At 46.0% G+C, this 71,123-nt stretch overlaps 3 protein-coding genes across 3 annotated transcripts in view; all 3 read right to left on the bottom strand.

The window, feature by feature from the left end:
• The window catches only part of LOC116628056 (pancreatic secretory granule membrane major glycoprotein GP2-like), a 16,499-nt gene extending 16,172 nt beyond the window's left edge, over nt 1-327 (bottom strand). Inside the window, exon 1 of the mRNA XM_032398119.1 lies at nt 194-327. Coding sequence (XP_032254010.1) covers nt 194-293 — 100 coding nt within the window. The 5' untranslated portion in view covers nt 294-327. The remainder of the gene's footprint in view (nt 1-193) is intronic.
• A 5,209-nt stretch (nt 328-5,536) lies between these two features.
• Nucleotides 5,537-19,877, bottom strand: LOC116628054 (uromodulin). The gene is made up of 11 exons (XM_032398115.1): nt 19,856-19,877; nt 18,149-18,346; nt 16,013-16,789; nt 15,804-15,911; nt 14,354-14,562; nt 13,249-13,397; nt 11,110-11,355; nt 8,426-8,588; nt 7,753-7,834; nt 7,001-7,042; nt 5,537-5,853 (listed from the first exon to the last, which is right to left on the bottom strand). Exons 2-11 carry the CDS (start codon nt 18,240-18,242, stop codon nt 5,792-5,794), a joined length of 1,932 nt encoding a protein of 643 aa, XP_032254006.1. The 5' UTR covers nt 18,243-18,346; nt 19,856-19,877; the 3' UTR covers nt 5,537-5,791.
• A 5,993-nt stretch (nt 19,878-25,870) lies between these two features.
• LOC116628047 (protein disulfide-isomerase-like protein of the testis) lies at nt 25,871-59,656 on the bottom strand. Its single transcript, XM_032398094.1, has 11 exons — nt 59,458-59,656; nt 46,691-46,897; nt 40,734-40,867; nt 39,692-39,829; nt 36,663-36,773; nt 36,454-36,579; nt 33,501-33,698; nt 31,053-31,173; nt 28,812-28,990; nt 27,338-27,427; nt 25,871-26,107 (listed from the first exon to the last, which is right to left on the bottom strand). The coding sequence occupies exons 1-11, from the start codon at nt 59,654-59,656 to the stop codon at nt 25,871-25,873; spliced, it is 1,740 nt and encodes a 579-aa protein (XP_032253985.1).
• Between the last annotated feature and the right edge of the window lie 11,467 nt (nt 59,657-71,123).

Genomic DNA, 71,123 nt, shown 5'->3' on the forward strand with positions numbered 1-71,123 from the left:
TTGGCTCTTTGAGAGTTTATTGCTGTATTCTAGTTTCCCTCATTTTGCACCCCTTGACTTCTAGCTGCTAAATCTTCGCTTTAGACATGTCCCGTCCCTGTTCCCCTCACTGACCCTGAACTGCCCTCTCTGCGCTCCCCCTCTCCCCAGGTATTACGGGGCATCTGAGATTCCAGGTGAGCAGAGCACACACCTTGCTGTTCTGTAGATGACAGGGTCAGAGTGCAGGAGGCCAAGGCCAGCCACAAGACATAAGAGCCCATCCTTTCCATAAGCTGAGACGTGCAGGTCATTCAGCAGCGTGCAGACTCTCCATGCAGCTAGGGGAAGGGAGAGACTCAGATACAATGAGGGTGACAGAGGTCATTCCTCTGGGGATAAGCTTAAGAAGGGAATTCACATCAGTTCAGCACCATGACTTGTACTCAGCCCCTCGGATACGTTAGCTCATTTAAGGCTCTGAACCCCCCACCAGGGAAAGTATTATTCTTGCTCCCACTTACAGATAAAGAGGGAGATGGGACTCAGAGCATATCAATCCCAGAAATATTGACTGAGCTCCTTCTACATGCAGGCACTATGCTCGAAGTTAAATAGCTTGCTTAAGGCCACAGGCCCATGTTTGCAGAAATGGACCCATGACTTCTTTCGTGAAGGGCTGTATTGTTTTAAAGCAGGCGTGACTTGCAGAGAGGAGGTGGGGTAATGAGGGTAGGAGGCTTGCCAAGGGGATGAGATTGACAGCAAGAAAACCAAAGGTAAGCTTAGAGCTGGCTGGCACTGCAGGACATCCTAGAATCCCTCAGGTTGGTTCCAACTCAAGTAGGGGTATAGGTTCTGGGAGACTGGACAGAGGGAAAGTTACAGTGCTATGAATATCTACAGACAAAAGTAACAGCTGCTTTCTTAGTTCTGGTGTATTGGGCACTGTCCTAAGAGACTCCTGAAGTGTCCTAGATGCATACAGATTTCCTGTGAGGGTGGGACCATGTCAGACTGTGCCCCCATTGCTTGTTCCTAGCATGGTGTCTGGCACACAGGGGGTGCTCAATAAAGGTCTGAGCAATAATGAATAAGTAAATGGGGATGGGGAGGGCAGAAACGAAGAGCTGTGAAGAGCCTGCCAACACTCAAATTAGTAACAGTCCCCCTTCTGGGAAACTTCCCTCCAACGGGCAAATCTTTGATGACTTCTTAAAGCCTCTGGAAGACTCAAGCTAGACATCTGTTTCTGGAGGGGATACCATGAATATGTTAGGAGAGAGCACCCAGGGCTGGTAATTCTTAGGGATGAGATCCCAAGTAGGTGCCTATGTTCCTGGAGGAGGGACAGGGTGAGGGGGCATCTTTAGACCTGGAGTAGCCAGCAGGTGGTGGGAATCATGGTTGAGCTGGACACAGAGTGACATCTGGAGCACTTGACCGGGCTGAAAGTTCTGAAAGTTTCCAGAAACAAACAACCCTAGCACATCCAGTGGGTCAAGGGAAGTGGCGGAGCCCCCAAGATTGGAAGAAAAGCCTGCTGGGGCTTGCAATAGGACTTACCTTGTGATAAGAACACAGAGCTGTCCTCCTCTGGTCAGCCGTGGGAGAGCCTGCTGTGTACCATACTTTTATTGCAGTTTCCAACCCACGTGGCTCTCCATGATTGGTGCCCAGATAGGACTGGAGTTAATCTCCCAGGTATACATTGGTCTTGTTGGGCGTAGGTAAGATAAGTGATTTACCACAGAAAAGAGCGGAAGAATGCCCCCCTCCATAAACCAGTGAAGCTGGTGCCATATTCATTACCAGAAACCAAACACTAATCAAAAGGGAGCTTAACACCCAAAGGGAAGTGAGAGAAATCAAACAGGCACTGTTTGCACAATAGATTTCCAATTGTACCTTGTGTTCTTAGCTAATCACCTTAGAACACTTCTGCTTCTGTCTGGATGCCACTCCACTTGGGGCTAGTTAGAGCAAGGGAATAAATAAGGAAGTGGGAGATGGGTGTTTTCCTATTTTTGGTCCGTAGACTCTACCCACCTTCAGATACTCAGTGTTGAGGAGTATGGGAAGGGCCAGTTTGGTGATGCTGAATCATGGAATAATACCAAAGGACAGACCAAATAAGTGTCAGAATCACCTCTCCTCCAATCCCTCCTAATATGTGGGCTACCCTAGAGATTGGAAGGTATGGAACAGAGAGGAAGCCGTAGATCTTGGACTGGGAAATGTCAGGCTTGGACCTGGCTTCCATGGCATGGTATTGTGGCATTAATAAGGGAGTCGAAGCTTTTGCAGAACAAGTGGTCATTGCCTGTTCTTGTTTCTCTGGGACTCCTTAAGGAGCCAAGGCTACTGAAGGCAGGGAGCACAGGAGTCCTGGCATTGGTAACACTTTTCAGCAAAACCCCAGCCTGGGCAAAGAAAAGGTGCTACAAGCCACCTTCTCTACTCCTAGTGCATTTGGAGACAAATCCCCTAAATGTGGAACTTATAACCACCACAAATGCAGGATTCCAAAATTCATCTGGGCCCACAAAACAATCAGTTCCTCCTTCCCTCTTCCAACTCCTCCATTCCAGTCTAAACCATGTGGTTAGAGCTGCCTTGCTAAGGCCATGTCTTAAGGCATTTTTTTCTGGCCCCTTGTCAGTACATTTTTTTGCTACTTCCTCCAGACACTCTGCATCTCCCTGACTCCCCTGTGCTATTGTTTTCTTGATTTGGATATTCTTGCTCTGTCATTATCCTCTTCCTTCAGATGTCCTCAATAGATCCCATTTTTCTCATCACTCCATAAACTCTCACTGGAAGGTGTCAAGTTATCTCCTGGTTTCTAGTACCTTTTACAGGCTGGTGAGTTTCAGATCTGTATCTCCATCCTGGACCACTCCCTTGAACATCGGATCCATCCACCCAGCTGCCTGCTGGACTTCTCTCCTTGGGCTGAGATGCTTGAGGCACTTTTAACTCAGCAGGTTCAAATCTGAACTCATCCATTCTCCAAATCTCTCCCTTTTCATTACATCGTCTGTCTTAATCCATGGCACCGCTATGCACCTGGTCACCCAAGCTGGAAACCTGGTTCCTTCCTTTCTCCCTCAGTCTCACATTTCCAGTAATTACCACAACTTGTCACTCAGTTTTCAAGTATTTCTTGAATCTGTCTTTCCTTCTTTAGCCCCATTTCACCAACCCTAATTCAGGCTACCGTCATCTTATGAGGGTGATTTTTAACAGGTGCCTAGTGGGTCTCCTTGCTTTCATTCTTTGTCCCCCTTTGATTCTGTTACCTCTCCTGCAACCAGATGCCATAGCATCACCTCTCAGCATTATCCCCCACTCCCGCCATTTCATGCTTCCTGGGATCTGACCCCTGGCCACAGCTCCTACCTCACCTACAGCTTCTCCCCCACACATTCTATGCTCCAGCCAATCTGTGGCTCTCTGAACTCTTCCCCACCTCCCGACCTTTGCATGTGCTATTCTCTCTGCCTAGATCATACTATGCCCGGCCTCCTACCACATATTTAGGTCCACCTCTCCCAGGAAGACTTTCCTGAACACCACAGGCTTGCTGGTGCATCTTTTCTCTGCTCCTGTTCCTCTCTGGGCTGATTCCAATCCCACTCAATTACCTACTAATTTATCTGTCTCCCTCTGAAGGCTGTAAGTTCTTTGTGGACAGGGATCTTGTCTGCGGTTCTAACCAACACCTAGTAAGTACTTGTTGAGTAAACAAATGGAAAAAAAAATAACATACGTGCATCAGAGCCTCTCCTGTGAGTGATGCCTCAAAATTTATGGTTGTCCAAGTCTCAGTGAAACCTTGCTGGGAAGACACAAGATCCTGCCTTAGGGCCTTTGCACTTGCCTGTAATGTTCTTCCTCAGATAACCCCCTGGTTCGTTCTCTTACTTCTCTCAGCTTCTGCTTATCAGAGAGACTTTCCCTGACCATCCTATATAAAATAACACCCCGTAGCTCTATTCTCTTCCTTGTTTTTTTTTCCCCAAAGTGCTTGTCCCCACCTGACATTTCACATATTGTTTAAATGTATTCCCCCCTTTTAAACCTGAGCTCTTTACCATCAAGGTCTCTGTTTTGATTACTTGCTTTTTCCGTAGTGCCTATAAAAGTGCCTGGCATTGAATTTATGTTTAAAATACCTATTGAATATTGAGCTGAATACCTAAAGGATAAAAAAACAAGAAAGTAAAGAAAAAGGAAAGAAAGGAAAAGAAAAGAAAAGTAACAGAGGGACAAAGGGATTAATTCTGATGTTTTCTTTTCCCTGGCTCTTGCCTTTGGCCCTTGTTTTTATTTTTCTTCATGTTCTAGTGTACCTGGGTCAAAGTGAATCTGCACACAATCCAGCCAGGCTCCACTGACCACAGATTGACCATAGACAGGGTGGGGCTCAGCACCGAAGTCCTCCTACATAAAGCTCTTCTGTAAAGGCAGCAGGTATGGGGATTCGGTGCATGTCTGCGTGTCCGCCTGTGAGGTCCTTTAACTCCAGATACACGTCCCCATAGCCCCTGTTTGCTGATACACACGTGTGGTTTTCCCTGAGGTCAGAAGACTCAACTAACGCAACAGGGCCTTGGTCTGTCCTGGAAAGCCGCAGCTGGAGTCCTGGGAAGCAGCTGGTGTCAGGGCAGACATTTCCCATCAGCATCGGCTTCCGCTGGCCTTGACAAAGAAGTCCCTTGGAATATCTGGGTCTCTTGGGCCCAGCAGCCTCTTGGTTTCTGACTGTGCCTTCAGTGAGCCTCCTGGAGGCCCCCTCATGAAGCGGCCCTGCCCAATGTGGGTAGTGGGTCTGCTCTCCACTGCTGCTGTGGCTCTATACACAGGCCTCCATCTTCTGGATGGAGAAGGACAAGTGCAGTGGAGGGAGGAGGTCCCTAGGACGGGTCAGTACATCACCTCTAAAGACTGTGAGACTTCTGAAGACAGGGACTGTGTCTGTCTTATTCACTAGTGTCTCCCCAGCACCTGTCACGGTACCTGGCACATACTGGGTGCTCACATAAATGTCTCTGCAAAGTTGAATGGACCCTGTGAAAGCATCATTATTATCCCCATTATACAACAGCAGCGGCCCCCAGTTACACCTTCCACGTCTGCTATTTCCCCCACGCCTGCCACATTGTAATCACCATTCAAGTTCTCCCTTTCCTGCCAGACTGTAAGCTCCAGGAGGGGAGGGGCTGTGTGGGGCTCATCCCCTGCTATATCCCCAGCAGCTAGCACAGGGCTGGCGCATAGGATGCTCGGCAAATATTTCTTGAATAAATGGATGGATGGATGGATGAATGAAAGACTGGATGGATGACACTCAGAGACATCATGTATTTTATCTGACTACACAGCAGAACCAGTTGAAGCCAGTCTCTCCAACCAGGGTGTGAACTCCATGAGTGCAGGGATGCAGTCTGGTTTTTCTCACCACAGGATCCTCAGCACTCTGACCAGTTCCTGTATATAGTAGGTGCTCGATAAATACTTGCTGAATGAATGAATGACTTCAAAGACTGAGCTTTTAAAATTATTATTATTTTGCCACATTCTTTAAGGAGACATGGGACCTTATGTGCAGACACGTCACAAGTCCCATTTTGAGAGAAGGCAGAATTTAAAGATACAGGATATTTTGCGACAGTGAGGATTAAAAGGGGGGAAAGAGGAGCAGGTTGACTGAAGTATGAGCTCCCTTTTCTGTGGCTGGAGCACTAAGCTGCATCATTCCCAGCCAGCAGGAAATGAAGCCACAGAGCACAGGGTTTCCAGCTGCCAGTCACTGAGACATCAGGGTCAATGTGGCCCACAGAAGCAGAGGCAGCCAGACCTTCAGGAACCCTGCAAAGAAAGCAATTATAGGGCTGCTGCTAGCACTGATGTGCCTGTGTGCAAAACTAACATAAGATGCCACCTTTAGACCGACCAATTAGGAAAGGACACCCTGTCTGGACTGATCAGTTAGAAAAGGGAAACTTTCTCTTTATCTGCCCTGAAAACCAATTAGAACAAGGTGCCACTTGGGGTGGAAAAATAGGAAAAAGGTGCCCTCCCAGGTGGACCAGATTGAAGAAGACAGCCTTTCTTCTAGCACTAGGATTGGTAGCCCCTCAAAAGGACATTCATGTACAGTGCCCAACCTACTCAACCATCCTTGGTGACCTTGGGATATTCACAGAGGACAAGCCTCTTAGGAACATCTTGAATCTTCAGCTCCAAGCTCACTACAGAGTTGGTACAGAGTTGGCCTAGCTCAGGTAAAACACTAGGTTGGTATAACAACTCCTTCAGATCTAGATGCCAGGAGCCAAGAAGGGCAACAGTTACATGAATTCACTTTTCATCCAGATTTTCAGACAAGTCAGTGTCTGTGAAAATCAAAGGCCATAAAATGCCACCTGTCCCTAGCCTTTGTGGTCAGAGAGGCAGAGAAACAGGGTTTCTTGTTTGTCTGTGATGTTCATCCCGGAACTAAGCCTGGTCCTTGGCATGTAGTAGCACTCAACATGTATTTGTCACCTGTTGAGTGAATCCTAAAAAAGGTGTTAGAGATGAATCACAAAGCTTCAGGAAGTGCTCAAGGTACAGACCTAGTGTGTGCATGTCTACTGGGTATAAGTTTGTATAAGTATGTGTATGTCTGTCCCTGCAAATATGCATGCATGCAACTCCAGCTATCTGTGCATCTGTGTGCAAATATGAGCATATGCATGTGACCTGGTGTGTGTATGTGTGCAAACATGTCTGGATGATATACATTCTGCGTCTGGGCACGCCTGTGTGTGTGTGCACATATGTACTACTGTGGGACTGCACAGGTGTATGTGCATATGGACAGCCCCAGAACCAGGCGTTTCTATAGATGCAGTCACCTCTTCAGAGCTCAGGCCAAGCAGGCCAGGCACTCCAGCACATTCTGCGCCCACATATAAAAGCCCCAGAGAAAGGTTCTAGTGGAGGTCTCCCTGGAAAGAGGACCTGAACTTACCCAGGCTGCTGGAAGCAGCCCTCGAGACTACTGCTTGGACACCTGTAAAGGGAAAGAGAAGGATCAATGCAAGGAGAGGGCATGCAGATGGCAAGAAGCCTGAGAGATATCCCTTCAGTTTGCTCTTCTCTTTGCAGCTAGAGTGGTCTTTTTGAAACCCGGATCCGATCATGTCACTTCCCTGCTTTGGACCCTTCAGGAGTTCCCTGCTACTTTCAGGAGAAAGACCCCAAACTTTAGCAACAACTATATGTCCCCACATGGTCTGGGCCCACCTGCATCAGCTCATCCCATACCAATCTCCTCCCCTTTCCAGCCTGCCTGGCCTTTTCTCAATTCTTCTAGCAGGCTGGGCTACCCACCCCCTTAGCCCCACCACCCTTCCCCTCACTCCCTTTCCCTGACACCTCTTGGTTAATCTCTCCTCAGTCTGAATAATGACTGCTCCACTGGTCTATAAGCTACATGTGAACCGGGTCTGTCTCTGCTTTTGCTCACCACAAGATCCCCAAACACTAGCACAGGGCCTAGCACACAGGAGGTACAAAAACAAATTTGCGCAATGGAATGAATGAATGACTAGGAACTGGTAAAATTTTGGAAGGCAGCTTATAGTCCACCTTGCCCCACAGAATCCACTTGTTCAGTTTCTTCAGAACCCAGTAAGTTCCACGTGCCAGGTTCTGTCATCCCTTATCATCTCCAGAGAATATTCCCCACCAGAAACATGGAGGAGGGAGTGGCTCTCTTACTTTTCCGTGTGATGGGACCCAGGTTCAGGACATGGGTTTGATCTATGCTGCCCCCACCTTGGAATCTGGTCCCGGAGCAGGTCTGCAGGAAGAGGGCAACAAAGAAAGCCTTCCATGAGGGAGACTGCCATGGGGAGTGGGCTGCACTCCTCACAGGGGCCTCCTCCTGCCTCAGGTTGGGGCTTGAGGAGGGTCGAGGCAGGAGTTGTCAGGAGATCTGTATACTTGGGCTCATGCCCCACCTCTACCTTCTGTTAGGTTTATGATCTTAGGAAAGTCACTTAAGTTCTCTGAGCTGCTCTCCCCGTATAGAAAAGGGAGCTAATAAAATGCCTCCCCTTTAGTTACTGCAAAGAATTAAAAAGTTAACAGAGATAAGGTGCACCTGGTGCTTTAAAATGTCAGCTGCTATTACCAGAACACAAGCCTGCAGATAAGCCAGAGCATTTACCAGCCTGTCACACTGCACCGATTCCGCCTGATTTCCCAACAGCTTAGGTCTCCTACCGTGCTCTGCCCACCCCTTCTTACTGCTCATTCTATTCCTGGACTAAAAGAGAAACACAGCAGAAATGTTTGTTTTCTTTTAGACCTTGTGGCCAAATGTCTGGTTATGGGAGACGGGCAAGGGGGAAATCATGGCAGGCAGCCTGAGGGAGGAGAGGCAACTCACAGGTTTGCATTTTTCAGTAAAGGTGTCGCACAGATACACTTCACAGTGCAAGTAGACCAGGTCGTAGTTCCCGGCAAAACGGAACATCTGAACAGAAAATCGGCCCTGAGGGGACTCCCCGTTCTCCACCACCTGGATGGTTGAGTCCTTAGTGCGTGGACATCTGGGAGGGTTAAGTCATATAACGTGGTTGGTTAAGCAGCTACTCTGGAGCCAAACTTCCTGGGTTCAAATCTCACTCCACCACCTATTAGCTATGTGTCCTTGAGCAACTTAATCTCTCTGTGCCCCAGTTTCCCCATCTATATACAGGAAATACTGTTTGTAACCCATATCATAAGATAGCTGGGAAGATTAAATGAGTTAACTTTTCCAAGAGCGTACTACAGTATGTGACACATAGTAGATGCTACATATCTTAATGCATATATATAACGCTGAAATAAAAATGTCATCAGCACAGGGTTGAAACTATGCTATAAAGTCAGCACCTCTGATTTCCCAGGAAATGACATTCAGGATCATTAGCTACCATTTGTTGGCTATCTCCTATGTGCCCGGTTCTGATGATAACAGTGGACACTTCTAAGTCCTGAGGGGCCGTGACCAAAAGGGAGTGAGTGTGTGTGTGTGTGCGTGTGCGTGTGCGTGCGCACGCGGTGCCCATCTATAGACATACACAATTGCACCGAAACTCAAAATTGCACATGAAGAGACTCGTGTGTGTGCTGGGCTGGATCAGGGTACAAGGGCAGGCAAATTGGGCATTTTCTCCACTATTTTACATAAGATTTGCTCAAAATAGATTTAGGAGAGGGGTGGAATGCTGACTGCACAGACGAAGAATGGGAAGGGAACTCCCTGCTTTGTGCAAACAATTCAGATCTGTTTGTAAAAGTGCAGACTCCACTTGGCACAATAGAAGCTCTGAGGTTCAGGGGACCCACCCCCTGAAAGCCCCATGCACGCAACCTGAGCAGGGCATCCAAGTGTCCCCTCCAGCCCCTTGCTGTCTCCTCAGCCGGCTCTTCTTTACACGTCCTGGGATGTTCGCCACCCCTCTTGGACTGGTGGTCCCCAACCCAGCTCCCACACATGCCCAGACAGAAAAACACAGGCACACTCAGCATTTCTTCCTGCTTCTTTTCCAAAACTTTCCAAGTGTCCCACAACATACATGCTCAATGTTTTTACTCAGGAAAAAAAAGTTTACAAATCCCTGCACAGTAGGTATTATTTATGTCCATTTCACATATGAGAACATGAATATTTGGAGAGATGAGATGAATTGTGTCTCCAGACTAAGAAATAGCAAAGCCAAGATGTGGACCCAAATCTCCATGATGCTCCAATCTCCATCAATGCCCCTTTCCAAATTTGCTTTTTTGGCCTTACCTAGAAACCATCTTCGTGTATGTTTTCCTGTGTTTCCCAGCATCTGTATTGTTATAATTTACTTGCTATTTGCTTTAAATATACATATATTTTTATTGGAATACATCTATTTTTTAGAAGAATCTTTAGATCCTGACCACAAATAGCAAACCAGCATCACTTGCCATAAGCACAACATGACCATTTATAGATAAATACAAAGTAAAACAGTGCTATTAAATCTTATTTATACAAAGTAAAACAGTGCTATTAAATCTTAGCTCCCGTCACAGCAGAAGGCCCTAAAAAGACTTCTTTCTGTTGCAAAGGGAATGAGCAATAACAGAGAGGTATAAGTGTCAGATGAGCACCCAACTGATAACTCTTCCCTTGATGTAACCAGGCAGGTTCTAAGAACCGAAACAGGAATAGGTCAGTGCCTTTGGGGGATGCTTTTTCTGACTATGCTATTAAATAGCATATGCCCCTCCCCTTTCCCTGCTTTGGGTTTTTCCTATAGCCCCCTTACCACTTATCTGACATGCTACAGATTTCTCTTGTTTAATTATTGGTCCCCCCTCTTGGAATATCAGCTGTATGAGGGCAGAGAGTTTTGTCCCTTCTATTCACTGTGCTATGCACAGAGCCTGGCACACAGTAAGCTTCCAAAGACATCTATTCTGATTTGAATGACGTGAATTACTTCCTCACAGTGTGGTCCACGGTTCTCCAGTGCCACCTGTGTCCCCCCTTTTACAACTGGTCCTTGGTTAACTGTGTCTCCAGCTCACTCCTCCCAGCCAAGTGCCATCTTGCTTCCTACCCTGGGTGAGTGCACCTTTCAATCAGGTTTCTTAACCTTTTCTTGAGTCCTGGACACCTCCAACCTTCTGGTGAAGCCCATGCCTCCCTCTTCAAAAATAATGTTTTAAGTACATAAAGTACCTAAGATTATAAAGGAAACCAGTTCAACTGAAGCATAGTTCTTAAAATATTAGAGCATTTGATATATGCATTTTATGTTTATGTATCTATTATATATAAACACATATATTTATAAGGATGTATATTTGATAATACATTAAATAATAATTTCTAGTAGAAACTCTAATACTCTAGTAACTAAAAAGTACTGACATGTGTAAATGTTTTCACGTGTCCTGCTAATACTGTGGTTTGTTGCCTATGTTCATAACGGATGGTGATGCTAAATTTCAGCTAGACATTGTGAATATAAAGATGTGCTTTCCCCCAAATCCAAATCCAAAGGCTGCCCCCTCCTGCCCCAGAATTCCATCTATGGAACTTACCTGTTCTGGATGATGAAGTACTTCAGGGGGTCTGTGGCATTGCCGCTGGGTGTAGCGTAGCAGTTGGTCATCAGCAGTGCAAACCGGGACAGGTCACCCCCATCCAGCACGGTGCCCACGTAGAGAAAGGCCTCTGTGGCCAGGGTCACGGAGGAACCTTCGTAGGGCTGTGTGTAGGCAGGGCTCTGGAAGAGTGCCATCCGCACGGTGAACATGCCTGTCCCTCCCACGCTGATGTTTAGGACGCTACAGGGGGAGAGGAGCTGGTGAGAAAACCAGAGCTGAGAACAGCAACAGATGGGCCACCCCTTCTGGTCTGCAGTCCCAGGCCATCCCTGGCAGCTCTCTGCGTGTTTATTTAGCAGGAGGACTGGAACCCGCCAACCACTGCAATGGCTGCCAACTGTGATGAGCAGACATGGGTCACCTCAGGATCTTGTTGAAATGCAGGTTCTGGTTTGGTAGGTTCAGGTGGGGCTCAAGGTTCTGCATTTTTAACAAGCTCCCATGGATGCTGCTGCTGCTGATCCACAGACCACATTTTTTGTAGCATGCCCATCCCCTTCACTTGGGGGCCCTTGCCTTCAAGGAGTCCAATAAACAAATTCTCAAGGGAGTCACCTACATTCCTTCTTTGGTCTTAACCTGGAGCAGTTAAAAGGGATGGCTATCAGTCCTACAGGCCTAGGTCAGAGTTCTGGGTCCACCTACAGCAGAAGATAGGGGTTTTTTGTAAATGGGTTATTTTTCACCACATTGAAAACAGCTACACTGATGAGACTTCACAGAATGAGCCAATAAAGGACACTGTAAGACTGATAATGCTAGGAAATAAGGCACATGATAAAAACTCAGTAATGTAGAAGTCCATTTTGCAGGTGAGAACTGGGTTATTGGTTTGGACTCAGATTTGGACTAGGGCAAGATTTCCAGCTCAAACCGGAGAGACATCTCCATATAGATGTGTTGCTCCTTGAAGTCTGTCAGGCCTGAGACACGGCCACAGTGCTCCAGGGCACTGCTTGGCCAGGTGGTTCTCCAGCCAAAGGCAGACAATGAGCAACCTTCTTCCCCCAGGTCAGCCATGCACCCTCATCAGTGCCTAGTGCCCTCCCCTAGTCTGGTTGGCCCAAAGAACGTGTAGCCATGGATGAGCTTCATAATGAAGGTCATGGTAGAGTGGGGGCTCTAGGCACAATGCCCTAGGTTTGAATCCCAGCTCTGCCACTTACTAGACTCTAACTTTGGACAGGTTACTCAGTCTTCTCTGAGCCTCAATTTCCACATCTGTATAATGGGAACACTACTAATAATAGTAATATTTACAGCTCTTAAGGTACTCTTAAGATTTAAGTGAGAGGTTTCCTGTAGGGCAGTTAACACAATGCCTGACATACAGTCAGCTCTTGATAAGTGCTTGTTATAGTTACAACTGTAATTTTTTCCAACATCACATTCGCATCTTTGGCCTGTGATTCGTCCTAGTCAGAGATTTCCAATTTTATTTAGCAACAGGATCCTTTTACTACTTTTTTTAATAATAAAATCTCATGTGACACCCAATATGGGTGGAACTTCTCTGGTTCACCCTGTAGGCCTCCCCAAACGTACTTCCTTAAAGACCCTCAAACTCTAAGAGGCATAATTTATAAACCCCTTTTTTTATCAAGTTCCTATTTATAGAGAAGGAAGGAAACTAAGGTCCAAATATGGCATGATTTATATATCATATAAATAGCAGGTCTGGACCAAGAGCCCTCCCTCCTTCCATCTGGTCCAACCACCCTGCCCCTCTGATAAGCCAGAGGCCCTAATATTTAATTCACACATGCCAAGCACTGTTGCGCTTCTAAGAAAGGCAGTACGAGTACTGTTAAATCCATTTCACAGATGAGAGGACTGACACCCAGAGTGGGGCTGTCAATTTCTAGAGCCATCTGGTTAGTATGTGACAGAGCCTGGATTTGAATCTGGGCTCCTTCCTTCCAGACTGGGCTCCTCCATTGGAAAATACTGCCTCCCAACTCCCCCACCCAGCAACATATGGATGGCAGTTAACAGGGAAGCTGAGGGCGTGGTGGTTAAGAGGTTGTGGGGGTAGAGATGGCCAGGGGCACTGGGGACCCTCTCTGGCCGCACCTGACCATTGGCTGCATGGAGGTCTTCAAGCTGACTTTCATGTCCAGGGGGTAGGAACACGCAAAGTTGATTTTGATGTTGCGGTCACGGATGATGATCTCATCTGCCAGGTAGAGGGTGTTGCTATATGTGGCATGGGTTTCATTCCTCTGTATTGGGGGGTGGGAGTGGGAGAAAGGGGCATGAGAATCTGAGTAGGACTCAAAGTCAAAGGGGTTTCTATGGCCACCTGTGAGCTGCCCTCCCAGCTGTCATAATCAAAAGTTACAAGGACAGCAACCATTTATGAACTAGGCCCTGAGCTAAACACTCCTCCTGCATGACTGCATTAGCCTCTTCAATGACCCTAAGAGGCAGGGCTACTATCTCCCTGCCTCATGATGAGGAGATGGGGGTTCATAGAAGCTGAGTAACTCTTGAGTAACTTGCCCACAGTATGTGGGATCTAATAAGCCTGGGCTCTCCAAATTAGGCCACGCTTCCTCTCAAACACTAAAAACACTAAAAACCACCTCCAGACTCGTTATTAATGCTGGAATTTCAAACGCTGTGCTAAGCAAATAACAATTTCTGTCTTCCTTTCTTTTGTCTTCTTTCCTTTTCTTTCTGGGGGATGAGGGAGTTGTAGAAGCAGTATTCCACTCCAATATTGAACTCTGGGTCCCTTTTGAGGAAGTTTCTGGAGGTGAGGTCCTGGTTGTCTGAACAGTGGTGATGCAGACCTTGCCTCTGAGGACCACCCAAGACAGGCAGACCTGCTTCTGAGCCCAGTGCTGATACCTCCTGGCTGAGAAGAATCACTGTCCTATCTGGGCCCTTCCGTTCCCATCTGTAAAATGGGGCACTGTCACTATGGATCATTCTCTTTATTTAAAGCTAACATTTATTGAGCACTTACACTGTGCCTGCCGGTGTCTCAGTCACTTCACACACATTAACTCATTTAATCCTCTTAACAACCCTGTGAAGTAGGTACTAGTATCATTATTCCATTTTACAGTTGAGGAAACTGAGGCACAGCCAGGCTCATATGACTAGGAAGTGGTAAAGCTGGGGCTTGAACCAGGCAGTGCTCCAACCCTGTCCCATGTTGGCCAGGACATACCATCATCACTGTCCCACAGGGGCCACCCCTGGCTGGGGTCACCACAGATATCCAGTCCCGGTCGCCCCTCTCACGGAAGCCTGAGCACTGGCTGTCACGCAGGTACATGAAAACCTTCTCAAAGCCCAGGCTCTTCAGCTGGCACTTGCTCAGGGACACCTTGATGTCATTGGCTCCACACTCCAGCCTGCGCTCCAGGAGGGCGAGATCTGAAATGGGCAGGGAAGGCAGGATTGGAAACCTGGGACCACAGTTCAGCATCAAGCACATCCCCGGGGCCCAGGCCCAGCTGGGCAGGCTGACCACTAGCTGGGGGCACTCAGTTTAGCCCCGTCTCATCTTGCTGTGGTCTCCTCTCTCAGAGGGATGGAGACGCAAGACTGGATTCCCAGCATCACTGGATGGATCCAAATAGCCAACCATCAGCTCCATGTTACCCTAAGTGTGGATTGTATGCAAAAAACAGTATTATTTTCAGGTCATTCACTGCCCCCCACCCCCAGCATTAAATACACTGAATCTCAGTAAAACAAAACAACAAACACACTAACACATTAATCGCAGTATCTTTCCATCCTTTCTATATCAAAGAGATAGTCCACACTAGCTACTAATGTTTTTAATGCTATATACTTGCTAATTTCCCTTTTAAAACAATGGAGTGCAGACATCAGGCTAAGTGTTTGGGGCACACAGTGACATCCAGGTGGATTTTTTTTTAACTTTTTTAAATTGAAGTATTACACAGCTGCTGGAATTTAATAATTTTCTTTCATTGTATTCATTTTTACTGTTACCTTCTATCTAAGGTAAGAGTTACTTGCCACAGATAGATGCAGCAGTGGCCGTAAGTGTCCCAAGTTTATTTAAAAGAAGAAGGATTCAACCAATTTAAAGAAGAACAAGTTAATAATAAAAACCACAGTCTAGGTAGTACTTGGATAAAACGAAATTATAAAATTGGTACTAAAATCATGACTGAAGTTTGGGAAATACTATCCTGCTTCAGTCATTGTACATATGGGGAAACTGAGGCTTGGAGACCCACAGAGCCCTGCTCAGGATCCTCTGCTGATCAGAGGAGGGCGCAGCCCTAGAAACCGCAGGCTGGTCACCAGTCCTGTGTTCTTGAGCTGCAGAAATCCAGCTTAGGCAGCCTTTGGCCAACAAGTGGCAGCCACCTGTACTATGGTGTGGGAGCCTCAGGAAGAAGGCTGGGGCTAAGGAGGTTCCTCAAGCTCTGGGAGCTTTGGGGTCCACTAAAGGGATCCCACGAGCCCAGAGAGCTTCTCCTGGTTTTAACAGATATTACTGGACCCACTTTTCACTCAGATGGGATGATATGCATCCCTGCATCATCCCCATATGTCCCCAACTCACGCATAGGAATGTGTGCCTCCCCCACTTGCTGACATTTCTCAACACATTGCCCTCCTCCTACTGGTCTCACCAGTGATGTTGAAGTCCTGTTTGCACTGGCAGCTCCATGTGCCATCATCTGACTTGCAGTCCTCGTCTATACTGCACTCCTCACATGTCCCCAACACGGAGCTGGGGTCTGCAGGATCACAGACACTGTCAGTCAACAGGGATGCTCCCCGGTCTCCCGTGGGGCCCACCCAGGTCTGGAGTGGGGGGTAGGGGGAGACGCCCACTCACCTGTGCAGTAGGCCAGATAGCACTCGGTGGGCGCGCTCAGGTTGTAGACATAGTAGCCACCAGCACAGGCCTTCACTTGGACAGGCGCGTCCCACAGGCAGCAGTGGCCACTCCAGTGCGCGCAGGCTGTGCGGCTCACTATGCCCTCGTCACTGGACGGGTGCGTGCCATTGAGCCACATGGGCGCGGCCGTGTTACAGTGCAGGACCGGCACACAGGTCTCCGCCAGGCGCACACCGCCCGGCCCCATGAAGCGGTACCAGCCGCTCAGGCCCACGTCGCAGGTGTAACCCGCCCCGTGCTCGGCACTGCGCCAGTACTCATCCAGGATGCGGTACTCTTGGCATGGGTCCGCGCATACCAGCGCGTCACCCTCGGGCACGCAGTCCAGTCCCGGCCCACAGGAGCCCGGGGAGCACTCGCAGTGTTTCCCGTCCCCCAGATAGCCCTCAGGACAGACACACGAGTAATTGCCCTTGCTATTGACACAGGTGGCCAGGGCGTGGCAGTGGCTGAGCCCGGGCTCAGCGCACTCATCCACGTCGGTGCAGCCCAGCCCGGGCGTCAGTCGGAAGCCGTCAGGGCAGGTGCACAAGTAGGAGCCCGGCATGTTCACGCAGCTGCTGTCCTCGGAGCAGTTGTGGGCCCCAGGGATGACACATTCATCCAGGTCCACGCACACAAGGCCGTTACCAGTGAAACCCACCTGGCAGGAGCATGTTGTGACAGTCCCGTCCTCCATGCAGGTGGCATTGCTGTGACATTCAGAGCAGTTTCCTGTGGACAGAAGAGTCCGGCCTCAGAGTGGGGGCAGCTGGGCCAGTGGTCACTCAGAGAGTCCTCCTGCATCCATTAGGGCACCATGTTCTTTTAAGACTTGGTCCCTGGATGACTCCCTCCAAAACAACTAAACAAAACTCCCCCGATGCTTCCACTGTGCATTCTTCTCTGTTAAGCATTGCTTTCAAAGTATGTCTTCTTTTAAAATATCCACGCTTCCACATCCAGAGGAATAATAAAGAGTTCTTGACACTTTGGTAGGATTTAGGTGACCCTGTCGCCCCTTCCCCACCTTTGAACATTTAATGCCTTTTGCTCAGATCTTCCCTGCCTCCCCTCTGAAGACTTCCCCAACTCTCCCTGACAGTAGCACTTTGTGTGACATCCTCCATGACAATAAACACAGTGAAGATAACGAGCTGTCGTTTATTAAGCACTTACAATATGCCAGACACTGGGATGTATGCTTTTCACTCATTATCTCATTGAATCCTCCCCAATGGCCCTGTGGGATCGCTTTTGTATTTACCCTTATTTTAAAGATAAGCAAACTGAGGTTCAGAGGGTTTAAGCCACTTGCTCTGTTGGTAAGCAGCAGAGCCAGGACAGAAACCTAGGTGGCAGGACCACAGAGTATATGCTCTTAACCTCTTTACCATGACACTGAAATGGCATTTACTGTGCCCCAAAGTACTCCAGCTCAGGGGAGACGCCCAGCTCCCTTCCCCAGGGAGAAGCTGAAAGCTAGATAATGCAAGACCCAATGGAATGACCTCTTAAGAATGCAGGGGGAGGTGTTTGGGAGCCACTTTGGTGTGTTCAGATCTTGACCTTCCAGTAAATTGCCAGGGGACCTAGTGGTAGTCTCTTGCCTCCAATGTGTGATCCAAGGACCACAGCATCAGTATTACCTGAGAGCTTGTCAGAAATGCAGAATTTCAGGCCCTATGCAGGGCCTACTGAATCAGAATCTGCATTTTAGCAAAACTCCCATGTGAATCCTGTATACGTTAAAGTATAAAAAATGGATTTAGAGGAGCGCCTGGGTGGCTCAGTTGTTAAGCGTCTGCCTTTGGCTCAGGTCGTGATCCCAGGGTCCTGGGATTGAACCCCACATCGGGCTCCCTACTCGGCGGGAAGCCTGCTTCTCCCTCTCCCACTCTCCCTGCTTGTGTTCCCTCTCTTGCTGTGTCTCTCTCTCTGTCAAATAAATAAATAAAATCTTTAAAAAAAAAATAAATTCTAAGCATGATAGGAGAGGAAGCCAGACCTCCTCTGTTAACAGCAGCATTGTTCCCTGCACACACACACACACACACACACACACACACAAACACCCCCCTCCCCCCCACTTACTTGCTTCCAAGGTGTCAGTGGATGCAGCTGTGATGACCCAAGAGGTTACCATGACTACCATCCACACCGAGATCAGAGAGGAAAGCTGCCCCATTCTTTCTGCTCTTCACAGCTTCTTCTGGTCTGGGGAGAACCTGCCCAAAGGCAAGGACAGGTTGACCCCTTGGGATTTCCTCCCTGTCTGTGATGCCTGGAGTCCTGTGGAACAGAGATGGATGGGTAAATGCATGATCTAACTCACTTCCCCACAGTTGGGAGGAGTGCTTAGGTCCTGCACTGCACAACTCCAGAAGATGCCATTTATATGAACTACAAGAAGTGTACAGTGTTGTGGCCCTTGCTTTGTTGTTTTTCCCTTCTGTGACCCCACCCATCCTCCCACCCCCATATTAGCCTCTGCTCCCCCAGTCTCAGCGAATCTGGAAGAACGGAGTCTCCTTTGGAACAGGAAGCAGCAAGATGGGGTAGTGTGTTCTGGACTCCTCATCTTACTGGAGGCAGCTTTAGGTTTTCACAGCCACTCCTGATCCCCTGCTGGGATACTTTCAACTTGCCCAGATCCATTTATCCATTCAACAAACATTTACTGAGTAGCTACCATGTGCCAAACAGGGAGCTACACACCGAGGAAGGCCATGAATAGGACAGGCAAGATCCCTGACTTCATGCAACCCATATTGTAAAGAAGTTGCTTTAGATAAGCAACTCCAGAGATGATTAACCTTCACAATGGATTTTGGTGTTTCCAGAGCAGTCACTTATTATTTCACTCAATTGGTGAAATAATCCTAGGTGGGTATTACTATTGCCTCAATTTTTACAGCAGCAAACTAGGGTAGTAAGTGGTGGTTAAATGTGTGGGACCTGGAGCCTGCCACCAGGATCCAAATCCCTGTTTTATTAATCACTGACAGTGTAACACTGGGCAAGGTATTTCAACTTGCTAATAATTAGTTTCCTTATCTATGAAATATGGATCATTGCTTTCACAAACTGAGTGCCTATGATGTGCCAGGCTCAGTTTGAAGTCCCTGTGATCAGAGAACTTGTGTTCTGGAGCTGTGTTTTCCAAGCCTTTATGATCACGATCTGCTATAAGGAAAATACTTTTTGCCATAACCTGGTGTAGTTGCTTGTGTATGTGCATGGGTACACACATGCACGCACACATGCACACACACACACACAAAATATAAGTTTTATAAAAATCTTAGTATTGTATGCATTGCTTACTGACATAGTCTCTAACATTTAATTAAAAGAAAATTTTGGATATAACCCACAAACGATTTCATGATCTACTAATGGGTCGTGAAAACACTGTGGCAGATGATAACTGACTGCATATTGTCATGGGGATTAACTAAGATGATATAAGCAAAGCAGGGCCTGGCACACAGCAAATGCTATTGTTCACTGCTATATCCCCAGTGCCTAGTACACAGTAGGCACTTTGCTAATATTTGTTGAATGAGTGAAGAAATAGTAGTCATTGTTATTAGTAAAGCGCAGCCTCGAAGGGAGGGAGATTGACCAACTGAAGATAATGAAGCCAATAGTCAGCAGAGCAATGACCCAATCTAGGTCTGACCCAGGTGTCCAATCTCTTCATTTCCTTCCCCCCCTCTCCCAAACAGAATGGGAATTAGCAGAGAACTAGGTGGGGGAGAAGTGGCTAGGAGAAGAGAGAGCCATAGATAGCCTTACCTGAAGCCAGAGAGGTAGAATTAGTCCGTTTCCAAGTGTGTGCCTCCTATATATACATCTGCCCCTGGCTGGCAGTCTTTCCTCCAATTATTCTCTGGTTCTGTTTCTTGAGATTGTTTTCTTGAGGGTAGAATATTTTCCCCTGTGGGCACAGTGTTTTCCTTTCCTAGGCTGTCAGATTATTGTTCTTTTTCCTAATATGTGGACGCCCCAAATGACTGACATTGGGGGTCAAACTTGTGCCCGCAAATATAAGGCCTCTGTTTTGCACCTTTTGATATAAAGAGATTCCTTAGTTAGAAATTAACCGGAAAAGCAGTGCCAAGGTACTAGGCGTTTTCTTGGTCATTGAGAAGGACAAGGTGGACCTAAGGAGCCAGGCAGAGGCCAGTATCTGAAGCCAGGCTGCGCTGGGGCAAAAGGGGGTTTTTATTGCCCCCATTAGGACATGCACCTGTGGCCATTTGGGTTTCCTGCCCTGGGGAGGGCACCCTGCTGAAGCACACTCCATCCTCATGGGCTCAGCAAGCTCCTCTATGGTCCGGACATGAGCAGGAGAGGAGGTGACAATGGTTGAAAGTCAAAGCCTGAAGATAACTGAGACATCACCAGACCAGACCCACTCTGTGAAACAAAGAATCTGAGTTCCCATGAGTATAGGCCCCCTTGGGAGGTGGGTAACTTTGTGACTGAGTAGACTGACTTTTGAGTCCGTCCGCCTGGCTCCTGATCAGCCATTTATTGTGTGCCAGAGGACTCATTTCTTTAATAATCTTCCTGAGGTCATTTTTGTTGTCTGTAAAAGGAAAGCACCCATCTCTTAGAGTTGTTATGGTGGTTAAAGGAGAAGGTGCAAGAACAGAGGTGATGTAACAATTCTACCCGTGGAAGTCACTGTCAGTGCTGCTTTGCTGATGTACAGTCACAGGGGTCGAAATGGCAGAGACTGGGCTCAACCCCATGGCTCCTGACCCAGTCCCATGTAGATGGCAATCCAGTCTAAGAGTCAGTCCCATAGAGAAAAATTGAGTATGTGTAAACTTGGGCTGAGCAGGAAATAGAACAATGACCCATTGCATTTACTTTTTCAGGATCTTTCTTATCCTGTCTCATTTAGTGGTAGGGTAACCATCAGCACTATGCAGTCATCTCCTCAGGATAATTTTGTAGGAGTAAAATTTCTGGGTCAAAGAGGTGGTGCAGTTTTAAGAAGTTTGATACCTCTTCCCAAACAGCACCCCCAGAGAGAGATTTTTTTTTTAAATAAACTAGTTTAGGGGCGCCTGGGTGTCTCAGTCAATTAAGCATCTGACTTCGGCTCAGGCCATGATATTGGGGTCCTGAGATGGAGCTCTGTGTTGGGCTCCCTGCTCAGCGGGGAGTCTGCTTCTCCCTCTCCTTATGCCCCTCCCCCCACTCGTGCGCTCTCTCTCTCTCTCTCTCTCTCTCTCAAATAAATAAATAAAATCTTAAAAAAAATAAACTAGTTTACAATCCCATAGTACCAATCCTGAGCGTTGTACATTTTCCTTCATCTTTGTCAAAAAAAAGAAGTGAGAAATCTCATTGCTTACTTTTGTAATTCTTCAGTGAAAAGGGAAATCATTATCTTTTCATGTGTGTTACTTATTCTTCTTTTCTGAATTGGCTGTGTCCTTTCTTTCTTTTTTTCCCCCTACTGCTTAAGAAGAAAATAAAAGTTCTTAATATTCTTTTTCTCCATTTTTGGATGGTGAATATAATTTCTGGTTGGTGCATATGAGGCCCTGTCTAAACCCGAGTTCGGGTGTCTTTAAAGGATTAAAATGGAGGCTCCAGGTGGCTCCTGGAGTTGTCTGGGCAAAGGCCATAGGCAGGAATATGGGGCATTTGTGTTATCGATTACTCATAAGTCTAATAACCACATTTTCCAGTTTCTGTATTTGATGCTTGTACATCTTGGGGCTTTGCTGACCCTGGAGGGATTGCCCCTCCCAGGCTAACTAATTCCTAGAGATTGCCAACAGCTGGCTAGAGATCTGCCTTCTGTATGCAAACCGACCACCCAGAGGGCCCCCCGCACCACCACCACCAGCCCTCCTTTGCTGGGGGCTCTCACACTCAGGGCCACTATTCCCCTGCCTTCATCACCCCAGGGCCAGGCACCAGACAACCGGGACCGGTCCCTCATCCCAAGACCTGCTGAAATTATTCAAACTATCCAGTCCTCAACCTGCTTCCCTGCCTCTCCTGTTCCTTCCTATGGGAACCACAAGAAAGGCTCTTGCTCATGTTTCCCCTATCCCTTGGCCTCCTGACTGACCCTGGTACTTCGTGTGCCCCCTCCTCTTGTGATCTGGGAATCTAATCAACTATGTTTTCAATGGCATTCATCTTCTCATCTGTTAGCCTTGTCATATAATAATAACAAAACTTACATTTTAAAACAGTAAGCATCACCTGCCCTCAACACAGCTGGAGCATCCTGTGGTGTTCCTCTAGTTGGTTGTTTTTCCACTCTTTCTTCAAAATTCCTACCGTCGCCCAGCCCCACACATTTAATGACATCATGGCATTCTCACTGGAGTCACTAAGCATTGCCTCCCTCAACTTCTCTGTCTTCCTGTCTCTGGATTCATCTTCCACTTCTCCTCGCCCCTGATGGAAGCAGCATCCTTCTTCCTGGGCTGATAACCTTTTTTCCTCACCTTCACCTACTCCTTCCTCCTGTAACTTCCTCTTCTCATAAGCACTTGGAGTATTCTCATCTGCTAGTCCTTTCTTTCTTTTTTTTTTCTTTCTATCTTTCCTTTTTCTTTCTTTCTTTCTTTTCTTCTTTCTTTTCCTTTCTTTCTCTTTTTCTTTCTTTCTTTCTTCTTTCCTTTTTTAATTATTTTTTTCTGCTAGTCCCTTCTGTAGAAAGCTTCCTTTGACCCCACACTCCCTCCAGCCACCATCGTGTTTTCCATCCTTTCATAGCCGAACTTCACAAAAGATTTATCTGCACACTTTCCACTCACATTCACGCTGGTAAGCTTCCTGAACTGCCAGCTCCGTTGACCTTGCTCATCAGGATCACCAAAGACATCCACGTTGCCAAATTCAATAGCTGTTTTTTTTTCTTTAGCTTACTTCCAGAAAAGTAGCCAAAAAATATTTGTTTCTGAACAAACCTTACTCAGTTTATCAAAAGTTCCCATCTTCTTGGAATGCTCTTCCCCTCTTAACTTTTAAACATGGGTAAGAAACTTGATCTTAATAATCTTGACAGTTGTCACTTACTGAGTGCCTCTCTTGGGTCAGAGACTATGTTGAATGCTTTTACATTTACTGTCTCAGATAATGAGCCACAACACACGTTACCAAGAAGATTGTAGTTCAGAAATATTGAGTAGCTTCCATGAGATTACCCAGCTAGCCCGTGGTAAATCTATACTATAGCCCTTATCTTATTCAGATTTACTTCTATGATGCGTTGCACTCCTTGGGGTAAAAAGCATTCTGTGCTCAGCCATGAGGGATAAATGGTTTCAGGTCTTTTTTTGAGGGAGTGAAGCTAAGGTGTGGAGAAATTTGCTCAACAGAATAGAAAGGATTTTTGTGAGAGTAGTGTGTGTTGGGGCGGGGCGGGGGGGGGGGGTCAAAAATGAGCCAAGGGAGACAACTCTCCCAACAGAAGGGTCATCATTGGCCTTACTTACCTATAACTGCTTATCCCAACCTGAGCCCCCACTTCCTGAGGCCCTAGATACATATGGGGGACCTGCAGGTAGCACATGCATTCTCTGGCTGGTGGCCAGTCAGGGACTCTGTTCCGCGTGATTTATTCTTAACAGTCCCCATGAACCCCTCCTTTGACTAGCAGCCACATAGCCTGAAGGCTGAGGCAGGTGAGCCTCACACCATGTCCTGAATACTAACACCTGCCCCTGTTGGGGCAGTCTGGCTCAGGTGAGTTCCAGCGCCCCAGGGCTTCATCTGGATGTGGACAGGCCAGGTTTAGGGGGGGAAGAGGGAGGCCCAGGAGCTGGGTCAGGAGGCCTGAAGGAGTACAAACAGCCTTTCTCTTACATGACGGGTGGAAAGTAGAAAGGCCCAGACGGTTTGTAGAGACCTTGGTCTGTAAAATAATAGGCCCCTCTTTTCCCAAGAGGAGCCCTATTATCACTTGGCCAAAATGATTATCACAAATCAGCAGCATGAAATCTGTGGTCAGCTGAATGATGACTTCCCAGTATGTCTACGTCCTAATCCCCAGCAGCTGTGAATGGTACCTGACATGACAAAAGGGGCCTTGCAGTAGGATTTAAGTTCAGGATCGTGATGTAAGGTTGTCTGGGCAGGCCTGTGAGCTAAGGAATGCAGGCAGTCTCCAGAGCTAGAAAAGGCAAGTCAAGGGATTCTTCCATAGGGGACCAACCCTGATGACACCTTGACTTTAGCTCAGTGAAATTGACTTCTGATTTCTGGCCTTCAGAGCTATAAGAAAGTTGGTACTTCTTCGAGCCACTAAATTTGTGGCAATTTATCAGAGCAATAATAGGAAACTAATACAGAATCTAATTTGTGTCTCCAGGCAACACTGTCAGCACCTCCCCCTTTTGGGATGACAGTGAAATCATGTATCTCAGAGGTGGGGTGCTGCCTGATATGAAATTTCATTTGATCTATGGATACTTATTTACTGAGCATCTAGTGTGTCTAAGCAGTGTTCTAGGCATTGGAAATACAGTGGAATAAAATAGATATATCTGCTCTCCAGGGACTTACCCACCAGTGGGGGAAGCAAGCAGTATATTAGTGCACAGCAAAATAAGATGCTTTCAAATATTGGTATCTAGGAAGGCCTCTTTAGGTGGTGACATTTGAACTGAGGTTTGAAGGATGAAAAATACATCTGCATGAAGATCTGTGGGAGTGTATTGCGTGTGCATTTAGGCAGAAGTAACAACCATGAGGAGAGAGAGCACTTGAACTGTTCAAAGAATAGACAGGAAGCATGGCTGAAGCCTAGAAAATGAGAGGGAGAGAAGAAAAAGGAGAAGAGATCTGTGGGGCCAGAACTTTCCAGGCCTTGAAGGCATGGTAAAACAGACTGGATCTTATTCTAAAAGCGATCAAGATTCCATTATAGAGTTAAAACAGGTGGTGTTGCAAGCCTTCAAGACTATGGCTTTTTAAAAGATCATTTCAGCAACTTTATGGAATATGGATGGGTGTTGGGCAGGGAGGTACAGAATGGCAGTAGAAGCACACAATTCGGGAGACTTCCAGGGCTGAGAATGGTGGGAGGAGGTGGAGGGAAGTGGGTGGAGTCACATGGAAAGAAGTGGGTGGAGTCATGCGGAGATGCGTGGGGCACGTCACTGGATGGAAGGGGGTGGAGTCAGTGCAAGTGGGTGGAGTCACACCAATTGGTGGAGTTACTTTTATGGTAGTAAACGAAGGGACTTGAGCATTATGCTAGCACGTTGCTGCTTAAGAGAGTGCGTCACTTACTGAGATATAGAAGACTGGGGACATGTTTGGGGCTGGATCTCTTTCTTACTGTGTCAAAATGCAGCATAAATAAATCAGTCCCCACCCTGGGGACTCCAACCTAGTGGAGATGGTGTGTGCATAGTGGTTAAATGCAGTCTCTGGGGTGAGAGTGCCTAGGATCATATCTCAAGGGCTTCCTAACTTGTGTGATCCTGACAAGTTGCTTAACCTCTCTGCCTCAGTTTCCCCATATGTAAAATGGGGGTAATGAAAGTGATGTTGTGAGAATTGCATGACTGAGCAGCATGCTGTAAATACTCATTAATTGTTGCAGTTATGGCTTTGCTTGCAACCCTGTATGAATTCCAGACCAAATGGCTCTTCTAAGGTAGCTCCAACCAGGAAAAAGGCAATGAGCAGAACAGGGCCAAAGACATTCAGGAGTTTTTAATCATCTAGCCTCCATCCACCACAACGATATATAATTTTTCTGGAGTAGATTCCCCTTAGAAAATGATACCAGCATCTGGGAAATGGCTCTTGGCTTTGAAGAAGCTACAGTTCTTCCTTCACTTTTGGTTTCTTCCCTTGTTTTGGAGGTCCCTTTGGCTTAGCCACCTTCTCCTTCTCCTCCTCGGCTGTTTCCTTCTGTCCAGCTGGCTCTTCCAGCACAGTCACATTCTCTAGCTCAGGCAACTTCTGGTCAGGTAACTCTTCCTTGATAAAAGGTACCTTCTTTTCCTTAGCTAATGCCTCCTCTTCTGTCACTTCACTTTGCTCAACAGACAACAGCTATTCAAGAAAAGAAGGGAAGGAGGGAAGAAATAGGATAAAGAAATAAAGAGGCAAGAAATATGTGATAATTGTGATTGTAATTACCAAGCCTTCTTTTACGGGAAATGCCCAGAGAGAGGCACTTGGAGGATCCTCATAGATGCAAAGGCCCATTTGGCTTAGGTGAAGAAGTTCCCAACCATGGTTTTGCCCCTCCAGAAATAGGGCCTTTGGAAAACCCCATTCCTCCACTCGAAGGCCACACGTGTGGCTGCCCCAGGTCTAGCTCCAGGGCTGGATGTGTGACCCAGGCCTCTCATGAAATCCCTATCCAGGACATTTGTTAGGACTACGAAGAAGTAGGTGCTTGCTTTCTTTTCTTTTTCTTTCTCTTTTTTTTTTTTTTTTTTTTTTTTACAGAGAGAGGGAGAGAGAGAGAGACCACCACCCACAAGCACGGGGAGAGGCAGGCAGAGGGAGAAGTAGGCTCTCCGATGAGCAGGGAGCCCGAAGCGGGGCTTGATCCCAGGACCCTGGGATTATGACCCAAACAGAAGGCAGACACTTAGCCGACTGACCCACCCAGGCACCCCAGGTGCTTGCTTTCTAAGCTGGGAGGGTATTAGCTTAAAACTGTGGGGCCATCTTTGATCGTCCGTGGGGAAGTGACTGCTTGGGAATAAAGCCAACATACAGGAAAGCAGAGATGGATAGACAGAAAATGAGTTTGAGCTCCTGGATCCACCTGTGCCTGATGTTCTTACCAGTTATGTGGATGAAGTTCCCATTATTGCTTAAACCAAAGAGTATTGTTTCTGACATTTGCAACTGAAAGGGTCCTAACTAATATAGATGGCACCTTCCTGCAGATGGCCTCACTGAGGCATGAATGGGATTGGGGATTCGGAGAGAATGGGGATGGTTATCCCATCCATCAGGAAAATAATGCCAAAGAGCTGGATCCATCAAGACATCTGGTTACCAACTCGGGAACAGTGGACCCAGGGAAGCAGCCTTAGGAGACCTTACAGTCTTTCCGTCTGTTTCTAAAGTCTGCTATTTCTGCTTCCTTGTAGTAAGTGCCCTTGAAATAAAGTCATTCAGTATAGGTCATTGTTCACCCATCGTCAGAGAGCTCCAGAGAGCACAAGATTATGGGACTCTTGGCACACTCTTCCCTAGTTGTTTGAGTTCTTGATGATTCTTTGTGGAACAGAATAATCCTGGGTACTGCCGTTTTTGCCTTACCTCATCCTCATCCTCAATCCTGATCTTGATTTGACTTTCCAGGAAATCAGAAAAGCCCATCAGGGTGTGTTCTCCTGTATACAGTACAGCCTAGGAAGAAAACAGAACAAGGTCAAAATGGTAGCTTCTTCCTGCAAAATATTCAGGGATTGCTACATAAGATAAATCCAGGGTCAAATTCCTAACAACCTGAGTACAATGAGCAGATTCCTTAGCCTCTCCGAGCCTCCATTAGCATGGCTCTAACATAAGGGTAATAAAAATTCCTCCATCATAGGTTCAGAGCACGGACCTCAGAGCCACACTGTCAGGGCTCAAACCCTGTGTAACCTCTCTATGACTCAGTTTCGCTACTGGAATGTAAAGATGATAACATTACCTACGACATATGTTATTATGAGAATTTAATGAGTTACTATATGAAAAGCACTTAAAACAGTACCTGACTCACAGTGAGCACTACATATAGTTATTATTATTATTATGACTAGTTATTATTTTACAAAGCTTCTGATACATGATCATTGCTTAGCCATCCCTAGTTCCCTTTCATCTTTCAGTCTTTAAGAAGATTATGAAGCTGCTTACCACCCACTGGTTGTCTACACTCCTTTTCAGATAATGGGAGATCTGTGACAGCTCCACCCTCTCAACCCAGCCTCATTTTCCACAACTCACCCACGTGCATGTTTTGTACCAGAAGGATGGCCTCTCCTTCACAGTGCTGTGGCCACCCTTCTGCCCACCTTCTCATGTCTATTATACTTCCTGCCTATAGTTCACACCCCTCTGCTAATCTGATTTAAATCTTCAGCATTCTTTAAAATTCCATGTCTGCATGGAATATCTGCGCTCCAGAATCTATCCCCTTCAATTCCAGTTGCAAGTGGAAGTGGGCCCACATCATGACTTCTCTTCCACTCTCAGTCATACTCTTCTTGGGGCAGGAACCTTTGCTTGCAGTGCTTTGATGGACACCCTTCCCCAGGTGCCAAAGCAGCACAGAGAGTATGTTCCATGACACTGGCAAAGCTTGGTGATTGTGATACTGGTATGTAAAAGACATTGACCTGTTTTTCTATCATGTGTTCTTCCTTCTTCTCATAGCACCCCACCCCCAAGATTCACGTGGAGTTCCCCCCACCCCCATCTTATTCCATAGTCTGGGTAGAGCTCAGCCCTAGTACCAGAGGGAACCAGGCCTGACTTATCAAGACACCCACATCTTCCTGATAACAATGACTGGGTCAGGGAAGAACAGCTGACCCAAGCTGGACCCAATTCTAGGAAGTCTTGGGACCTTGGGGGAAGCTAATGGAAAACACTCTTCAAATTGAACACGAGAGGATAATGGGGGCTGGAGCTGAGAATGAAGCTGATTTGGTAGAAGGCAGAGCTGGAGATCAGGAGAAACTGGGTCCATGATAATGACATAATGATATTTTCAGGTATGTGGGTCCCAAGAGCCCCTCACTTGTTGAGAGTCAGTGGGGAAGAGCCTGAAGAAGGGGTACCGGTCTAGGTACATCAGCTGAATGTCATTTGCCGTGATGTCCATCTTGGCAATGGTGACTGTCGAGTGGTTTTGATACTTTTTGCCCAATTCCTCCAACACTGGGAATAGTGCCTTACACTTTTCCGACCAGGGTGCATCTGGAAGAGAAGGGATGTTGTGCAAGCTCACACTAATAAAGACTGAAAGCCAGCGCTACCCCAGAAACACTGTCACCGTGTTCTACTAATGGTCCTGCTATTTTGCAAATTGCATTCCGTCTTTCTTTGAATAGTATATTACCTTATTTTACATTTCAACCACAGTACCTGGTCATTATTAAATAAATTAGAAAAAAAAATAATCTTGTCCCCGCTACCCAGCCACTAACACTTTGAGCATGCTGGGACGTTTTCTTCTGTTTTTTTTTTTAACATGGCTTTCCACTCCAGTTGAAGGAAAAAACATTACACTAGACAATTCCTCATGTTCTGCCAGAAATCGTGTGTGTGTGTGTGTGTGTGTGTGAGAGAGAGAGAGAGAGAGAGAACACAAGAGTTTTTCAACAGAGGTTAAGCTCACAGCCCAAGGTCACCCAGGTAGTTAAGCAGAGGAAGTGGGATTTGAAGTCAGGCTGCTTTGACTGGTGACCATTATACCACACTGCCTTTTAGTCTTTAGGGGCCATTCCTTTAGCTTTGAGTCAGGCCCAGGCACCTAGGCCTCTGGAGAGAATCAGGGACCAGCTCTAACCTTCCCTGCTCATCATCCCCTTAAAGTTTCTGGCTCTATGGGAGGGGTGGCCTCAAGGGCCCCGACACTCTACATTTGGATGATCATCCCTCCATTTAGAAACCAAGTGCTTCCATGACCATCTGTTCTCCCCACAGCTCCCTTGGAGCCGGATGGGCCTGGGTTGGAGCAGGAGGGGGCATAATGGTCGCAGTCCCAGGGGGCCAATCTGACAAGCCTACTTCCAAGAAAATGAGGCTCCTTTTGCCTTTTACCAGAACCAAATGGGCATTCTCCTAGCTCTGGTGTCAGTTAAGTATAGAAAAGCTGCCCTTCCTCTCACTTAAAGGCAACAGATCATGGTTATTCAACCACATGGACTTTAAACACCTCGCCCTGTAGATGAGAGTCCATTTCAATGAGATTTTTAAAGGCCTGCATGATGCAGTGCAGCCCTCAGGAAGGAATGACATCAGAGCTTGATTTGAACTTTTGCCTTCAAGTTATTTACTGTGTGACTTGAGGTAAGGTAATTAATCTTTCCGAGGCTAAGTTCCTTGATTTGTATCGTGGGGAAATACACTGGACCTTCCTAAGAGGCTTGTTTTGAGGAGGAAATAAGAGCAGGTGTGTACACAGCCAACTCATGCCCGGCTTAATGTCAGTGCTCGATAAATGGTAAAATACAAGAGATGTCTGAAGTAACTTCAGCATTATCCTTCTCTGTGTCTCAGGGTGGGAAAGAGGTCCCTGGCTATGACTCTCATGTGCAAATCAGAAACAGCAGAGAAAGGGCAATAGTTCTTAGGCAAGTACTGGAAATAATTACAACAATAGGAATAATAATAGCTGTCATTTATCAAGTACTTGCAATATGCCAGACACTGCTAAGCCCTTTACCTGCATGATTTGAGTCTCCGGCTTGGCCACACCAACTCAGGTAGGTTAAATATGGGCCATTTGATAAGTTACATAAAGCCAGAACTGCTGTTCTTTACAGCAGTGACCAGCCGAGGCACTGGGGTTAGGCTGCCCAGGATCCAATCCCAGTTGCAGCACTTACTTGCTGCCTGACTTTGGAAGTTTCTTCACCTCCCTGAGACTCTGTTTAGTCCTGTGCAAAGTGGGAGCAATAATAGTAGCTACTTTCAAAAGCATGTTGTGAGGATTAAATGAGATAAAGTATAGAATGGCTTAGCAAAAGGCCTGGTATACCATAGCATCGAATCATTGTTAGCCATCAGCATTATTATTGCTATAAAAGCCACAGGACTGGATTATATGGAAGGTATGTTCCAAGAATTAGATTTTCGGGGAGAGTTGCATTGTAGCTGATAGCATCTTGATCCAAACTCTTTGGATGTTTGAAGACCATCCTTGGCATGATGCTTTGATAGATTTTGGAGATTTGGAGGCCCCAGAATTCAGGAGCAGCACTTGAAGAGTAATGTCTGGGCCATTGCCTTCTATGGCCTCTGCAGAGATACTTACAGAACATCACAAATACATCCCTTTCCTTGTCAAAGACCACTATGTTGAAGTTCTTCCCAACGAGCTGCTTAACTGGCCCCTGGTCCCAATATTTTGGAATGTCTTCACTGGATTGATGTTTCTAGGAAGCAAATTTGAGAGGTCTAACAGTCTCCAGAAAGGGGTTGGCATTTGGGGCTCTCTGCCCTGACAGGAAACAATGGAAAATTTTCTCTTGTTCTTATAACCACCTTGGGAAAGAGTTTGAAATGCTTGATGTCCAGACTGGATTATTCAGGGCAAATTGAGATCAGAGGGTTGGGGAGGAGGCAGGGCTTCAAACTGGGATGAATTCTAGAGTGGGGTTCATGTCTTCAACATCTTAACTGGTTTGTCCCTCCCTCCCCCCCAAATTTAGCTGTTCCCAATTACTCCCAGAATCAAACCCAAGATAATTTACATGACCTATAAAGCCTTTATCACACTTTGGCTCCTACCAGCCTCACCAAGCTCATTACCATTCTTTCCTTGCTTTCTTCAACCATACTGATCTTCTATTTACCCAAAGGGCTAGCCTTCTTCCACCTCAGGCTTTTGTTTATGCCATTCCTCTGCCTGGAGGGCCTTCCCCACTCCTCATTCCTGCTCTCTGTTCTTTATCCAGTTAACTCAGATTTACAATACTTCCCTCATCCCCACACCAGCCTTTAGAAGGGAAGATTCTTTCTGAGGGAGCATAAAGGAGGGTGGAGGCTGGGCATGGGAGATGGGAAATGATGAAAAAGATGGAAATTAGAAATGGGCCAGATCAGGCATGTGACATCTTGTAAGTCATGTGAAGGGTCATCTCTATTGCAAGAGCATGGGAGGAGGAGACAGACACCTCCTGAGGTAGAGCTCCAGGTAGGTTTGTAGATGTGGTTATGGAAAATGAGGGGCCCCTGTCTTAATGATACATGGTCTTGTATTCAGCTGAGACTGGAATAGGAATGGGGTATGAGGACAAAGACTCGGAGATTCAGAGAATGAACACACTAAGAGAAATTTATACAGAGATGTCAGGACATTTCAGAGAGCCCATGGGAGGTTTGTGATTCTATGAGGCCAGCCTGCCTCATGGTGGTGTTCTTTTTCTCCAGCATTGGCCTGGAAGAAATAGGGACATTAAGTCAGTTCAACCAGAGTTGTGGTTTTGCCTTGTAAATTCTACAGGGTGTAAAGAAGGTAGAAGGTGGATAAAGGAATAAGGAAGTTAAGGGAATCATCAGCAGAGCTGTGAACCGTGGAATCCCAAGTTCATGAAGGAAGGCAGAAAAGAGATTGTGAAAGGGGATCAGGAGATTGGAGGCCATGAGAAGCGCAAAGAATTGTAGCGATGTGGATATTAGAAAAAAGAATTAAGAAGATGGGAAGCTTGAAATCAGATTTTCAGAGGGGCTGCCATCTCTAGTGTGTGGCCACAGGCAGGTGGCTGGGATGGCATGGACACACCAATTATGAGAAAAGAGAGAAACCAGGGTTTTGGATACTGGCATCTCTGGAAATGATGGCAGAGAAGAGATGGAGGGCAAGTCTGCAATGAGGAACTTAAGTCCCCCGACAGTGAAAGGGACATGACTAGAGGACAGAAATGGAGGGAGGGAGCAGGCGATCTAAAGTCCAAATGCATGGGATCTGGGGTTTTGAAGGGAGGAGGAGAAGAAATGACATGGAAGATACCAGCCTCACCACTTGGCCTGTGATGATGTTGTGCATCAGAGAAAAAACGGTTTTCACTTGAGAAGGAGTATCTGTACAGGAATGGGCAGAAGGTAATGGGAATCCTCAGAGGGAAGGTGACCAAATATTCTGATTTGCTTGGAAAGTTCCAATTTATTCCTGTTGTTCCAGAATACTTTTAAAGAATGCACACTCCCCCCCCCCCCATTAGTCTCAAAAGTGGTCCCATTTGGAAAATAAAAAATATGGTCATCTAATTCAGCAGGGTGGCTGGGGGACATTATAAGTGCTACATAAACAGGAGATACTGTGTTATGTCTGATCCTTCTACAGCCTCTCCTCCCTTTTAGCAAAACAGGCTCATTTCTAATCTCCCAATAAGAGGTACATGAAACCTTTGAGGCTAAATCCTGATTGCTTAATACCTCGCCACCCTATCTCCTCTCCCCAAAAATCTATCTATCCTTCAAAGGAAGGAGGAAAAGTGTCTTCTTTCAGAGAATGTTGGCCCTGGGAGCTCCTGCATTTCAGTTGGGAGTTCCTGCAAAGGAAATGCCTTTCAAAATAAAGAATTAATGGTGGAATTATAGGGTCAAGAGAGGTCAAAAGTTGAAAAGATTGGCGATGGAGAGATATAGGTATTTCCCCACTTTGAACCATGAGATTCTGCCTCCCCATTCAGATGACCAAAGCCAGCAAAATTACGAAATTTTGAGGTTCTGAGTAAACTTTGTCTAAAAACAAACGTACCTTGGCACTTCTATTCAGGAAGCTGTGGCCAAATTTCTTGAGATTTTCATAGGTTATCTCCTCAGAAGGCATTTTGTACCTTGCATCAGAGCTTAAGTTTAGGATTTGGACACATGGCATATTAACCTCTGTAATCCTGAAGTATTTGAAGATATTTCCGTTTCTGCGTTCATCTGCATCCACAAGGATGAAAAGGATCTACCAAATAAAATAAAACCTGAGTCTCTCTGGGATTGGAGGTCATGAAAAGGGTAAAGATTGAAATTAGCTAAGGAATCCCTTACTGAGGGAGAGAAACTTGGGAAACCTTGGGAGAGCACTAAGGGAATGCGAATAGCAGGGTCTATGGCTATTTGCATCTGAAAGACAGAACAAAGAGGCTCCTTTCCATCAGGCAGGGGCAGCCCTGTGCCCCAGGGCACAGACAGGGATTGGCCACCAGCCTGGTTTCACCATCCTTGTGCAGGGTACCATCCACACAACCATAGGAAGTCAGGAGGTGTCCTGAGCTTTCATCAAGGTCCTTGGGCAAAACAGTCACTGACCCTCTCTATGCCTGTTTCCTTACCTGTAATGTGGTGATTATAAGAGTATCCACCTTATAGGGTTGCTGAGAGAATTAAACAGGACAATGTGTATAAAGGCTTGGTTCAGTAACTGGGAGGTAAAAATGCTCAATACATGTCAGCTCATTATTATTCTAGATTATTCTTCTGTCAAGGAAATTCATGACTTCATTCACTCATCATTCAACAAATATTCGCAGAGTGCCTACTAGGCATTTTGCTAAGCACTGGGGATATAAACTGCCCAAGGCAGATAAGATCTGCCCTCATGGAGTTTATGTTCTAGTGGAAAAGACAGGCAACAAAGGAGTAAAAAATTAATAAATTCAGATAGCAATGAGTGTCAATTAGACAGTAAAACAGAGCACCATGATAGAGAATGACCATACAGGTGGAGTGAGGTCAGAGCCTGTTGTTAGGTAGGAAGGTCAGGAGTATCTGAGGAGGTGACATTTTAGCTGGGACCTGGGTGATGAGTTAACAAGTCAGGGGAACATGAATCAGGCAGTGGAAACTGTCAATGCAAAGGCCTAGGGTCGGGGAGCTTAGAATGTTCTAGAATAGAAAGGAAAGACCAGTGTGGCTTCAGCACCATGAGGGAGAGTCAAGGGAGACAAAGTTAGAGATGTGTGAGATGAGATCAGAGCTCCAGTAAGGAGGCTGGCTTTTATCTGAATAAGATGGAAGACCACTAAAGAATAGTGAGAGCCAGAAAGTGCTACGATAATTTTTAAAAGATGACTCTGGTTGCAGAGAAGAAGTAAGAGAGGAAGCAGGGAGGCCACAGCAAACACTGATACCCTCAGGTCATTCATCAAAATATTAAGGGCCCTATTATGTGCCCAATGCTCTTCCCTCTGCTGTGGAGTGGAAAACAAAGCAAAGCATTAGAACCATCCTTGTATACTTTCAACTAATATTGACTAGCCATGAACAAGATAAGATATGGGGGAATGACCTGTCTGAATAATATTCATCCATTTATCTTTGGCTCTAAAATTGATTACAATCAAATGGCATTCAGGAAGGTAGATAGCTGGGGTAAAGGCTATTTTAGAACCTTATCTCACAATATATGCCCAAACAAACTCCACCTAGATTAAAGAGTTAAATAAAAAAATAATAATCTGGAAGAAATATGTCTACATATTGACTACTATAAGAGAAATAGATGGAAGCAATCAGATCGTGATCAGCTGAATTACATCAAAAATTTAAAATTGAATAAACCAGGAAATTTATTTACAAGAGGTATTTCTGTAATTGGAACAAACTCCCTAGAGAATAGTGTGGTGGGATGTAGCATGAACATTAACTATGTTCACACCCTAGTGGCTTTACTGTGTGTTTATTTTGGGTTTCAAAGTTTTTAATTGTTTCATTTGAATTTTAGAGTAATTTTCATCAAAAGGAAAATAATATGCCATTACTGTACTTTTTACAAAAAATAGAGAGAAAAGTGAAGTAAATTCCCCCCATAGTCCAGGTGGTGGTACATATAGGTATGGTGCTTGAGAAAAACAGACTTGTTTCTAACGATGATAGCACTGTTCACTGTACATTTGCTCATTGCTTTACCTGTGACACCTCTACTTCTTCCATGAAGTTCTCCATTTTACATTGAAACTCAGTGGCTAAGAAACTCACGAACAAAATGGCTTCTAAGAGGAAGAGAATTTGAACCAGGTCTGTGCAATGCTAAAGCCTTTTGTCTCAGCAGTTACTATCAGACAACCTGTGCTGCTTCACACCTGTAGGCTGTTCATACTCCCTGACCTCAGGCAGGGGTGTTCTCGCCTCCCCCTCACGTCCAGGCCAAAGACCACCCACACTACAGCCCCTCACTCCTGCTAGAGCATCGTCCATCAAAAAAGCAGCCAAACTATCCATGTTCCCATAGTAGACTTTTCAAAAAGACGAGGAAAGGGGCGCTTGGGTGGCTCAGTCATTAAGCGTCTGCCTTTGGTTCAGGTCATAATCCCAGGGTCCTGGGATCAAGCCCCGCATCGGGCTCCCTACACCGTGGAGAGCCTGCTTCTCCCTCTCCCACTCCCCCTGCTTGTGTTCCCTCTCTCGCTGTGTCTCTCTCTGTCAAATAAATAAAATCTTAAAAAACAAACAAAAAAACCCAAAGAGATGAGGAAAGAAGAAGCATAGGTATGGCAAAAAAAAGGAAGAGACACTGGGCAGGAAGAAGGGAGGGAGCCTGGTTTAAAATTAAGTAGGAAATAATATGTAGCATCAATATGCAAATAAGGAAACTGGTATGCAAATGGATATACAAATCATCCTGGGCTCAATTTACAATCAGCAGGGCAGGCAAATGACATTAGCGTCTCTGGGTCCTGGATACCCATCCAACAAGGGCAATAGCACTTTCTACAAACCTTGTTTGTAAATTCCTTTGATGCCAACTTATAATGCTGCATTATCATACCAAATGACTCTGAGCTTTTGGAGGCGAAGAGCAGCATGTGATTCAGGATGTGCAATTCATAAATCAGGTCCTTGTTCTGAAATTACCAGGGAAACAGGTCATCTATGCACACAGCTGCCCCACCCTACCCTTCTCCCAGGAACCCTTTGGCTCACTGACCTCGGTGTTGTATTCAATAACAAAATCTGTGAGGTGCTCTTTTATGACTTGATTGAGGACATGTTTGTTGGTAATGTCATTAATAAGCTCCTCGCGTTTCACAATTTTTCCCTTGGACAAAAGGAGAAAAGTATTGGAGGGTAGTAGCTTCCATAATGTAGGCACTTAATAAATATAAATAGCACAATTTTCCCCATGGACAAAAGGAGAACACCATAGTGACGAGTGTAATCCATAATCTAGGTACTTGGTAAATATGAACGGCCTGGCGGATTAGCCTGTCAGTGGAATATGGGTCTGTGGCGGCTGTGAAAATCTCCAATCTACAAAGCAGGGAGTGTGGTCAATGGGTAGCCAGTTGCTTCGTTTTGAAATCCATCCAAATAGTTGTGCTGATGCAGTTTCTTACACACTGCTCCTAACCAATGACCCTGTGTCAGTGATACTAAGGCAAGCCCATTTCTGGGAGATGCAGGACTTCTCTGGTAGGTGACGTTGACCAGCTTTCTTAGAACTTCTCTGCAGGCAGGGGACCTTCCTTCCTTCCAAAGGGTCAGACCTACATAGTGGCCTGATGAGTCTCCCCCAGCTCCCTCTGTTTCCTTTCACAGGCATTCCCCCTAATCTTTTGCATGTCTAATCCTGCTTGATGACTGCTTCTCAGAAGGACTGGGATTAACACAGGGAAGGAAATAATTCTCTGTAGCTCGGGATCAAAATCTGTGGGGGAAGGAGAAGGAGGGAATCTGTGGGGGAAGGAGCTCTCTCCGGCTGATTTCTCCCTATGCTGTCTCTTTCTCTTCACCTTCACAGAGCCTACCCTCTAGTCCAAACCTCTTTCCTGGACTCCTGCAAAATCTGCCTAATGGTCTTCCAGTTTCTCCCCTTGTTTCCCTCCAACCCACCCCCCACCTTTAGCCAGAGTGATGCTCTTAGAAAGCAACTCATGTCATTGTCTTGCTCAAATACTTCACAGCCCCTGTTGTCCTTTGGACAAAGCTGAAACTCTTTTCTGGTCATGACAATAGTCTGATAATGTTAATCCGACTTATGGAGAGCTCATATTGTACCAACCACAGTTCTAAATATGTTATATGCAAGAACTCATTTAATCCTCATAATATTCCACTGAGTTATGAATCATTATTTCTCGCATTATACAGTTGAGGACATCAAGGCACAGAAAAGTGAAGTGACTTGCCCAAGGTTGCTAAGTGAGTGAGAGGGGGAGCCAAGATTCCAACCCAGTGGCCTGACTCTAGAGCTCATGCTCTTAACCATTAAAATAGACTGACTCTGTCCTAAGTGCATTTTTCAAGTTTGCTCTTTGGTTTTTGATACTGTGATGAGGTTTATTCTGTGGAACTTTTAACTTTTTATGTGGTCCAAATTTATCAGTATTTCTTTTCATAGTTGCTGGGGTTTTTGTCATGCTTTATAAAAGGACTTTCCAGCTCCAAGTTTAGAAAGCAAAGTCCCCTGTTGTTTCTTTGTTATATTTTTAAATCGGAAATCAGTCTTTGATTTAACTCTGTGGAAGGAGGATATACTGATTTAGCTTTATTTTTTTTTTTCTAGATGGCTACCCAATCCTCTCAACACTAGTCATTGAATAACATATTTTCCCTACTGATCTAAAATATCATCTTTATCATAGACTAGATTTCCATATGTATTTGGATCTCCTTTGGGACTTTATGCTGTCCCATTCCCAGACACAAATCAGGTTAATTTATTCTCAACTTAAAACCTTGTAATTAATTCTAAGAGCCCAAGTAAAAATGAAGTGGCTCACAGTCTTAAGCAGGTCTGGGTATCACTTTACCCACCTCCTATGTGGCCCTGGGCAAGTAACCTAACCTCTCTAAGCCATATCTATAAATAACATGATTATTATAAGGATTTGGCTTTGTGTGCTGAGGGAGTAAGGCATGTTCCAGGAACCAGCCTACAGTTTCTAGAGTACACTGTTCAATAGAACTTTCTGTGATGATGGAAATGCTCTGTAAATCTATGCTGTCCAATACAGTAGCCACTATCCACATGTAGCTAGTTTGATTGAGGAGCTAAAATGTTGATTTAATTAGTTTTAATGTAAATAGTCATATGTGACTAGTAGTTGCCCTATTAGACAGCTCGGATGATCTATTCTCAGATCCCAGAGAGGGAGAGAAGGAAGAAGTGTAATAGAGGCTAGACTGAGGAAGGACTTGTGGGCCTTATTAGGGACTTGAGTCTTTATCCTAAGAATAATAGGAAGCCATTAAAGGGCTTTTGGTGGGAAGGAGGTAGGTGGCCATCACTTTTGAGTTTTGGAAAGATTACTCTTTAGGGGATAAGAGAGAATGTGGTAGACCAGTTGGGTGGATGTTGCATTAAGCTATGGGAGATGATGGTCACTTGACTTAGGATGGTAGCAGGAGAAATAGACTCAAGGGATAGTTTGGATTTAAAACCAATAGGTTTGGGGTGATGGACTGGTTGTGAAGGATGGAGAAGAGGGAGGGGTTAGAATAATGCCTGGGTATTCTGGCTTTGCTCAGATGGGACATTGGAGAAATGGTGACACCATTCATTGAGAGAAAAAGAAAAAACACTGAAAGAGGATTTGGAGGGGAGATTATAATGTTAGGCTTGGTCATGTGGAGACATCTGGTAATGGATATGAAAGTCTGGAGATAGAGCAGTCTGGCTGGAAATGGGAGATTTGTAAGTCATAGGTGTATGGGTGGTAATTGCTGATGGAGGGTGGGTGAGAGAGCAGGGACCAGAAGAAAACACAGGGCAGAGGACTGAGCCTTAATGAATGGCATTTACTGGCTCAGAAAAGAGGAGGAGCTAACAATGGAAGATGTCTAGAAAGGCCAGAGAAACTCTGGGAGACTGTGATCTCACAAAAGCTGCCTAGTCCAATGCCACTTAGCTCACAAGTGGCAGAACCAGAATTTGTACCCAAAGCCTGTAGATACATGCATAGTCCACTATTTTGAGCTGGAGACCCTTCACTAGCAATAAAATCCAAGTCTTACCTTTTTGAACACCAAAACACTGTCAAGGATGACGTGGAAACGTCCAATAGCATTGCTAATTGATATCACTCCAAACGTTAGTTCTGGGAAGTCTTTGATCATATCATAGAACAACTCTGCTACTTCGTCCTCTAAATCCTGTTTGGGGAAGGATGTTTGGTGAGGTTTTGGTAGAAAGCAAAACGTCTGGCTTATTTAAGGTCAAGGTGGAAATGGTGACCAATTTATCTCCTCACCTTTCCAAGTTCTAGGGTTTTCCTGGGTTCCCTAAGTCCCCTTTCATGAATGTTACATACTCAGAATACTTCTGTGGCTATGACTAAAGCCAAAATAGGCAAATCCACAGAGATTAATGAAAAGAATTGATAAATCCAAGTTTTTCCAAGTATCTAGAGTAAGGCTGTTCTAACACAGGTTGAGACTTTTAAACATTTATTCCTTAATTGCTTTCAGAAAAGGCAGCTGGTTTGACCACATGGATCACCAAATATAAACTTGGTATCAAGATATGGCTGTAGTCACAGCCTTCATTCTATAACTTGAAAGAAAATTGGGGCTGTCAAAAAGTGAGATGAGACAGAAAGAGGTACATACACTCCCTGTGTAAAAATATAATGCCAAAGTTCTGACTTCCGCTGGGGGAAGGGAGGAGCCATCCAAGTTACAGGAAATGAGTAAAGATGTATAAGAAACTCATTCTCCACAAGGAAAAGCGATTTGCAAATTATTTATTATTCAGCGATATTTTAAATGGACCTCCACAAGATCAGTTATACTATCAAAACCAATTTAATAAATGTCAATCTCCTCTCCTCTCTCTGCATTCCTGTCCACCTTTCTGGTTAGCTTCTCCTACCACGTCACCTTCCATTCTTTCCTTCTTCATTTTAACACTGCATTTACTTGGAAAACCAGCTCATTGGAAAAGGAAAAATGGGTATGGTATTAACCCAAATGGAAGACCTCTCCTTACCCCACCCCCACGCAGACACAGGACTCCTCACCAGTCAAAAAGCCACCTCCCACCTCTTGACCCCAGTACCTGGAAGAAGCCAATGATGACCAAAGGCCTAGATTTCACAAACTCTACCACCTGCTGGGTGTTATTGAACAAAAATGCTTTCTGGCTAATTTGTCTTCTCAGCCAAACGACCAAGGCAGTAGATTCAACCACTCCTAGAGAGAGAGACAGTTAAATGGATCCCATAGCAGTTTCCTCTTGAATTGGACCAAGGCCTGTTTTCTCCAAGTTTAATGAGCAGAAGCCTCTGGTCTTGGGTTCCCACCCATTGAAGGCCAAGGTCAGTCCTTCCACTCCTTCCCGCTCCAGCCCCAAGGCATGAACATTAACAGCAGCAGCTAACTTCACGGACCACTTACCAAGGACAAGGCATTGTGCTAAGCCATTTGCATATATTACATCCCCGCAACAACCCTACCCTATGGGATATTCTTACTCTCCCCATTTTGCAGATGAGGAAATTGAGGTTAGACTTGCCAATAGCCACCCACTAGTGAACCTCGGAATTAAACCCAGAAGGAAGCATGCTCAGTCTTCTTATCTACCCCTTCCAAAGTGACAGGAAGGTGGATTTATTTTAAGAAATATAAATGGATGAAATGTAAATAAAAATACCAGCTAGCTCTGTGACCTTGGGGAAATTACATTATCGCCTGTTATTATCCTGCTTCCAGTTCCTCAGCTGAGATGCAGATGTCCACTAAGGTCATAGATCCTGACTTCCATTTCTCAGGTATCATATGGGAGGTGCCAAGCACACAAAAATCTTAGCTTTTAAAATTGGGAAACATATACCATATCTGGGGAGATGTAACAGTGTGCTAGAATTACATTAAGCTACAGATGGACATGTGTTTGTTAGGATCATCAATTCCACATGATGGTAGATAATGTAAAATATTATTTTCTATCAAAGACTGCTATAGAATAGAATGGAGGATTTAAACTGAATTTTTGAGATAAAGCAATGTTTATTGTGAGTAGCTTTGGACTTCATCTATAGGACTTTATTCCTTCATTCATCATTCATTCCTTCACTCATTCACTCATTTGACAAATATGTACTGAGTGCCTATTATGTTATCAAGTACTGTGCTTGGTCCTGGGGATATAATGGTAAGCAGAAGCAAACACAGTCCCACTGTTTTGCAGCTCTCATTCTTTTGAGTAGGACAGTTGTCAAGTAATTACACAAACAAGTATATAATCACACCCAAAGTAAGTATTCAAAAGCAAAGTTCAATGAGCCTGTAGCAAAGATACGTGACCTAGACTGTGAAGTCAAGGAGGGCTTCCTGGAGGAGATCACTTATGAGCTGAATACTGAAGGATGCATAGGAGTTAATAAGTAGGCAACAATAAGAAGAACGGAATTGAAGAAGGAAGGAGAGCGAAAGGCTTCCAGGCAGAGCAAGCAGCCTGTGCAGGACAAATTGCTGCATGGGGCTTGATGAATGAGAGTGGGTAAATCAACTGCAAAGGACTCTATTTTCAGTGTCTTTGCTTACACTTCCTAAGAACTTAATAAGGCCATTTAAAAAACTTATAATGAGGGGCGCCTGGGTGACTCAGTTAGTTAAGCGTCTGCCTTCAGCTCAGGTCATGACCCCAGGGCCCTGGGATCGAGCCCCACATTGTGCTCCCTGCTCAGTGGGGAGTCTGCTTCTCCCTCTGCCTGCCGCTCCCCCCGCTTGTGCTCGCTCTCTCTCTCACTCTCGCTCTCTATCTCAAATAAATAAATAAATAAATAAAATCTTTTAAAAATAAAAAACTTACAATGAAGTGTATTTGCATACAGAAAGGTGTACAAATTATAATGTATAGTTTGGTGAATTTTTGCAGAATGAACACACCTGAGTACCAACCAGATCAAGAGAGACCATTACCAGGCTCTTAGAAGTCCCATTGTGCCCCCTGCCAGCCCCTCACCCACCCCTACCTGAGTGTAACCACTCTTCTGACTTCTAACAGCAGGCATTAGTCTGCCTGCTCTTGAACTTCACACAAGTGGAATCACACAGTATGTGTTTTGGGGTCTGGCTTTGTTACGTTTGTGAGATTCATCCATATTGTTGCATGTGCTGTGTAGCATTCTGTCGTGTGAATATTCTATAATTTACTTATCCATCCTCTGTTGGTGATCATTTGGGTTGTTTCCAGTTTGGGACTATTAAGAATTAATTTTCGTGCATGTCTCTGGGGGCACGTTGGATGCATTTCTGTTGGGTACATGCCCAGGAGTAGAATTTCTGGTCATAGGGGATGCTGCATTCAGCTTTAGTAGATACCGATCAGGCCATCTTAAAAGCCACAATGAGTCAGGCCCATAGAAGTTCATAGAAGGATGATGTCCTGGCCTCAAGGGACAGAGAGGGGTGGGGGAGGCTTCATGCCACCCCCAGACCACAGCACTCCACCCTGCTGCAGTCCCCCTCTCCTCCTGGATTCAGCCCCAAAGCTGAGTTTCTATTTTCAGTGTTCCCAGCCATCTTTCAGGAAGAAACAAGCACATAGCAGGGAAACAGTTTCTCTTGTAGGCATTTGTCTGAAAAAAAAATTATAAGTGTTCTGGAAGGAACAGGTTCCAAAGTCCTGAAAATACTAAAAAAGGTGAACAAAACTCCTCCAAATGCATTTGAATTTCAGGTCATCAGAACCATCACTCTGATCTCATTTTGTGCCACTTCTCCTGCGGTCCACAATGCAGCCACACCCCCATCCTCCAGCACACCGGGCTTTGGTGTCCGCCAGGCCCTCTGCCTGAGCTACCTTTTCCTCAGTGGTCAGGGCAACTCCTCTGGCTTATTTCGTTTGAGGTTTGGACTTTTCTTACCACCACCACCCCCCTCCCATCAATCCTATCATTCTCTAGTTTATGACCTGTTGCATTTTCTTCACTGAATCTTTTTCTGAAATTATGATTTTTGGCTCGCTTGTTCACTAGCTCCTGTAATGTCTGGCTCATACTAGGTGCTCAAGAAATAATTATAGGATGAATGAGGTGGATGAATCATACCATAAGCTGGCTTGAAGGAACTTGATCTTGGGCCATCTTCTCTGGGATGTCTGAGCTCTCTTTGCCCCTCTGAACCCCGTGGGGCTGAGGTAGCTCTGAATTTGACAAATAATTTGTTCCTGAATGCCTGCAGATTGGTCACTGCCCCCGTTGGGCAGGTGTCTCCCCTGGCACTTGGCTCTGAGCCAGAGGACGCGGTAACAACTGAGGTGTGAACGCTATGTCAATGATTGACTGGGGCTGTCTCTCCACTGCATATTTCCAAGCACAAGCTGGGAATGCATCATTAACTGAGGCCCTGGAGCCAACCTGAGTTTCCCTCCCTCCAGAGAGAGGGGCATGACCAAGTTTCCCATCATCAATCCTTGGGAGACTAGAGGAGAATCAGAACTCTAGCTTTGACCCAACAAGGACTAAACCCTACTTGCCTCCTGGGAAGGTTTTCATAAAAGCTGGTGCAGGGGACCAGTAAAGCTCTGTCGCCCCTCTTAGCTCAGGGAAGCCCTGTCTAGTTGGCAGAACTGGCATTATTCATCCTGTTTAGGAAATGAGAAATTGGAAGGCTGGCTCAAATTCTCATAACTAGTGTTTGTCCTAAATCCAGGCCCTGGCTCCCTCCCAGCACCCCATTGCCTCTCTCCCTGGTTGGAGGTAACACTGAAGAGGAGGAGGGATGGGCAAGCCTAGTAGAAATATGGGCTGGTTCCTTACCCCAAGTCTGCCTGCAGTGGGTCCTTGCAGTTCCATCCCATTCAAACTCAAAAACTATTCATGAAGAACCTAAGTGTTCCAGGCACTGCACAAGGGTCAGAAAACTAATAGTTTGATAATAACAAGAGCCACATTGGCCATTTATTTTGAGTGCAGCACAACGTAGAGCAGGGGTTGGTCAATGACAGCCCATGGGCCAATTTTGACCTGACAGTTGACCTTATAAATAAAGTTTTATTGACACCCAATGGTTTATGTGGGACTGCTTTTCCACTGTATCAGCAGAGTTAAGTAGTTGGGAAAGAGATTGCTTGGCCTTAAGCCCTAAAATATTTATTATCTGGCCCTTCGCAGAAAACACTTGTGGGTCGCAGTGCTTATTAGCTGGGGGGCTTCGAGGAAGTCGTTCCATCTCTCTCTGCAGGTTCCCATCTGTAAAAGCACCTGCCACGCTGGGTTGTTGTGACATGTAAAGGGGCCCAGAAGAGTGATGGAGCACAGTGAATGGTTCAGATCCGTGTCAGGGCTTGTGCCTTACAGACTGGTTTCACCTCATCAGTAACCCTAGGAGGGAGATACTTCCACCATCTCCATTTCACAGAGGAGAAAAGTAAGATTTGACAAGAGGGAAGCGATGGTCCTTCCTTCAGGCATGTGGTAAGGATATAAAGCCAGGTGGTGTCTGCCAGTTTGGGCAGCCTCTTCCGAGGACCCAGGAGAAGAAGTGACATTGGCTCCTGCCCTGTGCTCTTGCTAGACAACGGAGAACAGAATCAGTTCTGTGAAATGAGGGCCTTGAGGGGGAAGCATAGGTGCTGTGGGACTCCAGAGGAGGGCTGGCATCCTGATCCGGGCAGTCAAAGGGGACTTCCTGGAGGAGGCGGTGATGTAGCTTTCCTGCATTGCAGAGGTGGTCCCGGGCACTGGCTCCTACCAAAAGGGGCTCAGACAGTCTGGAAGTTGCCACATTGTCACCTTTATTGCCTCAAAGAGGAGTCAGACCTCACGTCCCCCCCCCGCACCCCCACCCCCCAGGCCACCATTGTCCCACAAGTCCCTTGGGAGCCACTGCACTGCCTGGTTTTGTACGTAATCCGCCTTGAAGTTGGCGCTTTTGCGGCTCCTTCCCCTGCAAGTCTGGCCTGTGTCTCATGCCCCCTTGTGTCCGCTATGAGAACTGCAGCCCCTGCAGGTGGTAGCTCTCTCTCGGCCCTTTAGTTTTTGCAACAAAACTCAAACAGGCTTATTGCAGACTTGCTAAATGCCAGACCCTGCAAAAGACTATCTCAGTTTCCTGATTCAATCATTCACACATATAATGGGAACATTCTACTAGCATAGAACAGGCTGTAATAGGCACATTGGCATTTGTCAGTTTCGTTCTATCCGTGCATCAGTTTTACACACATTTATGCATTTGTATACTTAGCATTTTTAAAAATTAGGACCTACCATGTGCCACACTGAGTCACATAATTCTTCAAGCATTCTTGACACCGAGATAGGGCCTGACACAGGGTAGTTTCTCAATAAAAGCATTGAATAAGTGAATGAATGAGTTAATGAATGAAATGGATGATGATAAAGCTCAAGTGTTTGGTAGTCACCCTGTCCCAAATCTGTTTCATCATCTCCCAGTGTCCCTTTTCTTGGCCCGCGACCCTGTCAAAACCATTCTAAAGTAGAAGATTGGGGCGGGAGGTAGGAGGTGGAGTTAGGAACTTACTCTCTGGTCTCTGGCAGTTTGTGAGGCATGCATCTCACTTTCCCACCTCATGGTGTTTCTGAGGCCCACCAGCTGAGACGCAAGCTGTGGTGGAGGCAGCTGTGTGTTCACCAAAATTTTATTTTCCTTATGGACACAGATCAGGGCCATATTGCTCAGCCTTTCAGTTGAGTGGGGCCATGTAACAGAATTTTGGTCATTGGAATGAGATGTGATGTTTGCCACTTCCAAGCCTGGGTCATGAGCACCACCAGTGGCGATCCTCTACCTCCTTGACCCAACTGCTGGCTAGATACAGAGAAAATGGCAGGGGGCTCAGAGGCCCTAAGGGAAGGCAGAGCTACAAGCTGGAAGGAACCTGGGTCCTTGAAAGATTGTGTGGAGCTGAGCCACCCACCTCCACCCTCTGGCTGCCAGCTGGGCTCTACATGAGCAAGAAATAAACTCGTAATTCTATTACACCACTGAAATGCTGGTGTTTGTGTTTCCAGAGCTAGCACTGCCTTGACACACAAGGGCTGTTACCTTTGCAACTGATGGGTTCCGACCTGTTGCCCTCAAAAAACAGCTTCAACTCTGGGGCCTTCTTAACGTCAAACTCCTTCTGAAGTTCCTTCTCCACCGTGATGTCCACTTTGCCAAAGCCGAGCCCGTTCTTGCCTTTGCCCACGACTTCCACAGCTTTGCCCAGTTCCTCAGCCAGGTTCCTGGATTGCTTGGAGGATGGGTTGTCTGAAAGAGCCAGTATAAATCAGAACTTGGTAGAGCCTCTCCCGCTCCCCATCTCCCGAGAAGGAGGCTAGGTTTCACCTTCTTAGCTCCCGGGCCTTCTTTGTGCTCTGCTGTACTAGGTAGATTTTCAGAAATGTGGCAGGATGGGAGGCACATGTTTCATGAAATTTGCCATTTGGGAGGCACATCAGGGTTCTTTGGGCTCAGGAACACTGGAAGCAATACAACTTTGGGCAACTCACTCCAACTCTGTGAGTCCCACTTTCGTCATGGGTAAAATGAGAAAAATAGTATCGACTATCCCATAGAGTTCTCAGCCAAGTAAGACTTATTTAACAATCAGTTATACAGTGCTTATTAATTTCTAAGACTTTCCATGGATTGAGCCATCTAATCCTCTCAGCACCCCTATGGGGTAGGTATGGTTATTATCTCAATTTTATAGATGAGGAAACTGATGGGAAGCAAAATGTCCTACTTGCCCAGGGTCCTGTGGCAGTGAGAGATAATAGCTAGGATCTGGAACCACTCAGTCGGCTCTCTACCCAGCACTGGTGTGTCAAACCCTCAGCACAGTGCCTGGCACATGATAAGGACATAATGCGTTCTTATTACTGCTGTTATTATTATTGTACAATTTCTATGGTCAGAAGTCAGAGGAGAAGGAATGAGGGAGTATGCGCGCCATCTGGTGGAAAGTTCCGGAGTTACAGGCCAAATTGAGCCACTCCCGTTGCCCTTAGCATGAACACATGAGGGGACTCTCAAGTAAGGAAGGTCAGGTGTGAGAAGCGGTTACGATGCCCCCCACTGTGAGCCTGGCCCCCCTTGGGGTAACTGGTGTCAAAGAGACCTCACACACTCGATTAGGATTCATTGGCCCCTCATATTGCTGGGCAGTGAGGTGGGGGTTACGAGTGGGGAGCCCCTATCTGGAAAACGGCCTCAGGGAGCTGGCGTGGGATTCCTGGCCTAAATGAGAGAGGACTAAAAGGCACTCACATTTGCCTTCCTTCTTCCTGATAACACTGAGAGATTGCAGGCCCCTCACCGCCCTGATGTCTGCAGCAGGTGGGCCAAGCCAGGGCCAGGGGTCACTGATTCCCTTTCAAGTCAGAACGCATGCCCTGTGCCAGTCCCCACCCCTCCGCCCTGTCCATCTGGAGTGCACTTGGAGAAGGTACAAATCACTTCCCCTTCCTGGGCAAGTTCCAAGTTCCAACAGAGAGGGCTTTTGTAAAGCAAAAGCCAGAAAGCCAGCTCCAGGACAGCTGGTACATGCCCCACTGCCAGTCAGCACACCTGCTCCTGCGATGGAGCCCAAAAGTGAATGATTGTTTTCATTAAATTCCCAACCAATGCACAGGAAGTGGGACTTTTTGCCTCCCCACCGCCTGCTTTGTCACCATCATTGTCTTTGATACCGCCAACCCATCATGGCCAGCAGCTGCTGGCCCGGTGCCCCTGCTCCAGCCCTCAGGCCTCTCCCCGGGCTTCCTTGTGGATCTGGCCCTGCCTGGCTCAGGGGGTGGCTGATTGACATGGTGTCCAAATCTGAATCTCTAAGGGAAGCAGCTCCGGGCAAGAAAAACACATGGAATGATTGTCTAAATGGTGGAGCTTGAAGAGGTCCCACACACAGCCCAGTGCTCCTGGGTATCTGGAATGGACGTGAGAGAAACAGTCTGTGATAACAGGAATGCTGGGCTCCTAAAGCTAGCTGGATAGGATCTAACGATAATAGTAATGGCGATTTATCCACGCATCCGTCCATCCATCCATCCATTCATCCGATCATTCATCATTCATTCGACAAATCTTTTCTAGGATCTGCCACGTGCCAGACACGGTTCTGGGTACTGGGGACTTAACAATCAATGGGAAAAAATCCCTGCTCTTGTTAGAGAGGACAGAAAGTGAACAAGTATATGCTATCTTAGATGCTAAGTGCTACGGAGACAAAAGAAGCAGAGCTGGATGTTAGGAGTGTCAGGGGGATTGAGTTTAAGTAGGGAGGCTGAAGGAAGCCTCACCAAGAAGAAACATTTTAATAAAGACTGAAAGAGGTGAGGGAGCAGGTTATGTGGGTATGTGGAGGAAGAGAGTTTCCAGGCAGGGGAACCATAAGTGCAAAGGCCCCCGAGGTGGGAGTATGTGCAGCATGTTTGAGGAATGACAAGAAGTGGAGCAGAATGAGGGGCCTAGGGGTCAGATGACATAGGGCCTTGTCAGCCACTGAATAGATTTTGGCCCCTCTCTGAGGAGTGTGGAAAGATACTGGAGGGTTTGGGGCAGAGTTAGATATGATCCTACTTACTTTTTTTTTTTTTTTTTTTTTAAGATTTTATTCATTTTTTGACAGAGAGAGACACAGTGAGAGAGGGAACATAAGCAAGGGGAGCGGGAGAGGGAGAAGCAGGCTTCCTGTGGAGCAAGGAGCCCGGTGCGGGGCTCGATCCCAAGACCCTGGGATCATGACCTGAGCCGAAGGCAGACGCTTAACGACTGAGCCACCCAGGTGCCCCGATCCTACTTACTTTTTAACTGGACTGTACTAAATGTTACATGAACATTAGACCAAAGGGGAAAGAGAGTGGATCCAGGGAGACCAGTTGGAGGCCTCTGTAATAATCCAGGTGAGAGATGGTAATGGCTTGAGCCAGGGTAGTGGCAGTGGAGGGAGTGAGAAGTGGTCAGGGTCTGAGAGATTTTGAAGGAGGAGATGACTGGTGATAGATTGGCTAGATGGGAGGAGATGATAGATTGGATGGGGAGTATGAATGAATGAGAGGAGTCAAGGATGACTCTGAGGTTTTGACCAGAGCAGCTGGATGGCTCCTGCAGCTGATGGTGATGATGGTGGTGGTGACAGTAATGATAACAAGGTAACAACAGTGACAAGTTATTGAGCACTTACTGCGCCAACCCCATTGCTATCCTGGTTAATCCTCAGAACAGCCTCTGAGTTATCTACCATTCCAGGTGAGGAATGTTACGGACAAGAAACAGAAGCCCAGAGGTCTTACAGCTAATATGCGGTTAGGCTGAGATTCAACTCCAAGGCTGACTGACTCCCAGATTCACGCTCTAACTGACCATATGGGTGAGCTGGTCTAAAAAAGTTTCCTTTTTCCTGGAAGGGAGGGATGGGGGTGGGTTTTCCATCTCCCCTGCTCTGGGGTGGTTTCCATCAGAGCAGAGAGAATCTGTAAAGGCAAATTCACTCTTTATGATTTACAGTCCTGTCTTCTGGTTTCTTTTTAAAATTTGCAAATTGGTTTTACCGCTGGGGCTCTGCAAACCCAAGTTTGCAAAAGTGAAATGAATGCATACGCCTCTCAGGTCTTGGTGCCTATATCCTGCCCTGGCCAACCGGAAATGCCAGTTTGGCTGGGGTGTGGAAACAATTCCGATGTACACTGTTGCTTGGGCAGAGTGGAGCCCAGTGGGTTGTGGATGGGCCGGGAGCCCTCTGCTGGGAGGCGAGAGCTCCTGCAAGTACAGCCTTCCTTGGGTCCTAAGTTCTATCTAGGTAGAGCTCATTGTCTGACTGCCATATGGTATTCAGTGAACTTCATTAGGTTGTCTCATAAAACAGAGGCAGTTATGTGGTTTACAGCACCTGTGGCCTAGGCAGCTTGTTTTTTAAACATCTCTGTACCTCTGTTTCCTCATCTGCTGAATGGGGATACTAATTGATCCCACACCTTAAGATGATCCTACATAGTAAGACAGGGTGTGCAAAGCTCTGGCACAGAAGTGCCCCCAAACCATTAACCATTATGATGGCATAGGTGGAGAACCCTTGATCTTGCCCTGACCAGGTTCTCTCTGTGAAGGGAGGGTCTTAATGGAAATGTCAGGATCCTCTGCAGATATTCTGGTTCTTGGGGAAAGAGAGACAAGGGTGACTAACACCAAGTCATCCAACACAAGCCTGGGCCTATTGTGTGGCTCTCATGTGGGTTTTGGGGTAAGCAAATGGGACCCAGGGTCATATTAGAAGAGGGAATGACTCTCTGAATGTCTACCTGATGTGTAGATGTGTTAATGGCTAACAGACCTAGAATCAATGTTTGCCTGCATCTTTAGTAGATAACCTCACATTCCCTCTTCTAAGCAGCCAGTGTGAGTCAGGGGAGGGGCTGGTGGACGGGAAAGTGAGACTGTAGGGATTGGAAATTAGCTCTCAGCACAGGGAGCTGGAGTATGCCTTTCTTTAGACATTGTTTCTCAATGGGGGGCATTTGGCCATATCTGGAGACATTTCTGATTGTCACAACTAGAGTGCTACTGACATCTAATGGGTAGAGGTCAGGGATGCCACTAAACATTCTATAATGCATCACACAAGAAAGAATTATCCATCCGGCCAAAGTGTTAATAGCTCTGAGGATGAGAAACCCTACTTTAGACCAAGCTCTAGATCAAGCTTGGAAGAATATTCTGAGAATAATCCTCTCCCCATCCCATAGGGCCATTATAGTGTATAGAGATGCTCGCAGATGATGGGAGCTTTAGGATGGTAACCAATCCCTTCTAGTTCCTCAAGCGCCAGCCAACAAATTCCTCTGATCATCGTAATGGCCAGTAAGGCCCTAAAGGACTGTACCTCCTTTTGGATCTTATCTCCCACTTCTCTTCAGCACCTCAGCTTTAGCCATCCTGGCACATTCCCACCCCAGGGCCTTTGCACTTGCTCTTCCCTTTGCCTGAAATGCTCTCCTCCCAGCTATCTGCATAGGTTGCTGCCTTCCTGCCCTCAGGTCCTTGCTGAATTGTCACCTTCCCAGACAACCCTATATAAATTTGCAGCCCCACTTCCACTAACTCTTTGCTCTCTCTGTTGCTCTTCTTTGTTTTTCTCCATAGTGCTTTTAACCCGAAGACATACTACATTCTTTACTTATTTGTTTACCTCAATCTCCCCTCTTTAGGACGTAAGTTCTGTGAAGCAAGGATGTCCATCTGTTTTGTGCCTAGAAGTCTATCTGACACATAAGAGGTATTCAATAAATATTGAGTGAATGAATGAATAAATGATGAATAAATAAATAACTATTCCAGTTATCAGCACAGTCTTGTAAGATGGATTAAATACCAGTCTTGGTGTCAGACCTGGTCTAAAATTCAGCAAATTTTCCAACCTTTCTGAGAAGTCTTTGCCTCATATGTAAGATGGGGACAGTGAGACCAAGTACAGTGCCTGGAATACAGATGCTCAATAAATGGCCACCACCATCATCATCTTCATCACCATCCTCATCCATATCACCATCTTCATCATCACCATGATCATCATGTAACCTGCTCCCTGGACTCTTGCTGTCTCTTCTTTAGGGTACTTCTTAAATGACCCTAGAGACAGCTTCTGATATACCTCATTTTGATTTCTCCCACTAAAGGTAGCTTACTCTTTTCTGCTTGCCTCATTCATGCAGAACATTATGGGCCAAAAGAAAGCTCATTCCATTCCGTCATTCATTCAACATCTCATGCATGCCTACCAAGCACAATGCCAGATGTTAGTAATCAAGAGGTGAATGAGATTTGGCCCCTGTCCCCCATGAAGCCCACAAGTTAGAAAGCAGTTTCAATACAGTGTGAGAAGTGCTATGAAAGGGAGGGTACAGAGGGTTGCGTCATCATGGAAAGGCCTGCTAGCTACTGTAGGTGGGAGTAAGGGTGGACACAGCCTCCTGACAAGGTGGCTTCATGAGCTTAAACCTCACAATCGAGGCAAGGAAATGGAGGAGGACACAATGGTCAGAGGGAATTGTAAGTGCAAAGGCCCTGGGGCTTGAGCCAGTGTGACCTATCCAGCAACTACAAATTACTCAGAAGCTAAAGCATAGCTCTCAAGTGAAGTGGGGAAGCTGGCTGAGGCTAGTCCAAGCAGAGGACACTGTAGCCATGTTAAGGAGTTTGGGGTCTTAGAGAATCACTGAGGGTTTTTAATCAGGAAGTGACCCAATCAGACTTGCATTTTAGGAAAAAAATATCTGGGGCGCCTGGGTGGCTCAGTCGGTTAGGCAGCTGCCTTCGACTCAGGTCATGATCCTGGGGTCCTGGGATTGAGCCCTGCGTCGGGCTCCCTGCTCTGCGGAGAGCCTGCTTCTCCCTCTCCCACTCCCTCTGCCTGCCACTCTGCCTATCTGTGCCCTCTATCTCTCTGTCAAATAAATAAAAAAAAAAGAAAAAATATCTCTGGGTGTGCTGTAAGGACAGCACTGGAGGGGGTGGGCAGATGCTCTAGGAGGCTGCTGCCGTGTTTCAGGTGGGGGCACTGGCTGGAATGAAGGCAGTGGCGAGGGGGTGGGAAGACTGAAGATTGCAGAGGGCTTTAGGAGGTGGTTTAAACAAGGACCTGGTGATAGGTTACATGGGACAATAGAGAGGAGTCAAGAATGACCTTGAGATTTCTGATTTTGACATTGGGTAGAGAGAGGAGCTGTTGGTTAAGGCAGGGCATGAGAAAAAGCAAGTTGTAGGGAGCAAATAAAAAATGCTGAGTTCTGTTTTGAACACATGTGGCATTGGAGACACGTGAGGAACATGCAAGAGGAAAGGTCCCATCGACCATTGACTCTTGAGCCTGGAGTCCTCAGAGAGCTAAGAAAGTGGGCAGCAGCTAAGGACTTGAGAGTTACTATACAGTGTGTTCCTGGGACAATATTGGAAAAATCCTTTTTGTAAAGAGCCTATTTATTCCTAGAAAAAAGAAAACATTTAAAATGCTTTCCCCAAGTGATTAGTTTTTCCAAAGGTCACTTTAGAAGGCCTGCCAGTTTTTGAGAACTCATTTTGATTTAAACACGTATTGGAAGGAATCAGATATTCAAATGTAATGAGCCTGAGTGTCTCTTTTAGATAACAAAATCTCTGCTGGTGTTTACTGCTTTGAAATACCATCAAGTGGGAATGCTTTAAGTTTCAAGTATTCAAATTCGTTGTCATTTAATGTCATTAAAGAATGTAAAATTGGGGGCGCCTGGGTGGCTCAGTTGGTTAAGCGACTGCCTTCGGCTCAGGTCATGATCCTGGAGTCCCTGGATCGAGTCCCGCATCGGGCTCCCTGCTGGGTGGGGAGTCTGCTTCTCCCTCTGACCCTCCTCCCTCTCATATGCTCTCTCTCATTCTCTCTCTCTCTAAAAAAAAAAAAAAAAAAAAAAAGAATGTAAAATTGGTTGGCTCTCTATGTAGCCCCAGATTCAGCGTCAATCCCCAAGTTATGTCAGTTAAAGCCCTAAAGAGCCATGGACTCCCCCTTCTGCCCTGATTAAAACAGTCACTGGGCAGAGATTTGCATTCTCATGCAAACAGGACAGGTTCCTCTGCCTTGTCCACCTGCTGTGCCATTTTTGGAAGGGTAAATGTGTGTTGAGATGTACCTTGTGCCATGCAAAGCGTGTGGCTCTAGTTCCTTCAACATCGAGGGTCCAGGATCAGAGATTAGGACCGCAGCAAAAAAAAGAAGACGGATGTCTTCTTCTTGGATGTCTGACCTGTGCTAACCATTAGCTTACAGTTCTACAGCAGGTAGAGTAGAGCTGCAGGGTTCTCAGTTCTTCCCTGAAGGGGAGACCATGAAACAGATGTGTAAGTGGTGGCCCACGTCCTGGGGTGGATGAGGGATGTGGGGAATCGGCTGGAGGAGTCAATCAGCAAAGCAGAAGTGCCTGCCCTGGTCACAGGCTTGTATTAAGAAAATGGCCCAAACCAGATCACCCCTATAAGGTCTTGTTCCATAGGCTTGAAGTAAAATCCAGCATGCGCCCTGGCACAATGAAAGAAACCATTAACAGCCTGGGCTAGATGGAGGTCAGAAGCTTGGAACTATTTTGATGGAATTTTATGCATCAGGCATGTTCTATGTTGGATGGAAGCAAAAATGACCCAATCAGATTTTCCCTTCTGGGAACCATCAAGGTTAAGGGCACAAAAAGAATGTTTTTGTTCCACGTTGCTATGAAGAGGCTGCACAAGCCAGCTGAGGAGGCTCTGGGACCCAGGGCAACCGAGCTGCTGAGGCGGTCACATACCCAAACTCCCCCACTGAAGTGACACCACTCAGAGAGACTGCACTAAGAAGAGACTAGGAGACCTGAATTTCAGACGGGGGACACAGACTCAAATGCTACAGGGGCGAGGCAGGGTGTGACTGTGGGGGTTGGCTGGGTAGGGATGTGGCAAACTGACAGGCATGTTTTCTGATCAAAAGAAAAAATCATTACTCAGCTCCAGCTGCTTGTCACATTGCAAGAATGTGGGCCCGTGCCTCTAGATCTTCTGTTTCTTCAAGAGCAGATGTAAATTCAATTTTAATTGTGAAATGTCTCAATTTTTAAAACAGTGCGCGGCCCAAACATAACCCCCCTGCTGGCTGTCTTCAGTCCATGGGCTGCCTGTTACATCCTTGATTTCAGGGTTATGGGAAAGAAGAGGAGCCATAAAGACCTGAGAAGTGAGCCAGAGAGATCAAAGGGAACCAGAAGAGAATGGGCTCATGGGCACCAAAGGGCAAAGGGTCTCAGGTTGGGGCTGCAAAGAGGTCAAGGAAGGTGAGGACTGACAAGTGCCTATTGGATTTGGGAACCAGGTGTCCTTGGAACGTTAACCTGAGCAAACAGTCCATAAAGTCAGCCTCATGCAGGAAATCGTTGTTGACATTGCTGCCCAGAAGAGAAGCCTATTCCTGGTGGTTTAGTGTCTGGAAGAGCTTACACAGCCCAGCCGCCTCTCAGCCAGCCCAGCTTCAGGTTGTGTTTGAATCAAAGGCCGTGTCAAGGTTCCTTTAAGGTGCGGTGTGATTAAGGCAGAAAATGCCATGTGTTCCCCAAACCCTGCTTCTTTTTCCTTTTCATTCACACTGCCGGACTGAGTTTCCCAGCCTCCCCTGCAGAGCTGCGGCCCATGGAACATGGGCACAAATTACACATACTCCTCACCCTGTAATGTCCGTGTGAATCCCCTGGGACTCCGACTCAGGAGGTCTAGAATGGGGCCTGGTATTTTGCAATTCTGATGAGCTCCTATGTGATGCTGGCACTGCGGGTCCACAGGCAGCACTTGAAGGAGCACCGATGTGCACCATTTCCAGGGCTGGCCTGGCCCAGAAGCATGTCCTCTGTCTCTCAATCCATTTGCTGGCTGGAAGCAGAGGACTCAGTGGAGTACTCTAGGCCCTAAGTGATGCTTGAGGCACTGGATGGAAGCAGCCTGGCTGACTGAATGACTCTATGGAGCAAAGCTCCTCTGCAGACCTGCCTGGGACTAAGATTTAAGAAGTCAACCTTTACAAATCTAGATTTGGGAGTTGGCATAGCAGTTAGCTTTCCCTAACACAGTGATCTTTAAAATATCTAATCAAAATGAGAACAATGAGGGGCGCCCAGGTGGCTTAGTTGGTTAAGTGTCCAATTCTTGATTTCAGCTCAGGTCATGATCTCAGGGTCCTGAGACTGAGCCCTGCCTTGGGCCCCACGCTGTGCATGGAGTCTGCTTAAGATTCTCTCTCTGTCTCCTTCTGCCCCTCCGCCTGCTTGCACGTATTCTGTCTACATATATATTTTTTTAAAAATCAGAACAACAAAAGAGTTTGGGTACAAAAGTAGGCAACCAGTTTTAGAATTTATTTCATTAAAGGACTTCATTCATCTACCATTAAAAACTGAGCTACAGTATGCAAAGAACTAACAAGATATTTGGCCCATTTAAGTTAGCCTGCAACCTTGGGTCTTGTGGCAAATACTGGGAATCAACCATTCCTGGACCATAGCGATAGAAACCTAAAACATTCTCCGTTTCAGACTCCTCAGGTTGGGAACAGCCACGGCCCAGTTCTAGCCAATAAGGTATAACAAAAGTCACTGGTGGAGCTTCTGGAAAAGTTCCGATTTTTTTTTTTCCAAGGGACATACTTAGCTGATATGTATTTTGTCCTTTTGCTATTTGCTTGTCCCTCTTTTCCCCTAGCAAAATGCACAATACATCACAAGAGGTACCTCAGCCATCTTATGAGCACAAGCTACAACGTGTCAGGGGTGATGCAAGAAGATAGATGGAGCCTGCATCCTTAACACCATGAAGCTGCTAGGACAGCCATTGACTGCCTGTCCCTGGTCTGCATTTAAGTCGTCATTAGCAGATTCTTTATTCCTTGAAGCTGAACCCAGTCCTAACTGACAGAAAGTTGATGACCTGTTTTGTGCCCCAGGGCCACGGGAGGATGAGTACTCATTTACTGAACATCTTCCCTGTGTCGGATCCTTCATAGATACCCTCAGTCAATCCCTACAATGACTCCACCACTTCTGTTATTCCCACTCCACAGATGAAGCTGAGACACAAAGAAATGTACCCAAGGCCACCTATCTAGGTCATGGCAGTATTGGGTTTCACACTCAGGCTGGCCTGGCTCCCAAACTTGTATACTTTACTCCAAACCTTGATGTCACTTACAGACAAAAGTGTGTGGGTGATTCAAGTTAAAAAACAAATAAACAAACAAAAAAACCCACAAAAAAACACTTTAGGATTTACCAGTGCTTGGCATGTGGTCTTTGATAATTATTGATGTCAGCAATAATAGATTTCAGAGTGCTCACTCCACTGCTCTGGCTGCAGATTGTCCATCACTGGGCACCACTGGGGGGCCAAATAACAAAGATTTCTCTCACTTCAAGCCAAACTTCAAGCTTCAAGATGCATTTGCATTGACCTGGAGACCCATGTGCATTCCAGGATGCAAGGATGCAGGAGCCAAGACCAAGGAGGCTGCCCAACTGGTTTGTAGCCAAAACCACCCTTTCTGAGGACAAGTCCAAGCTGTCACTTCTCCGTGGGGCACCCAATGTATACCGTTTTAGACTCTTCTAATGGCATGAATATCATTTTAAAGAGTTTCTCCTGCTTTGTGACAGTCCTGACTTCTGACAAAGTCTTTGAGAGCAGAAACCAAGACCCCTTTTCTCTGGGGCTCCCAAAGAGCCCACCCAAGGCCTGGCACTGAGTAAGCTGAGTAAAAGTGGGGTGAATTAGAATGCAGTAATAACAGTTTCTGCCCAATGAATGCTCACTAGGCACTAATGACTGCATGTTTGAGCCCATTTTCATCACCACAACAACCAGCAAGGGAAAAATCATTAACGCTTCTGTGCAGAGGAGGAATCTCAAAATGATGATAAAAAGAATGACAGCCAATATATTCTTAAGCTCTTACTATGCACCAGGCACTGTGCTAAGCACCCTAGGAATTATATCATATTATTAAATTCCCCATTTTACAGCCAAGTAAAGAGAGGCTCAGAGCGATCAAGGTCACCTGCTCAAGGTCACCTCGCCAATAAGTGGCAGAGCCCAGCATTTGAGCCTAGGACCGTGAACCTCTCATCCCAGTACATGCACTGGTCAGACTGGAGAGAAAAGGAAGCCTGTGAAGGGTCAGTGTTTGAGGAAGGCAAACTGACAGACGGGAGAAAAGGCTACACCAGAGCATCAGCCAAGAAGAGGGGAGGAGAGGCTGCCTGGAAATGGGCAGCACCCACCCTGCACTGCCCGGCCCAGCTCTGGAACCTCAGGCACTGCCTGGCCTCCAGGAACCTGGGTGCTAGTCAGGCCAGGTACAACCTGGAAGCAGGCCTTGGGGACTGACACAGATCCAGACACTCCCCAGGAGAGGCTCTGAAGGCTTCTGGAATCCAGTGTTCATATCTGCTTTCTGCACCCTTGCAATCCTTGCAGGTGGGAAGTGGTGTAGCACAGGGTCTGCGGTCCCCACTTGTGAGCTGTGTGACTTCGGGCAAATCGCTTGGCCTCTTTGAGCTTCTGTCTCCTCAGCTATAAAATAGGGAGACAAATGGTGCCACCACACTGGCTTGTTGTGAGGATTAACTGACTTAACATGTAGTGGGGCACTCAGGACAATGCCCAGCACACAGTAAGTGCTGACTATGTGAAAGCTGACGTGAAAATCCCTCCTACCCTGCCCCAAGGCACAGCTCTGTGCCCAGGGCCTAAGGAAAAGAAGAAATGTCTACTGATGCAAAGAACAACAGTCCAAAGAACAAAAGTGGACAGGCAGAGTTCAGATGAAGGTGATGGTCTGCAAATTTTTGCTTAAGAGCTTGCCCATAACTGCCACCATTTATTGTTCTCTGGTTGCATTCCAGCTACTTGACATATTACCTCATTTCATCTTTACAACAGCCCAGTATGGTCATGATGCTCATGCCCATTTTACAGAGGGGAAAGTTGAGTTTCAGAATATAAAGATACCTAAGAGTAAAGCTTGACTTTTTACCTTCAGTGGGACTGAGGAGCAACATATAAATCAAGACTAAAGTGGCAACATCATATCTTGCAAATTGCTTAACCTCCCTGGACCTCAGTATTCTCATCCAGAAATTGGGAATGAGAGTATATACATACTATTTTAAAATATGTTAATAATATGTGTTCTTGTGTGTTTAGCAATATATAAAATTCCCCTGGCTGCCAGGAGCAAGGAGGCAGATCTCACCCCACCCATCGCCCACCACCCAGGAGTGGGGGACACTCACGAAAAAGCACCATGAGGAAGCGGGTCTGGTTCAGCATCTGGGTCAGGCCAGCAGGTGTTAGCACTAGCAGGTTGCCTTCCTCCACGATATGCAAGGGCTGGGATATGTTGATGCTGTCTTCTTTGACGTCCTCTGGCAAGCCCTGGACAGTGGAGACGCAAGAGGCCGCTAGCAGCAGGGACATCCATAGCAGCTTCATGGCTGTCCTTTAGGGGCACAAAGAGGAACAGGAGCCCTTATCAGTGCAGGTGGCAGGTGCCACGTCATCACTCCCTGCCCAGCCAGTTTATGTATGGAGAACATGGCCTGAGCATGGCCCACTGCCTCCCTAGTGGTGCTCACAGCTTGGCAGTGGCACTGGAAGAGAGGCAAAGTATTAGCTTAACTTCAGCCCCTGTGTAAATTGCACAGGAATAGCTCAGAACAGCAGGGCCCCAATCAGAGCAGCAAGAATCCAAATTGCACTCCAGCCACTTGAGCCCACTGGCTCCCCCAGACAATAGGGAGACTTTTGCAGAGATGAGTCCCACTCCAGAGTCCTAGGGTGAGCCTCTGAGCCTCAGAGATAACTGGTCCAATTCCCTATCACAGCCTCTGCTTCATGCTCCTGCAGCTCCTACTTGAATGCCCCTTTATGATGGGAAGCTTACTACCTCATTTCCCATTAATGTACCCCATTTGCTATTTGAACAGATTTTCTCAACTGTAAATATTTCTTTTAAAAGTCATAACAAAAAGTGACATAAAAAGTCACACTTGTAAAAATCCCAAACAGTACAATAAAAATGTTAAGTAGAAAATAAAATCTCTCTCATAATCCCACCTCTGAGAAAGCTACTATTAACAGTTTGGAATGAATTCCTATACATGTTGAAAATTCCTATATAAATGCACATTTGAATGTACAATTTTAAACACAAATGGAGTCAGCTAATGCATATTGTTCAGCATTCTGATTTTCTTAATAATATGAAATATATCCTATATATATGAAATATACCCTGTATATATCCTATAAAAGTATAAAAGTACATTTTAGATCTATGACATGATTTCCTTTCCTAATTCTTTCCCTTTATTTTATTTATTTATTTATTTATTTATTTATTTATTTTGCAATTTTTAACTGTTAGAATGGTCTGGGTCAGAAGCGTCCTTTCTGACTTTCCCTCATTATGTCTTCCCTAACAATTTAGAGCATGGACTCACCTTCTCAGATCTTCGCAAGTATTCCTCAAGCATAGAGCTGTTTCTCTGTGTGGCACAGACTATATGAGTGTCTTAAATAAGAAGACCTATAGCAGTATATTCTAGGTAACGCCTTCATATTAAATTTATAAGGATCTCAACTTCTTCATTGACTGCTGGCATTTATGGTAGGAAAATGAACAAGTGGCGTGAATAAATACGTGAATGAATGAATGAATACTTGATATTTGCCTGGGAAGTATGTTTGTCAAACTATCTGAAGGTTTTTAAAAAATAGATCTAATGTAATTTTTTGGCCTAAAATGTAGAGAATCGTGACCAATTCTAGCACTAAATTTTATAAGTACCTATAGCTTAATGTGCTTGTCATGTGCCAGGCACTGTTCTAGCGCTTTTCCATACTGTTGTATCTCTTACGACAACCCTATGAGGTAGGGATAGTACTATTGTAATCCTCATTTAATGAGTGTAGTAAGGCACAGAGAGGTTAAGTAATTTGCCCAAGGCCACACAGCTAGTAGGTGTAAAGGCCATATTTATTTATTTACTATTATTTTTAAAATTCTTTATTGAAATTCAATTTAGTTAACATATACTGCATTATTAATTTCAGGGGTAGAATTTAGTGATTTATCGGTTTGCATATAACACCCAGTGCTCATTCCATCAAGTGCCCTCCTTAATGCCCATCACCCAGTTACCCCCCACCCACCTCCTCTCCGGCAACCCTCAGTTTATTTCGTAGAGTTCAGTGTCTCCTATGGTTTGCCTCCCTCTCTGTTTTCATCTTATTTTATTTTTCCTTCCCTTCCCCTATGTTCATCTATTTTGTTTCTTAAATTCCACATATGAGTGAAATCATATGGTATCTGTCTTTCTCTGACTGGCTTATTTCACTCAGCATAATGCGCTCCAGTTCCATCCACCTTGTTGCAAATGGCAAGATTTCATTCTTTTTGGTGGCTGAGTAATATTCCATTATATATATATACCACATCTTCTTTATCCATTCATCTGTCAATGAACATCTGGGCTCTTTCCATATCTTGGCTATTGTGGACATTGCTGCTATAAACATTGGGGTGCAGTGCCCCTTGAGGCCCCTTTTAGGCAAACAGCCTTGAGCAATAGAGTGTAGACAGAGCCCGTAGTGACCCCCTGGCTGAATACAGACAGGCCCATTAGATGACCCATCTTAAAATATCCATAGGCCCTAACTAATCAATGGGCTACTTACAACCAGGCACCGTTACCAAACAAGGGGAAATTCCTTACATCGCCATACCTCATAGTTCCCCTTTTAAAACAGCCCCCACCCACCACCTCCTTGCAGACAGCCTCTTCGCTGCTGTCCTGCCTGCCACTCCCTTGTGGTGTATTCAGTAAACTTCGGTCTCTTTTGTTCTGCTTAGGGTGAGTCCTTTCAACCCCTGTGCCACCAGCTTCCACTCCATCGTTGCCCCACATTTGGGGGCAGATAGTCTAGCTATAGAACCATGCCCCTAACCACAATGATGTATTGCCTTTCTAGTGCCCCACTGCAAAATGGACGCAGTGAACAGGGGCACCCGGGTGGCACAGTCAGTTAAGCGTCTGACTCTTGGTTTCAGCTCAGGTCATGATCTCATGGGTTGTGAGATTGAGTCCCACGTGGGGCATCAAGCTCAGCATGGAGTCTGCTTGTCCCTCTCTCTCCCCCTCTGCCCCTCCCCTTCTACCCCTCCCCTCCCCCCGCCACGTGCATGCTCTCTAAAATAAATAAGTAAAATCTTTTTTTAAAAAATGGATGCTGTGAACAATATTTTGAGACCTTAATGGAAGCTCCCCACCCTGATACACTTTACCCTCCATCTTTCAATGGAGTCCTGCCTCAGGACGGGCAGGCTGAGACTGCAGCAGAGAACAGAATCAGATTTTTGATTTGGGGTTGTGAAATGGGCTTTTGAAACTCATAGCAGGGACCAGGCACTTGCAAGCCAGGGCTTCAATTGCAAAAATGGGTTGTGTTTTTTGTTTTTGTTTTTGTTTTGAAAGAAAGAGGTTCTGAGTCCCCCATGGTTTATGCTCTGAAGCATTTTTTTCAGGAACTGAGGACAAGAGACCAAATGCTGTAACAAAAGATGCTCCATTGCTCTTATTTTATTGTTTAGGAAATTCCAAGGTTTTGAGAGCTGTGAGCCAGGAACTATGGATAAAGACCAAATCTACATGAGAAATATATTTGGTCATCTGAATGCCCAAATATATATATTTCTAATGTTAAAACAGAAAATTTAAAAAAAAGCCCCAAATTGAATCATTTGAGTCCCTCCCCTCTCCAATGGCAAACAAGACTTAATTACAGTTTCAACCTATCCCAGGAATATGACCTTCCAAAAGTCAACCTGAAATTTCCTGTTCAGCAGTGGTAAGATAATCTGCTTGATGAAAAAAACCCCAAAAAACAAACAAACCCCTGCTTTTCCCTTCTCCCACAAAAGATGTCCTTGCCTGAAAAAATCCTTTCTTTTCTTTTACTAATAACATCTTCCCACATCCTCCTGCCTATAACCACCTTCCATTTTGTACAGCCCCTGGGGGCATCTCTCTACTGGCTGGATTGGATGCTGTCCAATTCATGAATTGCTTAATAAAGCCAACTAGATCTTCAAATTTACTAGGTTGAATTTTGTTGTTTAACACTTACAAATCACAGTATCACAGGGGCCCTACCCTGTTTCTCCTCTGCACTGAAACCCCAACTTCGACTCTTTGCTGACCATTTTAGACCCAATACCATGCTAGCCCACAATACTAAGTACAAATCACTATGTATTAAGCTAGTGTTTGAGCTTTACACTTACCATCTTGTTAACCATCACAGCATGTCTATGAGGTAGGTGATGTGGGAAGCAAAGGCAAAAGAAAAATGAAATCTCCTTACTACTTACAGCCCATTAACAAGTCCTTGAAACAGACAGAGTGACCTTCCTCTAGGAACTCAGCTGCCTTTGTGTTACTGTTTTGCTCAGGGCAAAAGGCAATCTTAGCCCGATCCCCAGGATCCTGTGAGTCTACTTTAACATACAAAAATTACTTTGGGAACTTCCTTTATCTCTGCCCCCCAAGATATATGTTGACAATCATCCTCCAAGCATATGACCCACTGATATACATCTGAAGGGTCTCATGACTAAGGTTTTACCAGACAGTAATAAATGACCTTTTCCTAACAATAGCTAGCCCCCTCAAGGTCCTGGAATCCTTGCTTCCAAAATTCTTTAGAGACTTAAGCTATCCCTAACCTCCTCCCAGCTTGAAAATATATAATTGACCACTCCTCATGACCCCAGTGCAGTTTTTTTTTGCCAATGGGTCCTGTCCCCATGCTTTAATAAAACCACCTTTTTGCACCAAAGACACCTCAAGAATTCCTTCTTGGCCGTTGGTTCCAAACCCAACATTTCCTACATCAGTAGGTATAATTATGATGCCCCGTTCATGAAGGTGGAGATTCCTACAAGACCACCCAGCAGGTAAATGAAGGAGCACATGGGCTCAGGTACCAATGTCTATGTTCTAAACCAGAGTTCCGCAAACTGGCCCGCTGCCTGTTGTTGTAAATACAGTGTTATTGGATCACAGCCACGCCCATTCTTTTGCTGTTGTATGGCTGCTTTTATTACAATGGCCAAGTTAAATAGTTGCAACAGAGACCATTTGTGGGCCAGCGATGCCAAAAATATTTATCACCTGGCCCTCTCCCAGAAAAGTTTGCAAACCTCAGGTCTAAGTCACCATACCACACTGCCCACGTGCCCACACACCTCACACTCACCCCTCAGATCTTGGACTCCTCAAATTTGTGAGTCCACTATTAGAGCTTAGCATCTCCATCTGTAGAATGGGTGAATAGTGCCTGCCTCCCAGGGTAGTTGCAAGGATATGATAAAAAACTTGTATTCCATTAGCACTTCTTATCCCGGGATACACGTTAAAATCCCACTGGGAGCTTTTTTAAACAGTACTGATGCCAGGCCTCAACCCAGACCAATTAATTCAGAATCACTCGGTGTGGCCCAGTTATCTGTATGTTTTAAAAGCTCCCCAAATGATCTTTTTCTTTTAACTTTCTATTTGAAAAAATTTGAATGTAAGCAAAAATAGAGAAAATGGTTAATGCTTCCCAACGTACCTGTTACTCAACTTGTGTTACTGTCACCACCAGTCTGTCTTACTCTTGTCACTCCCTGTCCTGGACTATTTTGAAGCCAGTCCCATGGATTACATTAGTTCATCCATAAATAATCCACTATGAATCACTGAAAGATAGGTGTTTTTTTTTTTTAATAAAACATAACCACCATACCATTGTCCTACTTAACAGAATGAACGACAACCTCTTATCAAATATCCAGACAGTATGAGAATTACCCTAGTTATCTCATAATTTAAGGTTTGTTTGAATTGGGATCCAAATGAGATCCATGCATTGTCATTGATAACCCCAGGTAATTCTGTCTTGCAGTCTGTAGGTTGAGAACCACACAGTCAAATGAAATCAATGCAGGCAAGTCATCTAGCCAGAATGGACAGTAAAACATTTAAGTGTCAGCCCGGCCAGCCACGGCTACTTTGGGCTCTCCCTCCCATTCTCCCCTCACAGGCCTTTGACAAGAATATTCCCACATACAAATGGCCAACAGACACATGAAAAGATGCTCAACATCACTCATAGTCAGGGAAATACAAATCAAAACCACAAGGAAATATCACCTCTCGCCTGTCAGAATGGCTAGAATCAAAAAGATAAGAAACAGCAGGTGTTGGTGAGGATGTGGAGCAAAAGGAACCCTTGTGAACTGTTGGTGGGAATGTGCACTGGTGCAGCCACTGTGGAAGACAATATGGAGGTTCCTCAAGAAGTTGAAACTGGAATTACCATGTGATCCAGTAACTCCACTACTGGGTATTTACCCAAAGAAAATGAAAACACTAATTTGAAAAGATAATGCAACCCTATGTTTACTGCAGCATTATTTATAATAGCCAAGATCTGGAAGCAGCCCAAATGTCCATCCATAAATGAATGGATAAAGAAGATGTGGTGTATATATACATATATATACACAATGGAATATTAGCCACAAAAAAGAATGAAATCTTGCCATTTGCGACAAAATGGATGGAGCTAGAGGGTATCATGCTAAGTGAAATAAGTCAGAAAAAGACAAATACCATAAGATTTCACTCATATGTACAATTTAAGAGACAAAACAAATGAATAAACAAAGAAAAAGAAAAGACAAACAAAAAAATAGACTCTTAAATACAGAGAACAAACAGATGGTTCCCAGAGGGGAGGTTGGTGGGGGGATGGGTGAAACAGGTGATGGGGATTAAGAGTACCCTTATGATGAGCACTGAATAATGTACAGAAATGTTGAATCATATTGTACACCAGAAACTAATATAATACTGTAGGTTAATTATACTTAAAATAATGTAAAAATAAAAAACTTACAAATACTTATAAAAAAACAAACAGGGATGGCTGGGTGGCTCAGTTGGTTAAGCGTCTGCCTTTGGCTCATGTCATGATCCCAGAGTCCTGGGATTGAGTCCCACAGTAGGCTCCTTGCTTGGTGGGGAGCCTGCTTCTCTCTCTGCTTGCCCCTCCCCCTGCTTGTGCTCTTTCTCTCTCTCAGTCTCTCTGACAAATAAATAAAAATCTTTAAACAAACAGAGTATTCTCAGGGGTTCCTGATCAATTCATGGAGATGGGGCAATGGGAGGGCCCTGAGGAGGTAGCAGGTTTCCTGCTAACCTGGGCAGGTTTGAGTACAAGCCTAGAAGGCTTCCAGTGCTTCAGGCCTCACAGGATGGAGACTTCTCCACCAGGTCCCCGCCTGGTGGAGAAATCCCTCCATGGTCAAATTCCTGTGGACCCTGGTGACAACTTCTATTCATTCACTCATTCACTTACTAATTCATTCATTCATATATATATAACAAGGTCAAATATATCCTGAGGTCTTAATAAATACATGCTAAGTACCATTCTAGGCACTGGGGATAGAGAAGTGAACAAAATAGACAATACCCCTTGTGTTCGCAGAGCTTACACCCTGCAAGAGGGGGAACATAGTGAATGAGATAAAGAAATAAGAATACATGACTATCTGTCAGATGCTGATGAGCACTAAGGACAAAAAGCCCATCAGGGAAGATTGAAATTGAGCATGTGAAAGGGGGCACGTTGACACTTTAAATAGGGCGACCATGAGAACTTCACTCAGAAGTTGCTGTTTGACTCATTAAAAGCAAGACAACAGGCCCCAAATGGAGTCACTTGTGGTGAGTCCCATGTCACCAAACTGAGACTTAACTTAGTTACAGTCTTCGGCTCTCCCAGAAATGGAATATTAAACCACTCAATCAGCAGTCACCTGATCAGCACTAGTTAGATCATCTGCCACCCCCTAAAGGAAGGCGACCTTGTAATTACCAACCAGACTTTTTGTCTGGTATAATTTCCTTGTTCCTGTTCCCTTTAGCCTATAAAAGTCTTTTGTTTTGTACAGCTCCTCAGAGCTCCTTTCCATCTCCTAGATGGGATGCTGCCTGATTCATGAATCACTGAACAAAGCCAATAAGGTCTTTAAAATTTATTTTGTTCAACAGACTGAAGGGAGCAAGGAAGTGAATTATATGCATTTCTGGGAAAAGAGTGCGAGGGGGCAGGTTCTCTCTCTCTCTCTCTCTCTCTCTCTCTCTGCCCCCCCCACCCCCTTTCCACACACAACCCCTTGCTCTCTCTGCTGAGACCCTCTCTGGCCACAGCTCAGCTCATCACAGGGCTCCCCCTCAAACTCTGGACCCCATTCTGATTCCAACCCCTGTCGCTGTGCCCTCAGCCCCACCCAGACCCCTGCCCCTGCCCCTGCCCAGGAACCCAGCCTCTCCCTGCACCCACCCCTCTGGCCTGATGACCCAGTGGCTCCTCTGTGTCCCTCTGAGGAAAGCTCAGCCCCAGCCACACACATTCCAAGCCTAGTTCCAGCAACTCTACCCCCCACCCCCACAAACGGAGGAGGGCCATGATAGGAAACTTTTGTGAGTAAGAATAAATAAGAGTAGCTAAGGCAGAAGGGCTTGCTACCACCTGCCACTGCTCTGAGCACAAAATGTCCCTGGTCTCCACCACCAACAGCCCTCTGTCCCGGCCACCATTGTGTCTGGTCCGGTCAGAACAGTGGCCTCCTCTCTGCTTATTCTTTTTGCCTTCCCCCAACCCATTCCTCACACAGAATTTAGAGATTTCCTTCTGAAACATAGCTTAGATCACATCACTCTCTTATGGAAGAGTCCAGGGGCCTGCCATCATATACAGTCCGCTGCAGCTCTGCACCCCATCATCCTCACCCTCTGACCTCAGCTCTCTGCTCTCCCTCCCACTCACAGCATGTCAGCCATGCTGGTTCCTTCCCTTTCCTCAGGCACACCCTGCCTGGGACCTTTGCTTCTGCTTGGAACACCCTTACCCTGATCTGCAGCCTTTTTTGGTCATTTAGGTCCCAGCAAAAACACCAGCTCCTCCGAGGAAGGGTCTTCCCAGGCCGCCCTGTCCCCCCACCGCCACCTCTGCCTCCAGCACTCTCGGCCACATCACCCCTGTTTGCTTCAAATCCTGTATTATTCTTTCTGAGTATCCAGTGTGTCTGTTTCTAAACTTCTTCATGTGAGTGTCTTTGTTCACAGCTGTTTCCCCACCCCCTAGAACAGTGCCTGGTCCAGATCTGGAGCTTAGTGAATGTTTTTGAATTTATGAATGAACAAAATGACCTAATTTAATTCTCACACAAACCCCACAGTCCATTTCAGTGATTCTCAACCATGACTGCACATTAGGATCTCTTCGGGAACCTCAAAAAAATACTGATGCTCAAGCCCAAACATTCTAGGTTCTGATTTCATTGGTCTGTATGGGGTGAGTCTGGGCACCTTTCTTTTTTAAAGCCCCTTAGGTAATACTAATGTGTAGCCATCTACACAGTAAACTACACTTAAATTTGTAACCACCTTGGCAGAAGGAAGGCGGCCTGGGCAGGGCCCGGTGGTCAGAATTGCCATTTTCACTCAAGCGCATACCTGTAGAAAGCCTAGTTACACTCAGGCCTGCTGGGGCCCAGCTAGGCAGCAAACTCCAGGGCACCTGAGGAGGGAGGTCAGGTCGTGGCCTGAAGAGCAGGCTCCTGGCTTCCCTTTGCGACAGAGAAGGAGCCACAGGCCGCTGGGTGTTATAAAGAAATCCAGAGGCAGAAATGAAGTCCCTCTTTCCTGGACACACTGGGGCTGCCACGGACTGAGCAGCAGTGTTCCAAGTTCTGGGGTTCTGGAGGACCAGGGTGGCCCTGGAGAAGAATGGCCATTGTTGGGTAAGAAGACCCTGCCCTGCCTGTGCTGAGAGGAGCGTGCCCAAGGACAGGGGTGGGGCTGGAGGTCACAGGGGGCATCAGGAACAAAACACACCCTGGGGTGCTGGGACTGGCACAGGAGGAGGGGCTCAGAACTTGGGGCCTAAACATTAGAATTGGAATCCCAGCTCCATCCCTAATCAGCTATGTGGCCTTGGACATGTCACTGACCCTTTCTGAGTCATTTTCTCACGTGTAAAATGGTTGAACTCACAGGGCTGTCGGAAGGGTTAGCCAAGCTGGCATGAGCCAAGTGAGCCACAGGGTACCTGGAGGGCAGAAAGCCGGCCCTCGTCCCACCTCCTAGCCTCTGTCCCACTCCCTGCTCCAGCCACACTGGCCTTCCTGTCGTTCCTCCAGTGTGACAGTCACACTCCCACCTCAGGGGCACTTGTGGTTTCCTCTGCTGACAGCTCTTCACCCAGCTGTATTCAGGTTTACTCTCTCAATCTCCTGCAAGTCTTTGCTCAAATATCACTTTCTCAGGCTGGGTCTTTCCGATCACTTTGCTTAAAACCATTAACTTCCCCAACCCACTCTCGGGTACTTTCTGTCTCTTTCTCGGCTTTATTTTTCTTCACAGGACCTTCTAAATTCCTTATAATTTACTTTGCCTGGCAGGTAACAGATGCTCCAGAATCTTTGTTGAATGACTAAATGGAAGGCAGTTATTGTTATTGTTAGCATCATCATCATTTTTGTCAGTCTGCAGCCCGCCCCCCCCGCCCCGCCCCAGTTCTGTGCTGCCTGATTCTTACCAAATACTGATGGACAGCAGTGATGTTGAGACCAGGCTGCCTGAAGAGCAGGTCATCTGTCCATCCACCTCCCTGAGAGTAGAGATTGTATCTTTAGATCTGGCTGCAGATTTGCAGATGAGAATGGTTGCCTGGGACCCAGTAGAGAGGTCTGGGCACTGAGGGGAAATGGAATTTGAAGGCCAAAGAGATGATTCTCTGTGGCCACCCTTGGTGGGGAGGGAGAGGAGCTGCTGCCTCCATGGAAATGGGCCACCCTGGCCTGGCCAGGAAATGAGCCAGAGCCACAGGGGAACAAAACACAGCGGAGGACCAACACCCAGTGTGTTGCTAACTACTGCAGAGCGAGGCGGCTGATACGTAAGCATCCTCTCCGTGAGGCACCCATAGCCTCTCTTCCATCGGAAGGACTCTGAGCCACTTCTAAGGATAGGTAAGGAAGGTGCTCTGAAGAGTAAGTGAGCCTGGAGTTCCCACAGATCCTGGAGACGGAGAGCTTACACCAGCCTAGGTGTGATTCTGGGGAGAAAAAAACAAACAAACTTTGTACCTAGAATGCTGGAGGTCAGTTTTTACCTCCTACACATAGCAATGTCTGGCAGATAAAAACTGTTCACTAACTTTTAGTTCTCATTTACTCTTCACTGGCTCAGTAAATATTTACTGAACTCTCACTCTGTGGCAGGGCACTGTCCTGAAGATAGAGCTGTACTGAAAATCTAAGATCTCCGTCCTTGTGGAGTTTATATTCTAGCGTACATGTGTGGCAGGGGACGGATGACACAGTGAGTTAATAGAAAATATTGAACAGCAAGTATAAGAGGTGATGGTTGTATTAATTAGCTTAACTGCGTAATGTACATGTCGTATACCTTAAATATATGGAATTTTATCTGTCAATCATACCACAATAAAACTGGAAAAAAATAAATTTTTTTTTATAAAATACATTGAATGAACGCTAAGGAGGAAAATCAAGGAGAGAAGGGAGGGTGGGCAGTGTCAGATGGGAGAAGGTTCTAGTTGGGGTTGGGGCGGTGGCCCAAGGCACACTGAATAGGGCCTGTGTGTGAGTGGTGAGGCGGTGAACCGTGTGGAAGGAACGTCCTGGCAGAGAAGCCAACAAGGACAAAGGCTTGAAGCAGCCCTGGCTGGAGCCAGCTCACAGGGGCGTACCAGGGACCATTAGTAATCAGGAATTTTGCAAGCCAGTTGTTAAAACTTTGGGTGTTTGAAATTGGCT

Source organism: Phoca vitulina, unplaced genomic scaffold, assembly GCF_004348235.1.
Source record: "Phoca vitulina isolate PV1807 unplaced genomic scaffold, GSC_HSeal_1.0 scaffold110, whole genome shotgun sequence".
Classification (NCBI taxonomy): Eukaryota; Metazoa; Chordata; class Mammalia; order Carnivora; family Phocidae; genus Phoca; species Phoca vitulina.

Coding starts and splice junctions, on each gene's coding strand:
- LOC116628054 (XM_032398115.1), bottom strand. CDS start 18,242: ATGGGGCAGCTTTCCTCTCTGATCTCGGTGTGGATGGTAGTCATGGTA. Junction 14,563..15,803: donor ACAGGACTTCAACATCACTG/GTGAGACCAGTA, acceptor TGCCCATTTCAG/ATCTCGCCCTCCTGGAGCGC. Junction 7,835..8,425: donor TTACTGAAAAATGCAAACCT/GTGAGTTGCCTC, acceptor CTCTTCCTGCAG/ACCTGCTCCGGGACCAGATT.
- LOC116628047 (XM_032398094.1), bottom strand. CDS start 59,656: ATGAAGCTGCTATGGATGTCCCTGCTGCTAGCGGCCTCTTGCGTCTCC. Junction 36,774..39,691: donor GTGTTTTGGTGTTCAAAAAG/GTAAGACTTGGA, acceptor CTTTTGTCCAAG/GGAAAAATTGTGAAACGCGA. Junction 33,699..36,453: donor CAAAGGAATTTACAAACAAG/GTTTGTAGAAAG, acceptor TTTATTTGGTAG/ATCCTTTTCATCCTTGTGGA.